The 72,089-nt window shown below is 45.5% G+C and overlaps 2 protein-coding genes and 1 pseudogene across 2 annotated transcripts; all 3 read left to right on the top strand.

Moving 5' to 3' along the window:
* Positions 1-35,323: 35,323 nt before the first annotated feature.
* LOC138364188 (pre-mRNA-splicing factor 38A-like) lies at positions 35,324-35,641 on the top strand. The gene has a single exon (XM_069323513.1). It carries the CDS (start codon positions 35,324-35,326, stop codon positions 35,639-35,641), a length of 318 nt encoding a protein of 105 aa, XP_069179614.1.
* A 111-nt stretch (positions 35,642-35,752) lies between these two features.
* LOC138364187 (pre-mRNA-splicing factor 38-like) lies at positions 35,753-36,735 on the top strand. Its single transcript, XM_069323512.1, has 2 exons — positions 35,753-36,092; positions 36,728-36,735. Exons 1-2 carry the CDS (start codon positions 35,753-35,755, stop codon positions 36,733-36,735), a joined length of 348 nt encoding a protein of 115 aa, XP_069179613.1.
* Positions 36,736-39,383: 2,648 nt separating this feature from the next.
* LOC123753001 (pre-mRNA-splicing factor 38A pseudogene) lies at positions 39,384-40,337 on the top strand (annotated as a pseudogene).
* The last annotated feature ends 31,752 nt before the right edge of the window (positions 40,338-72,089 follow it).

Below are 72,089 nucleotides of genomic sequence, written 5' to 3'. Positions count from 1 at the left end.
ACTGCAGTCTACACAAAGGAAACAAACATAGGAATGTGCCTAAATGCCAACAGCGACTGCCCTGACAGGTACAAGAGGAGTGTTGTTAACGCATACGTCGACCGTGCTCTCAGCCACAGCTCAGAATGGAAGCAAGTCGACGAAGAACTCTGTAGGGTAAGGCAGGTTCTAGTCAATAACGGCTTCTCCAATGGTTTCATCGAAGACATCATAAGAAGGAAAGTGAAAAGCCATGCAACCTCCGAAGAGACAACTAACACAACACCTATACCCCCTATTAGACTATTTTACAGGAACTTCTTTTCCACAGCTCATAAAACAGAGGAAAGGGTCCTGAAAGATATTGTTAATAGAAACGTTATCCCTACGGACAAAAATCAGAGGATACAACTGACGATTTACTATAAAACCAGAAAAACGGCCAGCCTACTCATGAGAAATTCTCCAGACACGAAACAGAACGCTTTAAAAGAGACTAACGTCGTCTATGCCTTCAAATGCCCACTTGGGGACTGTAAGCTCCAAAAAACCCAGTATATAGGCAAGACAACAACATCTCTTTCTAGGCGTTTAACGATGCATAAACAACAGGGCTCCATTAAGGAACATATAATCTCTTCCCATAACCAAACCATCGCCAGAGAAATCCTAGTAAACAACACAGAAATCATCGATAGATACAGTGATAGCAGGCGGCTTGACGTTTGCGAGGCACTACACATCAAGAAGTCAACACCAGCAATCAACAGCCAAATATTGCACAACTATATTCTACCCACCTCAAGACTCCGCTCCAATATAGAAGCATCAAGAAATATGGACCAATAGGCTTTCTACAAACACTTCTATTCAATACCCATTGTTTCTGTTCTGTCTTGTGTTGATACTTTTAATACCCTATTAATATCCTCTAGTGTTCTGTCTTGTGTTAATGCCACATCATCCTTCCCACCTCACTCAAATGTAATGCCACATCACCCTTCCCACCTCACTCAAATGTAGATATAAAATCAGGGAAACGCAAGTTCTAATCAGTTGTGTATTTGTGAAGTCTTTGAAAATGTAATAAGTTTTACGAAACGCGCCCGTGTCGCGTCAGACTAGAAATAAAAATGAATTTTGGAGAAGTGATTTTTGATTTACCTCCAACAGTGAAGCATAATGTACGAAAGATTGAGAAAATTCGTGTTAAAATTATTAATCTTACTTTTTCGGTCATATTTAATAATATATATATATATATATATATATATAAGTACATGTATGTATGAGAGTGTGTACATGTATATATAACATTAATAATTTTGTAACTAGCGTCAAAAATTGTTATTTGCTTAGCTAAACAAACTAGAGAGTTCAGTTCCTGAACCCATTATGTGCCTCTGTAATCCTTTACACCACCGCCCACGGGATGGGTATGGGGTGCATAATAAAGAAAGAAATTGAAATAATAAGGGTATGAAATGTATCAACATAAAACATTAATGTTAGTGGCCATCAGGTAAAATCTGGTTATTATTTGTAAAGAATTTAAATGAGTTAAACTAAATACAAACTTAATATGTTTTGCTAACGCAAAAATATATTCCCGAGGTATTGTAATTGCAAATAAATATTTAATACAATTATTTGTATCATTTTTTTTATTTTAGATTTCCGTATTGCTTGATAATATATAATAGCGTTTAGATAATGCTAGCGCTGGACATTCTTTAGGCTCGTTGCATGTTGTGGTAGTCGCCGCCATTTTAAAACCGTGTCGAGAGGGACGGCTGCTGGCTTATCCACAAACTCCTGCTGCATCTTCAATAGTTAAGGTAACTGTTTTCTTTTATTTGCTCTTAGACATGTGTAGTATATATATAAGCTTGTAGTGGTAGGCTGGATGGTGTGTTGATGGTGGTGTTGTGTTGATGGCCCTGGCTGGAGGTGTGTTGATGGCCCTGGAGGCGTGTTGGTGGCCCTGGAGGTGTGTTGATGGTGGTGTTGTGTTGATGGCCCTGGCTGGAGGTGTGTTGATGGCCCTGGAGGCGTGTTGGTGGCCCTGGAGGTGTGTTGATGGCCCTGGAGGCGTGTTGGTGGCCCTGGAGGTGTGTTGATGGTGGTGTTGTGTTGATGGCCCTGGCTGGAGGTGTGTTGAAGGCCCTGGAGGCGTGTTGGTGGCCCTGGAGGTGTGTTGATGGTGGTGTTGTGTTGATGGCCCTGGCTGGAGGTGTGTTGATGGCCCTGGAGGCGTGTTGGTGGCCCTGGAGGTGTGTTGATGGTGGTGTTGTGTTGATGGCCCTGGAGGCGTGTTGGTGGCCCTGGAGGTGTGTTGGTGGCCCTAGCTGGAGGTGTGTTGATGGCCCTGGAGGTGTGTTGGTGGCCCTAGCTGGAGGTGTGTTGATGGCCCTGGAGGTGTGTTGGTGGCCTTAGCTGGAGGTGTGTTGATGGCCCTGGAGGTGTGTTGGTGGCCCTAGCTGGAGGTGTGTTGATGGCCCTGGAGGTGTGTTGGTGGCCCTGGAGGTGTGTTGGTGGCCCTGGAGGTGTGTTGGTGGCCCTGGCTGGAGGTGTGTTGGTGGCCCTGGCTGGAGGTGTGTTGTTGGCCCTGGCTGGAGGTGTGTTGATGGTGGCGTTGTGTTGATGGCCCTGGAGGCGTGTTGATGGCTCTGGAGGTGTGTTGGTGGCCCTGGAGGTGTGTTGGTGGCCCTGGAGGTGTGTTGGTGGCCCTGGAGGTGTGTTGATGGCCCTGGAGGTGTGTTGGTGGCCCTGGAGGTGTGTTGATGGCCCTGGAGGTGTGTTGGTGGCCCTGGAGGTGTGTTGATGGCCCTGGAGGTGTGTTGGTGGCCCTGGAGGTGTGTTGGTGGCCCTGGAGGTGTGTTGGTGGCCCTGGAGGTGTGTTGGTGGCCCTGGAGGTGTGTTGGTGGCCCTGGAGGTGTGTTGATGGCCCTGGAGGTGTGTTGGTGGCCCTGGAGGTGTGTTGATGGCCCTGGAGGTGTGTTGGTGGCCCTGGAGGTGTGTTGATGGCCCAGGAGGCGTGTTGGTGGCCCTGGAGGTGTGTTGATGGCCCTGGAGGCGTGTTGGTGGCCCTGGAGGTGTGTTGATGGTGGTGTTGTGTTGATGGCCCTGGCTGGAGGTGTGTTGAAGGCCCTGGAGGCGTGTTGGTGGCCCTGGAGGTGTGTTGATGGTGGTGTTGTGTTGATGGCCCTGGCTGGAGGTGTGTTGATGGCCCTGGAGGCGTGTTGGTGGCCCTGGAGGTGTGTTGATGGTGGTGTTGTGTTGATGGCCCTGGAGGCGTGTTGGTGGCCCTGGAGGTGTGTTGGTGGCCCTAGCTGGAGGTGTGTTGATGGCCCTGGAGGTGTGTTGGTGGCCCTAGCTGGAGGTGTGTTGATGGCCCTGGAGGTGTGTTGGTGGCCCTAGCTGGAGGTGTGTTGATGGCCCTGGAGGTGTGTTGGTGGCCCTAGCTGGAGGTGTGTTGATGGCCCTGGAGGTGTGTTGGTGGCCCTGGAGGTGTGTTGGTGGCCCTGGAGGTGTGTTGGTGGCCCTGGCTGGAGGTGTGTTGGTGGCCCTGGCTGGAGGTGTGTTGTTGGCCCTGGCTGGAGGTGTGTTGATGGTGGCGTTGTGTTGATGGCCCTGGAGGCGTGTTGATGGCTCTGGAGGTGTGTTGGTGGCCCTGGAGGTGTGTTGGTGGCCCTGGAGGTGTGTTGGTGGCCCTGGAGGTGTGTTGATGGCCCTGGAGGTGTGTTGGTGGCCCTGGAGGTGTGTTGATGGCCCTGGAGGTGTGTTGGTGGCCCTGGAGGTGTGTTGATGGCCCTGGAGGTGTGTTGGTGGCCCTGGAGGTGTGTTGGTGGCCCTGGAGGTGTGTTGGTGGCCCTGGAGGTGTGTTGGTGGCCCTGGAGGTGTGTTGGTGGCCCTGGAGGTGTGTTGATGGCCCTGGAGGTGTGTTGGTGGCCCTGGAGGTGTGTTGATGGCCCTGGAGGTGTGTTGGTGGCCCTGGAGGTGTGTTGGTGGCCCTGGAGGTGTGTTGATGGCCCTGGAGGTGTGTTGATGGCCCTGGAGGTGTGTTGGTGGCCCTGGAGGTGTGTTGGTGGCCCTGGAGGTGTGTTGATGGCCCTGGAGGTGTGTTGGTGGCCCTGGAGGTGTGTTGGTGGCCCTGGAGGTGTGTTGGTGGCCCTGGCTGGAGGTGTGTTGTTGGCCCTGGCTGGAGGTGTGTTGATGGTGGTGTTGTGTTGATGGCCCTGGAGGCGTGTTGATGGCTCTGGAGGTGTGTTGGTGGCCCTGGAGGTGTGTTGGTGGCCCTGGAGGTGTGTTGGTGGCCCTGGAGGTGTGTTGATGGCCCTGGAGGTGTGTTGATGGTGGTGTTGTGTTGATGGCTCTGGAGGCATGTTGATGGCCCTGGAGGTGTGTTGGTGGCCCTGGAGGTGTGTTGGTGGCCCTGGAGGTGTGTTGGTGGCCCTGGAGGTGTGTTGGTGGCCCTGGCTGGAGGTGTGTTGGTGGCCCTGGCTGGAGGTGTGTTGGTGGCCCTGGCTGGAGGTGTGTTGGTGGCCCTGGAGGTGTGTTGGTGGCCCTGGCTGGAGGTGTGTTGATGATGGTGTTGTGTTGATGGCCCTGGAGGCGTGTTGATGGCTCTGGAGGTGTGTTGGTGGCCCTGGAGGTGTGTTGGTGGCCCTGGAGGTGTGTTGGTGGCCCTGGAGGTGTGTTGATGGCCCTGGAGGTGTGTTGGTGGCCCTGGAGGTGTGTTGATGGCCCTGGAGGTGTGTTGGTGGCCCTGGAGGTGTGTTGATGGCCCTGGAGGTGTGTTGGTGGCCCTGGAAGTGTGTTGATGGCCCTGGAGGTGTGTTGGTGGCCCTGGAGGTGTGTTGGTGGCCCTGGAGGTGTGTTGGTGGCCCTGGAGGTGTGTTGGTGGAGGTAGGGATAACCTATCCAAGGATGGGAGTTTTTTTTTTATTTTTTTTTTATTTTTTTATTATTTTCTACCACAGACGTGGCCACACATTTACAATGCTATCCAGCATATATACATTTTCTTCTGTCCTCCATGGACAGGGTTAGAGAAGTGTTAAACATACAGTTCAAGGGTTTATTGAACACTCAACCACAGAAGGTGATTCGGTGCTTTTAAAATGCTAAGCTAACCTACATACGTAAATACATAGATACACATATTTACGTATGTCCTACATAAAGTGTTAGATGTGTCTTTTACATAGTGTCATTAATGTACATTCACAAAGGTGAAATGTAATTCTGATCAGCTTCCATATATACTTTATACCCATACATATACATACACACACACACACATACACATACATATATACACACACACACATGCATTCACATACATTTGTCTCATTTACCCTGACAGGGTGAGGTAGCTGATAAAGAAACTAGTGTGCAATTAAGCACTTAATCACTGAAGGTGCTTTTACAAGCTTAGGTTATATAGTTACATCATATATATACATTGTATGATTGATATATTACATGGTCAATCTTGGATACAAGTCCAATATATCTTCAAGTGTTCCAGTACTCATATAGTAACTACAGAGTTCAGTATACCTTAGCCCAGGAGGGCGAAAGTCAGTCAGTATAGGACATTTTACAATATAATGTTCAAGAGAGTGCATGTTTTCTCTTTCACAAAGTTGACACATTGTGTACTCGACATTTGGGTTTTGAGAAAGCTGCCAGATACGTCTATATCCCAGGCGTATTCTGGCCACTATAACATCACATTGCCGGGTTCTTGTTCTATTAGTCCCATATGTGAATGTCTCCTCACGATATCTATCATAATATTTAATGCTACAACATTCAGGTCTTTGAGAATTTGTTAGGTCGGTGAGATTTTCATTAGATATTTGTTTAAGTATTCTCTTTGTCACTGCTAATAAAACACCCATATCAATTTCTACCACTGGTTTTCTGCAGGCTGACTTAGCAAGCATATCAACAGTGTCATGCCTTGAGATGCCAACATGTGATGGTATCCATAAGAATTTAATCTCAAATCTGTTTTCTTTGGCAGCTAAAACATTCATTCGAATATCACTGACTATTTTCTGGGTGTCACTACTATGTATGTTCAATGCCAGGAGTGCACTCTGCGAGTCACAGTATATAAGTCCACTGCCTTTGTGTTTTAAAAATTCAGTGGCAAGGTATATGCCTGCAAGTTCGGTTTGAGTTGTACTTGCCCAGTCATTGACGCGCTTCATTGCTGTATGTACGAGAGAAGATTGTTCAAATATGTTACATGCACATCCGGTATATCGTCCACCTTCTTCTACAGAGCCGTCGGTATAGCACTGATAAACATCGTTACCCATACTCTGAGTATTTTCAGTGATTTCAGTGTTAACTGTTTTAATAATGTAGTGTGTACACTATCTTTCTTGGGCGCATTTACAAAATCAACTGATAGATCCCAGTTATCCCATGGAGTGGAGGGGAAAAGACTGAATTACCGAAGAGGAAAATATGACGAGATGAGGAACTTCCTCAGGGGAATACCATGGGAAACAGAACTTAGAGACAAGAATGTGCAGGTCATGATGGATTTTGTCACCCAAAAGTGCCAGGAAGCTGCAGACAGGTTTATCCTCGTCCAAAAGGAGAAAAACGAAAAACAGAAAAACCCATGGTTCAACCAGGAATGTAAGGTAGCAAAACAACTGAGTAAAAGAACATGGAGAAACTACAGAAATAACAGAACACCAGAGAACAGGGAGAGATACCAGAGGGCCAGAAATGAGTACATCAGAGTGAGGAGGGAAGCAGAGAGACAGTTTGAAAATGACATCGCGAGTAAAGCCAAGACCCAACCAAAGCTACTCCACAGCCACATCAGGAGAAAAACAACAGTGAAGGAACAAGTGATGAAGCTGCGGAAAGGGGAGAACAGATACACAGAGAATGACAAGGAAGTGTGTGAAGAACTCAACAAGAGATTCCAGTTCTTCACAATAGAACAAGGAGAAGCCCCTGCACTAAATGAGGAGGCGGCAAACCAAGCAACCTTGGAGGAATTTGACCTCATCAGTGATGAGGTCAAAAGGTGTCTGCTGGAGCTGGATATGACAAAGGCTGTTGAGTCTGATTGAATCTCACCATGGATACTAAAGGAAGGTGCAGAAGCACTAAGTGTGCCACTCTCTATGGTGTATAACAGGTCACTGGAAACAGGAGACTTACCAGAAAGTTGGAAGACAGCTAACGTGGTCCCAATATACAAAAAGGGTGACAGGCAAGAGGCACTGAATTACAGGCCAGTTTCCTTAACTTGTATACTATGCAATGTGCTGGAGAAGATCGTGAGGAAAAGGCTCGTAGAGCATCTGGAGGGAAATAACTTTGTAACGCACCACCAACATGGGTTCAGGGATGGTAAATCGTGCCTCACAAGTTTAATAGAATTTTATGACCAGGCAACGAAAATTAGGCAGGAAAGAGAAGGGTGGTCCGACTGCATTTTCCTGGATTGCCAAAAAGTCTTTGACACAGTAGCCCATAAAAGGCTGTTAAAAAAGTTGGAGTAAAAGGGAAAGTGCTCCAGTGGATAAGGGAGTACTTAAGCAACAGGAAACAGCGAGTAACGATGAGGGGGGAGACATCAGAGTGGCGAGATGTCACCAGCGGAGTCCCACAGGGCTCAGTACTTGGACCCATCCTGTTTCTAATATATGTGAACGATCTTCCAGAGGGTATAGACTCATTCCTCTCGATGTTTGCTGATGATGCAAAAATTATGAGAAGAATAAAGACGGATGAAGATAGACAGAGACTACAGGATGACCTGGATAAACTGGAGGAATGGTCTAGAAAATGGCTGCTAAAGTTCAACTCGGGAAAGTGTAAGGTGATGAAATTAGGCGAAGGGAGCAGGAGGCTGAATACAAGGTATCATCTGGGAGGGGAAATCCTGCTAGAGTCAAATAGAGAGAAGGATCTGGGGGTTGATATCACACCGAACCTGTCCCCAGAGGCCCACATCAAAAGAATATCATCAGCGGCATATGCTAGACTGGCCAACATAAGAACTGCCTTCAGAAACTTGTGTAAGGAATCTTTCAGAACCTTGTATACCACTTATGTAAGACCAATCCTGGAGTTTGCAGCTCCAGCCTGGAGTCCATACCTAGTTAAACACAAGACAAAGTTAGAGAAGATTCAGCGGTATGCCACCAGGCTCGTCCCGGAACTGAGAGGATTGAGCTACGAGGAAAGGCTAAAGGAGCTGAACCTCACATCCCTGGAAAACAGAAGAGTAAGGGGAGACATGATAACCACCTATAAAATTCTCAGGGGAATTGACAGGGTGGACAAAGACAAACTCTTCAGCACGGGTGGGACACGAACAAGGGGACACAGGTGGAAACTTAGTACCCAGATGAGCCACAGAGACGTTAGAAAGAATTTTTTCAGTGTCAGAGTAGTTAATAAATGGAATGCACTAGGAAGCGATGTGGTGGAGGCTGACTCCATACACAGTTTCAAATGTAGATATGATAGAGCCCAGTAGGCTCAGGAATCTGTACACCAGTTGATTGACAGTTGAGAGGCGGGACCAAAGAGCCAAAGCTCAACCCCCGCAAGCACAATTAGGTGAGTACAATTAGGTGAGTACATGTGAGTATGCACATAAACATGTGCACACACACACACAGCGTACACATGTACATGTGTACACACACACATACACTTGAAAAGAAAATTACAAGCCGCCAACCAGTGGGCAGAGAGCACCACGCCGGCCAGGCAAAGAAGGCACAAAACTGCATCAAAAGGCCCACCTCGACAACAAAACCTCAAAGTCCCAGCACGACCACAACATGTGCCAAGACCCAAAAAGATCGGTCTGCAAGCCAGGAAGACCCCGGAACTCCAAAAGGCAGAACCGGGTCACACACGAGGAAACAAAGCCCCCAGAACCGACAAAGGGGGCCCAAGAGGAAGAAACCTCCGGAACGAAAACAAAGAACCCAAAGGAACCCGGAATCGAACCAGGGGAAGCCCAAACCACCACATTTGCTGGCGGAGAAACACCACAGAATGGCAAAGCACAGCCCCAGACAGAACCCCCAGGGAAATGGTCATAACAGACCGAAAACCGAGGGACAAGGTGTGGGGGCAAGCATAACAGCCAGGGACACTGAGCCCAAACCCAAGGGCCCAGACCCAAAACAGACAAAATGGGAAACCCGGTGTAAAATCAACACCCAAACAATCCCAGAGGAACAGGAAATGGGCAGAAAACCCCAGAAAAGCAAAGAAACGATAACAGGAGAATAAAGCCCCTGAAAAAAGGTGAAAACTCGCCCAAGAAGCTCGCTCACACACCCAGGTGCATGTAAACAAACCGCAACGCAGCCCTGGTGGCCACGCCGTGAAACCAGTAGACAAAATTGGCCGCCATGACAGAGGGCTGGGACCGACGCTAAAGATATGAAAACACGCCAGCAAAAGTGGGAAGCAAGCAGACTGGATGGGCGAAAAACTCCGCCCAAAAGCAGAAAACCCAGGCAGGGGCAAACCGCCCCAGAACTTCTAGCAGGCATCCCCCACAGCCCCGGGAACCAGCAACAGAGGCCCCAGGGCAGAGCCGTCCTCCAAGCCCTCCGCCCTTAAAGAAAAGCAGGAGTCCATGGAAAAGGCAGCAAGAAAGGGCTGCTGGTAAGACCCAGAAGCCTTGGCAGGAGGAACAGGCCCGAAAACCTCCATCCCCCAACCCGAACGGAGCAGCCCCCGAAAACCGCCCGAGTCTCGGCCCCAACTAAACCCCGCCCCGACCCCGAAACCCGTGGACGGTCCGGAGCCGGGAACAGGGAGGGAAAGGGGTGACCAGCACCTAACCAAAACGGGGCGGCCTCGGGGCATCCGAGTGGGAAACCAACCTAGCATGTTGCAGCAACCTAACCTAGCCTGCAACACGGATGCTGCCTGTACTCTGAACAGTAATAACATCAGGAGAGTACTGGAGAAAGAGCAGAGAATATCTCACGCAAGACTCCGGGTCAAGGTGTCAGTGACCCAACAGGCAACAGGACGGAGGTAAAAGTGGCGACTGTCACCCGGAGACAAGGGCACAGCAATGAACGATCCCGTACAAGACAAGTTGGAACCCGGAAGACACATTCAATGGTCCACCGAGCCCAGACGGGTTTCAAGGGTCCGTAGGCTGACTGCTACGGGAAGCCTGTAGCAGTCAGCCTACCGTGTACAATCACGGGGGCCTAGCAGAGGGCCGCCAAACACTACCAGTGGAACTATAGTGACACTGGGCAGACCCTCGCCAGGCAATTGAAAATAAAAACAAAATAAAACCCCCGCAAAAGTACACCGTCTCCAGAGGCAACAGGAACCGATCGCCGCTTAGGTGGCAGGTCGCGCAACACCTTGACGCTGTAACCAGCAAAATACCAATCCCTACCCAGGGCCAAACAAGGGCCCCAAGCACCAGCTGGGCCCAAGGGTGAGGCAAATGCCGAGCAGCAAGAACCTCTACGGGAATGGTTCCCGAACGCCCCAGGGAAGATAACCCTGTTACGCAAGGGCAGTACTCACAGGGCGCATAGGGAAGTCAGCCACTAAGCGCATACAGCCCTGGCACTGATGAGGTACTCCTGGCCACTGCACAACACAACACACAGCAGTGAACACAACACACAGCAGTGAACGCCACACAAGGCAAACACCGCCTAGGAAACTGAGGGCAGAGAAGCGTCTATCCCGGTTGACATAAGCTTATGAACTGAAGCTTGGCAGCTGGCTTGGTAGGTCTGGGGCTCCCCTCTCCCCCTCGCGGGGTGGGGAGGGCTGCGCAGACGATCGGCGCGGCAGTAAAGTGTGATGTTTGCTTGTTTTCTTGGGATTGTAGGGAGTTTCTACCTCTGTTCATTTTTTTGTTTTAGTTTTTTACCATGTGGAGATTTTTGTTTTGTTATGCCTATCTTTCTGGGTGCCAACCCCGGTCGATGACAGATAAGGAAAACCCCAACCACAGGGGGGGTTTCCAGGGCCATTGCTCCCTGAAACCTCTCTGAAGGGGCCAGGTTCTGGCGCTGGTTTCTGGTAGGTCTGAACTCCTTAGCTAATGTCCCGGTCTAATATAACATACATTAGCCCGATAAGCTCCAGGGAGCCGTAGGGGCTCCCCACAGAAATATGTATAATGTTAATGTATTTTGATAAATGAGCTTTCCTGTCTATTAGGTAATGATTCCAAAGATCGTCCTTCCTTTCCTCCCTGGAATCTGGATCTAGCAGGTGCTCAATTATTAAAAGTAATAACTTGGTTTGTCATCCGAACGCACCAAATCGGTAAATTTTGTAATAATTTTTAGAAAATAGCAAGTGGCACTATTTTTCCAAAATTATTACAAGATCTATTACCCTATTACGGGATTGATAAAATACAGTAGAATGCCTACTGGTTTTACCTGTAATAGGGTTTGATACAGTTGATTATGGATATATTGTAATGAAATGCTCTTATTGTTATGAAACACTTTTTTTTAAGAGTATTTTGTAAAGAGCAGCTCTGAAAATCAGTTGATTGCAGATAATACACTTAATGTGTGTGTAAATATTACCACAATTGTGGTATATAATGGTATATATGAGTAAGATGTAATTGTCTTTGACACTGATAAAATTAAGTACTGTGGTTTTTTAACACAGAACAGTATTAGTATGCTATGAACGCTTACTAGTTAATGGATATGGTGGTTTAAGCCACTGCAAACAATTTGTTTACTTAGATATATAGATATGATAAATATTGGCTGTTAGCTAGGTTAGGCTAGAATATGTAAGAATTATTCCAATGTAAAATCAAGAAGTTTCCTATGTATTTTTTTTTTTTTTTTGATATATACAAGAGTTGTTACATTCTTGTACAGCCACTAGTACGCGTAGCGTTTCGGGCAGGTCCCTGGAATACGATCCCCGCCGCGAAGAATCGTTTTTTCATCCAAGTACACATTTTACTGTTGCGTTAAACAGAGGCTACAGTTATTAAGGAATTGCGCCCAGTAAATCCTCCCCGGCCAGAATACGAACCCATGACATAGCGCTCGCGGAACGCCAGGCGAGTGTCTTACCACTACACCACGGAGACTGTATGATTTGCTATTGAAATATCTAGTTTCTAGAATATCTAGGTTCAAAGGACCATAAATTGGTCCTAGTTAACAGGAATAATCATCTAGGTACGATGGACCATATATGTGGGAAAAACCTACCGAGATTGATATGAGACGAGTCTACCAGGGACTTGTACTGAACTAAATTAAAAATTACTGTCTGCAATTAATTCAACTAAAGTCTCTAGCTAGGGTCGTAAATCCTAGCTCCTCTTTTCCTAATGACAGATTGTGGGCTGTAAGGAGCAGGTGGGATAAATGAATTAGTTGATAGGTTGATTGAAGATCCACAGTCCTCCTGCGGACAAGTATCTCACATTAACTTGTATATTTTCATACAAGGATAAGATTTTAATAAATTCAGTTCTGTGACTGAACACTGGTTCTGTTTAAAGCAGGGATTTAAACATGTACATAATCCAGCCTAGTACCATAACTATTAACAGTCAATATATTCTTATACTAATAACACAACAATTTAAATTGTAGAAGTATGATATTAAATGACCTTAAATGTAGTCTAAGTACTGTTAAATAAGCACTAAAGATTATATAAAATTAGATAAACTTGTATGATAAATTAAAGATAACTGAGCAAGCGATTGTTAACTTAATTTATATGTTCAAGTATATGTATATATAGATATATTCAAATTATATGAAGAGGTTCAGTCAGCCTGATTGAATCTTTTCCCACACAAGGGACACTCATAGGGTTTTCTATGCTTGGAAAAAGATTCAACAGCTGTACTACAATATTAATAAACTTACTGAAGTATGAGGCGTTGCCATGCTCTATAACCGACAGACAGACTTATTGGATATATTAAAGTTACAGAAGCACACAATTGGCCAATTAATACACTTAATAACATTCAATATACTTCTCTGAATGCTGGGGTGCCTGTCTGACGAGGGTGTCAGGCTGAATAACTCTCTTGTCGCGAGTTTATGCACGATATTTTATATCACAGCTTTGCTGTAGATTGTTCTGGTAGCATTGCTACGTGATTGTCCTTAATTGCGTTTGCAGTAGGATGATGGTGGAGGTGGAGACAGTGTCACTTTGTGTGCTCCACTCTACACTTATGTAGGAATTTTTCCTTGTAGATAAATAAATAAATAAATAAGTTTATTCAGGTAAGGAACATACATACAAGTGATGTTACATTAATGGATTGATATATAGATAGAGCTAGTACATACAATGCCTAAAGCCACTATTACACAATGCGTTTCGGGCAAGAAAAACATTAATATCTAGAACTTAATACTAATTGAGCATAAAGAATAAAAAGGGTTGAGAACAAATACAAATAAAGATAAAAAAAAGGGGGGGAACATGACTGAAAAAGTAGCACAAATACAATAGGTTGACAGTGTTGATTAAAAAAAAAAATAACAGACATGGGTTGACAATAGAGGAGTGAGGTAGGTTACAGGGAATTTATTAGGTAGTGTTTAGTTTTTATCTTAAACTGGTTGAGAGAGGTACAGTCTTTAACATGGTTGGGAAGGTCATTCCACATTCTGGGTCCCTTGATTTGTAGAGCATTTCTAGTTTAAGTCGTACTCTAGGAATATCAAAACTGTATTTTTCTGGTGTGGTGCTCATGGGTTCTGTTACAACCTTCAATGAAGCTTTTGAGGTCAGGATTGGCATTACAGTTCAGCGTTTTATATATGTATAATACACAAGAGAGAATGTGCAGTGAATTAATATCTAACATATTCAGAGATTTGAGTAAGGGTACCGAGTGATGTCTGGGGCCAGAGTTGGATATTGTCCTAATAGCAGCTTAATTTGTGTTGGGTAATTAGAGGACGTAAATGATTTTGGGTAGTAGAACCCCAAGCACAAATACCATAGTTGAGGTATGGATAGATGAGGGAGTAATAGAGAGTAACCAGGGCAGGGCGGGGTACATAATATCTGATCTTAGAATGCCAACAGTTTTTTAAACTTTTTTTTATATATTTAGAATGTGTCCCTGGAAATTCAGCTTGTGGTCGATGAGAATGCCAAGGAATTTGCCATCTAATTTGTTACAAATTTGGGTTATGTTTATTTTGAGATTTATCTGATTAGAGGATTTATTGCCAAACAGGATATAAAACGTTTTGTCAATGTTAAGGGTGAGTTTGTTGGCAGTTAGCCAAAGATGGACTTTCTCTAGCTCAGTATTTACTGTGGCATTTAGAGCAAGGGGTCAGGACTGGAGTAAATGAAGGTTGTGTCGTCAGCAAATAGAATTGGTTTGAGGTGTTGGGAGGCATTTGGAAGGTCACTAATGTAGATGAGAAAGAGGAGAGGGCCAAGTATGCTGCCCTGAGGAACACCAATGTTGATGGGTAGGGTGGGAGAAATTGTATTATTCACAGAAACATACTGGAGCCTGTCAGTAAGATAAGATTTGAGGTATTGCAGGGAGTGTCCTCTGACTCCATAATGATGTAATTTAAGAAGAAGGTTTTGATGGTTGAGTGTCAAAAGCCTTACGCAGGTCCACAAATAACCCAACAGGAAACTCATTTTTATCAAGAGCTGCGTGAATTAAGCTAATCATACTAATAAGTGCATCGTTAGTGCTTTTTTTGGGTCTGAAGCCATATTGACAAGAGCTAAGTATATTGTGTTTGGCTAGAAAAGAGTAAAGCTGCTTGTAGATTAGTTTTTCGAATATTTTTGACAAGTTAGGCAGGATTGATATAGGTCTGTAGTTGTTAACATCTGTGAGATCACCACATTTGTGGACAGGGGTTACTCTTGCTTTTTTTTAGAATGTCAGGAAAGGTTTGGAGTTCAAGTGACTTGTTGAAGAGCAATGCAATAGCAGGGGCTAAAGATCTGGAGGCTTTTTTGTAAATAAAAGTTGGTATCTCCTCGAGGGCACTAGACTTGGTTTTAAGGGAAAGGATTATTTCATTGACATCAGTGGAACTAGTAGGCTTTAGGTACAGAGACTGTGGATAGTTACCTGTAAGATAGTCCTTAACATCAGTACAGGAAGATGGAATATCATTTGCAAGGGATGACCCAATGGAAGAGAAGAACCTATTGAACTCAATAGCAGAATCAGAGGCTGAAAGCTGACCAACGTTATTGGAAAGGAGTGTTGGTTTGTTATTTAAAATCTTCTTTGATCCCAATATTTGTGAAATTGTGCTCCAAGTTTTTTTAATGTTGCTCTTTATTTGGGTAAATTTATCTTCGTAGTATTTAGTTTTGGCTCGTCTAATTATTTTAGATAGCAATAACGAGTAATTCTTTGAGAATTCTTTGGAGACTGTTCCTAGCCTATACTTCTTCTCAAGGTCGTGTTTTTTGTTAATGGATTTAAGTATTCCCTTTATAAGCCAAGGATTGTTAAGCCTTTTGCTTGTGACTTGTTTTGTAAGCATAGGACAGTGGGTGTTATAAAGGCTAAGAGTTGTTTGTAGAAAAGATTGCACTGCTAGGTTGATGTCCCCTATGTTACCTAACTCGGACTCCCAGTTGACATTATCAGCAGCAGTTATAAAATTGTTTATAGCAGTTTCATTGTGCAGCCTAAAGCTTAACTCCCTTGTCTCTAGAGGTGGTTTGCTAATGTTAGTTAAGAGAAATGTGGGGTAATGGTCTGTAGTGCTATCAGTGATTATACCTGTAGTAAGCGGAGAGGTTATGTTGGTCCAGATGTGATCTAGAGTCGTAGCAGTACTATCAGTGATTCTAGTTGGACTAGTGATTAAGGGTATGAGGAAGCAGGAATTCATACAGTTGAGGAAGCTAACAGCAGTAGGGTGTTCAGGCTCGCAGAGGTCAATATTAAAGTCCCCTGCGATAATTAGATGGTTTTTGTTCAATCTGTTATCTAGTATTAGATTTCTAAGGTTTGAGTTGAATTCAGACACATCAGTGTTAGGAATTCTATAGACTGCACCCACAGACAGGACAGACTCGGCACCCTTGACTCTGAAACTGGCGAAGATATACTCCCCACAGCAGTCTCTAGTTCTAATTATTTTTAAGCATGTTAGTTCTTGGTGGTAGTAAAGAGCAGTACCACCACCTCTCTGCATTTGACGACAGTTGTGAATTGCCGAGTAGTTAGGCATGTTAAAGAGTTGAGTAGTATCCTCTTTCAACCACGTTTCAGTAAGTATAATAAAAGAGAATTTGTTGTCAATAGTTTCAATCAAGGCACTAACATCATCGAAGTGTTTACCTAGGGATCTAACGTTCAAGTTGATTACAGAGATATTGTGATTATCTGTTAATACATTGTTTACATCATGTGCTGTAAAATATCTGCAATTTTGATCATTGAAGTGATGATTGTCATAGATAGTGGATAAGAGGTTTAGTTCTGGGTCAATACTTGTCTGCATAAAAAGGCTGTTTGCAGGAAAACAAGGCAAGAATGACAAATTACAAAATAGAAAACAAAGAAAACTGCTCCATCGTGTGTAGGTGGGAGTGGCGATCCTGCAGGCCCTTCGTGTGGGGTTGCTCCTTCGTCTGGTGGCCGTTCATCCGACGTGGTTGCTGCTGCTCCGGAGGTGCTGCGGTCTTCTTGTGGCTCTAGAGGGCCTTCCCCGGTCGCGACGTCAGACCACCCCCGTCGTAAGCGGGAGGCACAGGTGCATGCCTCTGACAGAGGTCCTCCCATTAAGCGAGGGGGGTCTACGGCTTGAGCTGCTGTGGCGTGCGCCCCTCCTCCTCCTCCCTCTGGTGGCCTGATGCGGTCTGTTGCACCCAGGGCCCCCTCTGGGGGCAGTGACGCCCCAGAAGCAGTTGCGGTTGATCAGTGGGTGGTGTCCTCTGGTGTGGAAGGTCCTGGACGGGATGCGCTGACGTTGAAGTTTACAAAATCTACAAAGTGTGCGAGTGCCGGTGTTCCTGTGGGGCCCTCCTCTGCAGGGTTGCCAGATGGTGCGCCTACTGTTCCTACTGCCTCCCATGTGGGGGGGCTCTGCTCCGCCTTCTACGGGGGCTGTGGGGTTGGTGGGGTCCTCATTGCCTTCCTGATGGCGCCCTCTCTGACTTGTGCGACGCTGAATGTGCGTGGATTGCGTGACTTGGCTGTACAGATGGGCTTGGTGGCTGTGCTTCGTGAGTGACGTGTAGATGTAGCCTTTATTCAGGAGCATAATGTGCGTGACTTGAGTGCTTTGTCTGGGTTGACTGATGATTTTCATGTAGTGCTTAATCCGCCGAGGATGTCCTTTGGGGGCACGCTGATGCTGTTCTCCCGGAGGGCGTCCATTTCCGTGCTTCACACGGAGATGGATGAAGATGGCCGGGTGTTGTTCGCTCGTGTGCGGTACCTCGGGGTGGAGATTCCCTTATTGACTGTGTATGCTCCTTCTGGCACGGCGCGTCGCAAGGAGAGGGAGGAGTTTTTCCAGGGTGGGCTGTTACACTTCTTGCGTCATGACACAAGGGACATGGTTTTTGGGGGTGATTTTAATTGTGTCACTCTCGCACGGGATTGCAATAGTGCGCATCCGCAGAATGTTTCTCGGGCGTTGGTTTCCACCTTACAGAGTTGTGGGTTTCGTGATGCTGCTCTCATGTTTGGGGGCGATTTGGAATTCACCTTTGCTGCGCGAGGGGCGTGTTCCAGGCTGGATCGTTTTTATGTTCATGGGCGGGAGGGCTCTGTTTTTGCGTTTCGTACAGTTCCTGTTGCCTTTTCTGATCATTGTTTGGTTGTGTTGCTGTTCATAGTCAGGTTCGTGTGGGGAGGGGTTGGTGGAAGTTGAATTGTCGGTTGTTGCGTTGTCCTTGGGTGCGTGAGGCGTTTCGTGGGTGGTGGGTGGGGCTTGTTGCTCGCAAGTGCGAGTTTTCGTCTGTGTTGGACTGGTGGGAGTGGTGCAAGGTGAAATGCAAGTCCTTTTTTGTTGTGGTTGCGAGGCGTGAGGCGGCGGGGCGGTTTGGTTTGTTGCGCTTTCTTCAGGCGCGGTTGACTCGGTTGTATGTGTTGCTAAATGGTGGGACTGATTGTTTTGATGCTATTTCGGTGTGTAAGGAGCGCATTTGTGGTTTGCGGGAGGAGTTGGCAGAAAGGGTTCGGGTGCGGGCTCGTGTTGACGAGCGTGTGTCTGGTGAACGGCTTTCTCCTTTTCTTTTGCGAAAGGAGAAAGCCCTTCGGGACTCGGTTCTTTTCACCGGTCTCCAGCGTCCGGACGGTTCTGTTTTGTCTAACACGGATGGGGTCCTGTTGTATGTGCAGCAGGAATTGGGAGCGCTGTATGGGGAGGTAGGGGTGGATTAGGATTTGGCTGCTTTCTTTTTGCGTCACTGCTCTCCTGGTTTGTCGGCTGCGGGTTGTTCCGCTTTGGTGAGGGACGTGTCGTCGGCTGAGCTCTGGGATGTGGTGCGGTCTTTCCGTTCCGGCAGAGTGCCTGGCTCGGATGGGCTCCCTGTGGAATTTTATGTGACTTTCTGGGATGTGATTGGGGAGGCTTTTTTGGAGGTGGTGCGATTTTGTTTCCTGACCTGTTCCTTACCCGCATCCCATTATGATGGGGTTGTGAGGTTGCTTCCGAAGCCAGGTGATTTGCATTTTCTGTCGAATTGGAGGCCGATCACCCTGTTAAATGTTGATTATAAGGTTGTCTCGAAATTGCTGGCAGGTCAGTGTCGGGATGTTATTGGTTCTGTGGTTTCGGTTGAGCAATTTTGTGGCATTCCGGGTAGGTCTTTGCTTCAGTGCAATGCTCTTTTACGTGATGTGCTTCTGTGTGCCTCTGAGCTTCGCCTACCTGCGGCGATGCTCGGCTTAGATTGGTCGAAAGCATTCGACCGTGTGTCGATGGGCTTTGTGCTGCAGGCTATGGAGAGGTTCGGGTTTCCTCCGTTGTTTCTTTCTTGGGTTCGTATGTTGTATGCCCGCTGTCATAGTCGTGTGTGCATTAATGGTTTTTTTAGTGCCCCCTTTGCCGTTCGCCGCTCGGTGCGGCAAGGGTGTCCCTTATCTATGCTCCTTTATGTTATTTTTCAGGAGCCTTTGTTTCGTGCGGTTAAGTCATGTGCTTTGGTGGTTCCTCCGAGGCTGCCTGCTGGTCTCTGTTTACCGATCTGTGGGTATGCTGACGATACGGTTCTGTTTGTGGCGACCGATGGCTCTGTGGTTGCGGTTCAGGACCTTGTTCGGCGTTTTGAGCTGGCCACTGGGGCCCTTGTTAATAGGGATAAGTCCTGTCTGATGGGGCTGGGGAGCTGGACCTCCCGTTCGGTGTGGGCGGGGTCGTGGTTTCCAGTGGTCAGGTCGCTTCGGGTTCTCGGAATTACTTGGTTTAGCTCGTATGCCCAATCCTTGGAGTGGAATTGGGATGCGGTGTCTCGGTCGGTTGAGGTGGCGGTTGGTTTGTTATCCTCGCGTCCATTGACGGTTTATCAGCGGGCGATTGTTGTTACTAGCAAAGTTCTTTCGAGGGTGTGGTTTTTGGCTCAGTGCTTTCCCCTGGATCGGCAGCGTGCTCGTAGGTTGGAGTGCAGAGTCTGTCGGTATGTGTGGTGTGGGAAGTATCATCCGGTTCGTCGCTCCTCCATGGTTTTGCGGGTGGGGGAGGGGGGTGTTGGCATCCCTGATGTTTTTACCAAGGCATTGGCTTTGTTTTGGGTGTCGTTGCGTCAGTATTTGGGGGTGGGTGGGGGCCTCGGTGCGCTTGGGATTTATTTCTGTTCTGTTCGGTTTAGCTATTTGCTTGAGTTAGGGGCTGGGTGTGAGGTCGCCTTTTGTACACCTGCTGTGTATTCGTGGGCAGTTGGGATTCTGCGGAAGCTCTGTCGTGTTCCAGGGTTTTTGTCCCTGTCGTGTCGGGGGGTTTATGGGGTTCTCCTTCGCCGTGTGAGCCATCGGGTTGAGGGTTTGTTTCCATGCTGGGATTGGGGGGGGGGGGGGATTTGGTCGGTCTTTGGTGGGCGGCATTTGGCTCCACAGCAGCGGGAGTTTCTCTTTCGGATGCTGCACGAGTCCTTGCCGTCGAATGATCGTTTGTGTATGCTTGGGTTGCATTCTTCCGCGACATGTGCACATTGTAGATTGGTTGAGACGCAGTTACATGTGTTTTATTTTTGTGAGAGGGTACAGGGTTTAGTTGCTTGGTTGCGTGATGTGATTGAGGTGTTCTGTGGGCTCGGGTTTCAGGGGGATGTTTTACGGTTCCTGTTTCTTTCATTTCCTCAGGGCTCCGGGCGGCTTCGGAACACTCTGAGTGTCTTGATTGCGGATTATGTGTTTTGCGTGTGGGTTGGGCGTTTGGAGGGCTATGGGGTTCGCCGGATTCTGGGTTTTCTGCGGGGGCGTTTGCGTTTCACATGGTGGTGGTTGCGGCGTGCTTTTCCGGTGAGGTTTGCTGATTGGTTCACTGACGCGTATGTTCAGGGTGATGCTTTGGGGTTGGTGGGGGGTCGGGGGTTTAATTAGTGTTTTGGTGTGGTGTCGATGGATTTGGGGGGGAGGGCTTCTTGGGTCATTTGGGCGTTTGGGTTGTGGGTATTCCCCGCTGCCCCCTGAGGGCTTCCTCGGCAGTGCGTTGTGTGTGTTTGCCTGCACTGTGCTTTTGTGTTGCTCCTTGTGTGTGTGTCCTTGTTGAGTGTGTTTTGTGTTCCTTTGCTGGATCCTGCGTGTTCCACTGTTTTTTTTTTTTGTGTGTGTTTGTTTATTTGTGTGGGCGTTTTTTGTGGTGTGTATGTGTATGTATCTTTTCGTTTGTTCCACCGGTTCCTGCGTGCTCCGGTGCTGTGCTCCTGGTTATGTAGGCTTCTGCCTTGTGTGTGGCCCTTTTGGGTACTTTTATCCGTCATGCTTCATGTCATTTTTCCCTTGTGTTATTTTAATTTATTTTTTTTTTTTTTTTATGCCGCTGGCTTATTATGTGTAGCTGCTCTGTGTGAGCCTTTGTGTTCTCTGTGTTACTCATGTGGATCTTGTGTTATGCATGATTGGATTTCTTTTTTATGTTGTGTTCTTGTACAAAAAAAAAATAGGAGAGTCTTCATGCTCTTGCATTTGTTCTGTATAATGTTTGTTGTCTTAAGAGTTCTTTGGGTTCTTTACTGTGTACTTTGTCAGGCTTTGTATCTTTTTTATTGTGTATATTGTACTTTTATAAAAAAAAAAAATACTTCATTCTGCAAAGATAATAATGAGCCTTGCAGGTTCATTATTAAGGCCGACTGCTCTTTGATTACTGTCATTTGATCTTCATGTACTTGAGTTAATAACTTGAGCCAAGGGTTATCAACAAAGCGCTTGAAGTCAGAACAAGGGGCAGCAGCTCGTTTAAGTTGGTCCATATGGCTACCTAATAGTTGCATGGCCCGTGTCAGAGACGGCGCTGCGCCCAGCTGAGATTGTTTGTTATTGTTGACGGGGGGAGAGTCGGTACCCCCAACGGCGGCCACCGAGGGGGAGATAGCTGAACTAATCATGTTGTTAGCCTGGCTAGTAGGGTTATTCTTGTTAGGTGTGCTATCTTTCTTAAGGGTCTTACCAGTCTTACTTTGCATGATAGCAGGATAAATGTAGGCAGGAACAAATAGGGAAGACTCGTTGATAGGCAGCTGTGAACGTCGGGTACAGCTTCCTCGCTCCAGGGAGCAACACTAGTGAGGTCGAAATGAGAGAATTACGGGTTGGTCTTGTTGGTTTTTTCAATCACATTTGGGTCACTGTGTACTTAGCTGCCTTCGGGTGATGCTACATCATTTGTTGGTAGCCGAGAGCTCAAGCATAGACAGCATAGCATAGACAGCATAGACAGGTTGAGAGAGGAATGTAAAGGGAGTAGAGTGTGCCTATCCGCTCCCCAAGAAGTATGGGACAATACCCGAAGCAGGGTAGGGACCTTAGAGCATTCAACATGGAGGTAAGAGATATGGGGCGTCCAAGACAAAAGAGTGTCAAAAATCAACCCCAAAAGCTTAGCGGAATCCTTGTATACAATGGGGTGACCATAAACCGACAAAGGATGAAGAACAACACGCTTCCGAGTAAAAGTCATAGCACAAGTCTTGGATGAAGAGAACCTGAAGCTATGATCGGTGGCCCAAGATGGCATGGCATCAATCGCAAGTTGAAGCCGGTGTTGAAGAGAGAGGTGAATCATCACCCTGACAGCAAAGGTTAAGATCGTTGACATGAAGAGTGGAGAAGACGCCTGAAGGAAGAGAGGAAAGAAGACCATTGAGGGCAACCAGAAAAAGTGGTGCACAGAACACTACCCTGGGGCACTCCATCGTATTGCTGAAAAGAGGCAGAGCGAGCAGTACTAAGCCTCGCCCGAAAAGAACGACAAGAGAGGAAGCTGCGGAAAAAGAGAGGGAGATGACCAAGAAGCCCAAAAAAATGAAGCTAGGATTTATTTTATTTATTTATTTATATATATACAAGAAGGTACATTGGGTTTGTGAGAATACATTGGATAGTACAGTATATACATTCTTGTAAAGCCACTAGTACGCACAGCGTTTCGGGCAGGTCCTTAATCTAGCAGATAATTTTAAGTAGGTAATTTCAATCAGAATTGATAAATGATAAAGATACATTACAAGAGAAAAATGAGATGAGAGAGATAAGTAGGTATATTAAAGCATATTGTTATATTAAAGCTCTGATTGATTACATTGACAGCTTGATTAGTAATTTAAACAAGGTTACTAGACACCATACAGCAGATTGACAGCACATATAAGACAGCAATGATCACAATGGTAAAGATGTTCAGATTGGGTACATAAAGATTGGGAGACTGGGTAGCAAAAGATACAGATAAACAAGATTTATAAACACCATACAACAGATTGGCAGCACATATAAGAAAACAGCAATGATCACAATGGTAAAGATGTACAAATTGGGAACATAAAGGTTGGGAGATTGGGTTGCAATTGATACAGTGCAATTTTAAGGCAAAAAGTGAAAAACTATGAAGATGAAATTAGGTACTTTTTAGTATTGATTTTGAATGATGTAAAAGTTGGACAGCTTTTCAATTCAGTAGGGAGTGAGTTCAATAAACTGGGTCCCTTTATTTGCATAGAGTGTTAACACAGATTAAGTTTAACTCTGGGGATATCAAAGAGATATTTATTTCTGGTGTGTTGATAATGGGTCCTATTACATCTGTCCAAGAAGAGTTTCAGACAAGGATTTGCATTTAAGAACAGGGTTTTGTAAATGTAGTTGACACAAGAGAATTTGTGGAGTGAGATTATGCTTAGCATGTTTAGGGAGTTAAACAAGGGGCTGTGTGTTGTCTGAAAGCAGAATTTGATATTATTCTGATAGCAGATTTTTGCTGGGTGATGATGGACTTGAGGTGGTTTGCAGTGGTTGAACCCCATGCACAGATACCATAGTTGAGATAGGGATAGATTAGTGCATAATATAGAGAGATGAGAGCAGAGTTAGGAACATAATATCTGATTTTGGAGAGTATACCAACTGTTTTAGAGACTTTCTTAGTTATGTGTTGTATGTGGGTACTGAAGTTGAGTCTCTTGTCTAGGAATATGCCAAGAAACTTTCCATCATTTTTATTGCTAATGTTTACATTGTCAATCTGAAGTTGAATTGCAATTGTAGATTTGCTTCCGAATAGGATGTAGTAGGTCTTTTCTATGTTAAGTGTTAGTTTGTTGGTTGACATCCATAAGTGGACTTTTTTTAGTTCATTATTAACAACACCATTTAGTGTATGTGGGTTGGGGTGGGAGTAGATGAGGGTAGTATCATCAGCAAACAAAATAGGTTTCAGAATGTTAGAGACATTAGGCAGATCATTAATGTATATAAGAAAAAGAAGAGGTCCCAAGATGCTGTCCTGTGGCACTCCAACAGTTATTGGTAGAATGGGAGAGATTATATTATTGATGGCTACACATTGGTGTCTATCACTAAGATAGGATTGGATATAGTCCAGTGCATGGCCTCGGATTCCATAATGATGGAGTTTACTTAAGAGGTAATCATGATTAACAGTATCAAAGGCCTTTCTCAGGTCAATGAAGAGTCCAATTGGAAACTCATTTTTGTCAAGAGCTGAGTAAATTATATCAAGGAGACTAATAATTGCATCGTTGGTACTCTTTTGAGAGCGGAAGCCAAACTGACAGGGGCTAAGAATGTCGAATTTTACGAGATAGGAGTAGAGCTGTTTATAGATAATTTTTTCAAATATTTTTGATAGTATGGGTAGGTTCGATATTGGTCTATAGTTGTTTATGTCTGACGGATTACCTCCTTTATGAACTGGCGTTACTCTTGCTTTTTTAAGGATATCAGGGAAGGTATGACACTCAAGGGATTTGTTGAACAGCAGAGCTATAGGTGGCGCAAGGGCATGGGAGGCGCTCTTGTATACAATGGATGGGATTTCACTGATGTTCCCAGCTTTGGTTTTTAGTGAGTGTATGATGGACACAACATCTGACGGGCTGACTGGTGAAAGGAGAAGAGAGTTTGGATAGCTGCCTGAGAGATATGTGTTGATATGTGTCTGAGTCTGTGGGATTTTACTTGCAAGGTTAGCACCAATCGATGAAAAGAAGCTATTAAATTCATTCGCCATTTCTAAGTCAGATGACAGTGTAAGGCCATCCTTAGAGAGTGTTATCTGGTTGTGGGAGTGTTGTTTAGTTCCCAGGATGTTAGAGATGGTATTCCATGTGCTTTTCATGTTGCCTTTTGCTTCTTTGAATCTAGTCTCATAATATGAAAGTTTAGCTTTTCTTATAATACTGGTAAGCACTGACGAGTACCTTTTAACTACTTCCACTGAAACTAGGCCACTCCTAAATTTCTTTTCGTATTCATGTTTTTTGTTGATTGATTTAATTATGCCACTTGTGAGCCACGGGTTATTTTTTCTTTTATCAGTTACTTGTTTGGTTAGGAGGGGACAGTGAGTGTTGTAGAGGCTTAGAGTTTTGGAGAGAAAGAGGTTAGTTGATGAGTTTATATCCTGTGAATTATTAAATTCAGATTCCCAGTTAATATTGTGGAGAGCATTAGAGAGATTGCCTAAAGCTGATTCACTATGTAGCCTGAATGAAAGTTTTTTGGTTTCTGGTGGTGATGTGTCAATGTTTGCTATGAGGAAAGTAGGATAGTGGTCAGTTGTTCTGTCATAAATTACCCCACATGTAAGGGGAGCTGTTATATTAGTCCATAGGTGATCCAGGGTAGTGGCAGATGTTTCAGTGACTCGGGTGGGCTTGGTGATTGTGGGGATTAACATACAGGAGTGCATGCTGTTACGGAAATAGTCAACTTGAGGGTTGTTTTGAAGACCCAGGTCAATATTGAAATCACCTCCCAGAATGATGTGATTTTTGTTGAGATTGTTATTTATGATAAGATTCCTTACATTGTCAGAGAATAAAGCTATGTTGGTATTAGGAAATCTATAGATGGCACCGATTATCAGGGAGGATTTAAGGGATTTACTGGAGAACTTGGCAAAGGTATATTCACAATAGTCGTCTCTATCTCTAATGACACTATTGCAAGTGAAGGTATCTTTGTAATATATTGCTGTACCGCCACCTTTTTTATTAGGCCTGCAGTTATGAATGGCTTTATAACCAGCTAAATTGTAGAGTTGGGTATAGTCATTACTTAGCCAAGTTTCTGTTAAAATGATGAAAGATAATTTAGTACCTAGTGCTGTAAGAAGTGCATTTATATCATCAAAATGTTTACCAAGTGACCTAACATTTTGGTTGTAAACTGATAAGCAGGTGCTATTTAGGAGTTTGTTTTTTGCAAGATTTGCTGTGTAATACCTGCAATAATGATGATCACTGTGCTGATTTGTGTGGATATGGGACAGAAGATTTCGATCAGGATCAATATCAGTAAGCATATAGATAAGATAATGTCACGATACAATAAGATAAGCAATTACAGGAACAGATGAAAACTAAATCTGCTGTAAAATAGAAAGTTATTATAGCAAAACACAACAATATAATAATATAACAATACAATAAGAACTTACAAAGTATTGAGTCTGCTAAAATTAGAGAATAATTATGGCAAAACACAACAATAAATGCAAGTAAACAAAAGAATTGAAACAATTAGAGGTAGAATAAAAGTCACTAGATAGCCATGAAGGATACACAAGTTTGGTGGAGAGAACAAAAAAATCAGTAGAGACTGTCCTGATGAATATATAAAAAAAAATTTGACAAATGATAATTGTAAAGTAAAAAATCTTAAAGATAATAAATTTTAATTAGCTTAGTTTTAACCTATAATTAGAATGAACTTAATTAAAAGAACAAAATGAGATCAATAATTGATTTCAATAAATGACATAGATCAATACAATTAAATTTACAATTTAAATGGAATTGGGTAGGATTAGATTTAAGAGTAAAATTTTACAATGAAACTGAGGTAGATGCTTGCATAAGTGCATGGAGACTTGATGGATTATTTAGGAAATTATATGAATGAGAGAACATTAGGTAAATGGTAAGGGAGAGACAGCACCTTAGACAAAGTTAGATTAAGTTAGGTTTTTAGGTAGATTAGTTAGGATAGAATATGATATCGCGAAGTGGTCATTAGCCTTTTCCAGGTCAAAAAGGACGGCAACAATGGATGTCTTCGCAGCAAAAGCAGTACAAATATAGACCTCCAAGTTCACCAGGACATCTGTTGCGCTGCCGCACTTGCGGAAACCAAATTGAGAAGGGGAGAGGAGGTGGTGGTGGTCTAAGAACCACATCAGACGAACGTTAACCATACGTTCAAAGAGTTTGCAGACACAACCTGTGAGAGCAATCGGGCAAAAGTTCTTAGGAGATGTTCCCAGAGACCCTGGTTTGCAAACAGGGAGGACAATGGCATCGAGCCAGTCCGGAAGGACTGACGATGGCTCTCAGATCCGATTATACAGAATCAGTAAATACTGAGACGTGCACGGAGGGAGATGGCGAAGCATCTCATAATAAAGGCCATCAGAGCCCGCCGCCGAAGAACCGCAGAGGGCCAGGGCAGACCAAAGTTTAAAGAGAGAGAGAGAGAAGGGATCGTTATAGGGAAGGCGAAGATGAGTACAGAAATCCAAAAGACAAGATTCAAGGACAGGTTTATGAAGAAGGAAAGATTGGGGAAGATGAAAACCAGAGCTAACAGAAGAAAAGTGGGAACCCAGTTCGGTAACGACCTGCAACGGCTACGCCACAAGAGTACCCGGAGGTGAGGACCGGTGAGATATCGGGAACGAACTTACCCGCTATCTTGGATACGCTTCCAGATCTGCGACAGAGGAGTTTCAGACGTAATGGTGAAGACATAAGATGCCCATACCCATCCAAGAGTGCGGATGGCCCTACGGGCCACCGCACTCGCCTTCCGAAATAAAAGAAAAGAATCGGCCGTCTGCCGGCGGCGGTGTTTCTTCCAGGCTGCATGCTTACAGCAGACAGCCCGAGCACAGTCTGTATTCCGATCTGAAACACAGTTTCAGATCGGTTAGAGAAAGCGGGACATTCGGGGGGAGATAAATAGGACAACGGTGTACTATTTCCTCACAAAGATACGAGCAGCAGAACAATGGTGAAGTGAAGGAAAAAGTAAGGGGACAAAGAGAACATCAGAGCGAATCAAGAGAGCAGAAGAGTTGGGAGCCCCAGCAACAGCTGGGGGGGGGGGAGGGGAAGAGAGAAAGGAATAGCCACGAAAGCGACCAGGACGAGCACCAAGCATCGACTCCTGGAGACACACACAGGGGCGAAAACCGCAAAATCAGAAGCTGGAGTTAAAGGAAATTGGCGTAATAATCATGAACATTCCATTGAAGGATGGACACCGACGAGAAGAGGAAGGACAGCAACAGAGAACAATGAAGAAACGAAGGCGAAAAGGGAACACAGCAAGTTAAAGAAGCGCAGGATCCGGGTCAGCGAAGTCAGGGTTAGGGGGGCATGGGTAAACTGAGTAAAGGAGGGAAGGTAGCTAGAGGACCAACCAGGGGAAGACGAGTAGGGTCTGGAGGAGGAAGAGGGGGGGGGATAACCGAGGGTCAAGGACAGCAGCAGGAGGGGCAGAAACCAGGGAATGCACCTCAGCAAGGGCACCAATTGAAAGGGAAGCGGAGGTCAAAAAGACCTCCATAGCAGGAACAGGGGGCGCGACCACCGAAACGGGAGGGGATGGAGCGAGAGTGTCAGAAGTAGGGGACGAGGAAGAATGCAAAGCCTTTTTACCCGCCGGGGAGAAGGAAGGAGAGGAGCCAGGCTTTTGCTTCTGACTCAGAGAGACAGGTGTCCCAGCAACTACGTTCTGGGCAACGGATTCCAGCGTCTCAACAGGAGAAGCTGAACGAGAGCATATACGATGGCAGTTGGGAGAGCGTTGGACATCAGCTCGTACGGACAGGCTGCAAGGAGAGCCAAAAGACGGAGAAGGATGGGAAGGAGGATCGGAGGGAGACGAGGAAGAAGACACAGGAGACATGTCAAACCGGGCAGAAAGAAGGGGAACCCCAGACAGAGGACCAGGAGGGGGACCCTTTGGGACAGAACTCAAAGAGGAGGGGGGCGGTGGGCGAATCAGGGTCCAAGGCCTGGAAACGGTATTGAGGCTGAGGAAGGTGGGAAGGACAAGGAGAGGAAGAGCGCAACACGTGAGCATAAGACACATTAGCATAAGGTGGGAGTCGGCGAACCTGGCGCCTTGCCTCAGGAAAGATAAATGCTCCCGGTGCTTCAAGTTGAGGATGGCTGCCTCAAGCTTGTAATGTATACACGCACAGGAGAAGGTAGGGTGGGCCTCACCGCAATTGAGGCAGCGAGCCTGGGGAGAAGTGCACTCCAACTTAGTGACCTTTGCCCCCCCACACAAAGGACAGAGAGAGACCGTTCCAGAGCAGCGGAGGGCACCATGCCCAAACCTCCAGCACTTATTACAGAGCCGAGGAGAGGGAATGTACAACTGCATGGAACACCTGGCACCAGCAAGAATGACAGAGGGCAGAAGGGTCCTACCATCAAAGGTAATCTTCACAACCCGAAGTGGTTGACACCATGAGAGAGACGAGTAAATGAAGTCGACCTGGAGGACAGAATGGCCCTGGACATCAAGGATATGACGAATATCTACGTGGCAGTCCTGGAGATTCCAAACACCGGTAACAACATGGGGTGGGAGGAGAATAGTGCCAACACTGGCATTTAACCGAGCATTCTTGGAGACCCGAACAGGGATCTCGTCAAGGCAAGACAAGGCAGCCAAGCGGGAGGCTGCATCCTGAGAAGGAGCAACAACGACACGTGTACCGAGATGTGTGGGGTGGAAAGTAACAGAGACATCTAGGGAATCAACATGGTGCCTATGAAGGGAGAAATCGTCATGAGGCGCAGAATCAAGAGGGAGGAGATCAAAGTATTTGGCCCACGAAGCGGGATCAAAGAAGGCTTGATACGCATCAGTATGGGAAGGGATCGAGTGAGTGCGGCCGTGTCGAGAACGGCGTTGAGAACCCCCAGAGAGAGAGAGAGAGAGAGAGAGAGATAGGGGGGGGGGAGGTTAAAAGGCGCAGTATTCACAACGAGAGACTGAGCCATGTCAGGGAACGAGGTGCTCACCACTGGGGGCTTGGGGCTCGACCCAACCACAGAGGAGGGAGGCGAGCCGAGGGGAGTAGTCATGAGGGTCAGAGGAGGAGCAAGGTCGGGGTCCAATGCAATGGGGGCTACAGAGCCCGGTCTTCCAACACGGTCCAACTCGGGGGCTTGGTCGCCCACCCCAGGAGCCTGAGAAGATAGAAGAGGAACAGAATTAGTCATAAGTACGAAGAGAAAAACATTCATTCACGAATGTGCCCCCATACCCACCATGGGGCCACAATTAAAGGCAGGACACCCAACAAGAAGCTATTGCCGATCATGCCGGGGCCTCCTAGGGGTGCATTGTGAGTATACACCCCCACAAACACCACCTTAAGAACCGTCAGTCTGTCGAGATCGGGTTCAGTGACGAAAGGAGGATTGACAATAAAAGGTTCCCCTCGCTCTCGACGTTGGGTACTACAGTTCTACTGGTGCAAGAGTATGCCTCCCGAAGCACCTGGGCGTCAAAATAGAAGTAGTCCAAAACAATAACCAAAACAAGCAAAAGGTCGGCAGGAAACAACAAGCAGATAGGAGAAGAGGGGGGAGAAAAACGAAACATAAGGGAAAGGAAAAGCGATCCGGCACAATTGGAGAAGACAGCAGCAGGAGCATAAGGTGACAAAAGGATAGAGGACTGTCCCATGGCGCATCACACTCCGGCACCCGACCACCAAGCCAACTCACGACGCCAGCGGGCCAGATGGGGAGGGGGCAAAGAACATAAGAAAACCTACAATTGTAGGGACAAGAGTTACACATACTAATGAAGACACTATTACGAAAATTATTTTGGGGAAAACTTAAAAATATTGGAGGAAATCTAAGTGCATGAGGGGCAGGGTAAACACTTTATACTAAAAGAGATCTGAACTAACAATAAGAACATTCAAGGAAAATAAATGAATACAAAAAAAGGGTGTTGAATATAATGAAATGCCATTTTCTGGGTGAGACCCGGAGGCTCCCCGGAGCTATACCAGGCTGATATGCTAATGTCAGACTTTGGCATCAGTCATGTGTATAGAGTTCTAGGGCCTACCGGGGACCACAGCCAGAACCTGGCCCCCTCAGAGAGGCAAGGGGAGCAATGGCCTATAGAAACCTCCGAGTAGTTGGAAGCATTCTATGTCTGCCATCGACCAGGTCAAGCATCCAGATAGGTAAGCATTCCAAAACAAACCCCTATTCTGGTTAAAATTGCTACCAAAAGCCGAACTAGTGGATAGAACTCCCCAACAGAAAACAAGCAAACTAGTATGACGTCACACGTCACCGCGCCGCTGTCTGCGCAGCTCCCCCCCCCCTCCGTGGGAGGGGAAAGTGGTAGCCCCAGACCTCTCACGCCGGCTATCCACCCATCAGTTCTGAGGCTGGATGTCAAAACACACGAAAAACCGCCGACCGGAGGGAGGGAAGGTTGCAGGGGAGCCTCCGGGTCTCACTCAGAAAATGGCGTTTCGTTACATTCAACACTGGTTTTCTGGGGGGAGCCCCGTCGGCTTCCCGGAGCTAACTACCCACAGAGGAAGGTCAAAGGGACGGAACCGGGAGGCGGTCACCACACACCCCTCAACTGAAGCGAGACAACCGACTGCAAACGCCAACCCAAGGCGACATAGCCCCGAAAGGGCCTTGGAACAACACGAGACAATGAGCAGCTAGATCCCTGTACGATCGCCAAAAGATCCGTGCCCGAATGACAGCAAGGACACGCCGCCCAGACGGCAGCAAGAGCAGCAAACCCAAGAATGCCACGGGCATGGGGAAAGAACACAGGCAGGCTAGTCGCAATAACACGGCGGATAACCTGGGACACCATTACCCACAAACAGGGAAGAACGGAACTGGATCAACTCAAAGCGCGCCCTGGACATAGAGGCCACAGCAAGCAAATACCAGCAGAGGGCCGCCACTGAACACAAAACCCGATGCACCCCCGGCCTGACCAACCAAGGACCCGTCTGGAACGCAGCAGCCCCATCCCGTGCCAGAAAAGATGGAGACGGCTGCCACCGAACAACCAAAACGCCAAGACGGAAGGAGCAGAAACCCCTGCGGAAGAGAACAAGAAGCTCAGTGACCCCGACCCCCAGAGGCAAATGCCAACAGGAAAGAGCCGTCGAAAAGCAAACCTGAATCAAAGGGGCACCACCAACTGAGGAGAAGACAGAGCACGCTGACCAGAGACCAGGACGATGCAAGCGGCGCATGAACAGGCCGGAGGTGAAACACACGAGACAGCTCACTAACGGCGCAGAAGCAACACCAACACTGAAAGCAAGCCGAAGCGGCTCCGCTAACGCCGCATGAAATGATGCGACAGTATGTGGGAAGATGACGGCCCCCAACCCGCACCAGAAAAATCAAGCCGACGCTAACAACTGCAGCCACCTAAAAAGGCACATGAGGAAATGGAAGGACCGCCAAAATACCCCACACTGCAGCCTAGAAGCACGCAGGTGGAACACCAACAACGAAGCCTCTAGACCACCAACCAAAGGCAAGACACGTGAGGCAGAACGGAATCAGCCCCGACAAGGTTCACCTGAGCCAAGGAAGAGGTGGAGTCGTGGGAAGATCTTGGGCGCTACCCCCAAAGAAGCCCAAGCTGGCAAATAAGGAGAGGGAATGTCTGCCGAACAGAAAGCTCCCCAATGCGACCCAGCAAACACACAACGTTTTGGAAACCTTCACCAAAGTTTCAACATGGTTGTGGGGAGAGAGAAGTTTCATGTGTGGTTGAACAAGCACATGAGCAACCTTTAACCCAAGAATGGTAAAAGTATTTCTTTATGTAATACAGCAAATGCTGCCTATTCTTACACTAGTTTCACCTTTATTTACTAAAAAAATATTTTGTTCATGTTAAAATATTAAATTTATGTACATTATACATATAAATTGTGAATGCTGTGACTTAGTTGTATGATAGGTGTGCGAAACATTTACTTTTTATTATGATCTTGCTAAAAAAAAATTATAACACTGTTTGCTAAATGCTGTATTCAGCAATACTGTTTTTATGTTTAAACGTTTCTATTTTAAATTAAGTAAAAATGCTTAATGTATGTGGGTGGTTTTGTGCATGTGTGGGGTTGTGCTGGTCTGTGTGTGTGCGTGTACTTTTGATGTGTATGTTAAAGTGCAAATATGTAAGCACTACCATTACAAGAATAGGTGTATGGAGGTATTCCTTTTTTTTATTAATACATTAGGTACATCTGCATTTGTGCAGCTACCCTAGACTACATGAAGGGGGAGTACAGTGTCAAAAAGCTAGTTACGTGATGCTAAAAATTCCCCATCACACTGGATGGTTAGCCCGTTTTGAATGAACAGCATGTTAAAATTTTTGAATGCGTCTGTGGGGTTGACCGCTGAATGTAATGGACTTGAGTCGAGGACGGGTTGGTCCTGGGACCTCTGTTGTTTAATATATATATAAATGATTTAGATTCAGGTTTGAGTAGCAACATTTGCAAATTTGCCGATGATACGAAAATCGGTAGGGAAATTAATTCGGAAGAAGACTTACTTTCACTTCAAGTTGATCTAGATAGGGTTTTGAAATGGTCAAAGGATTGGCAGATGCAGTTTAATGCTGATAAATGTAAAGTTCTGAGGTTAGGTAATGATGATAGAGTTACAAGATACGAGCTAGATGGTGTTGAGATTGCGAAAGGGATCTGGGAGTTATGATTAGTAAGAATTTAAGCTGAGTAGACGCAGGCTAACAGTAAGGAAAGAGCAAGAAAAATTCTTTATAGACAGCATAGAACATTGGTATAACAATTATGGGCCTGAGAATGTACAACAGTTTTATGATGACCTCATAAATAATACCTATGAGGCCATCAAAAATAGTGAGTCACGCCAAACAAAAAGAAGTACTAGTAAACAGGTCAGACACAACCAGTACTATGATGATGCTAAACTGAAAGAGCTTAAGGAGCCATGGTAACCGAAAACCTGAAGAAAAATGGAATATTTACGAAAAATTACGAAAAATACTACAACGTTCTGGCAACACTGTGGTCCAAACCGTTTAATGATATCTTGAAAAATAACGTAGAGTCAAATTTCCCGCTGCAACTTTCGTGAATCTGGTCCTCGCGGCGTGAGTGCGCCGAGGGGTATTGTATCTTACGTTGTAGAAGTCTTATTTTTCGTAATAGCGTTGAAAATAACATGTTATGCATAAAATGAATATAAACTCACTCATTGGCAACAGTATTGTGTGAGAGAGAGGGTGGTACGTGGCTCAGGCCCTCAGTGACTGTATGTCTCTCGTGGGGAGTGGTTCTATCGCTGACGCGCTCTCACAATATCTCCCAGAACTCATGCTATTATTGTTATTTGTACTGCAATATGACTTACCAAACGAACAAGAGACAAGCATTGAAAGCTAGATGCATGCGAGCTCTCCATAGAAGGTACGAGCTGGCCGCAAATGCGTAAATCACGCATTGTCACGAGTGACCGCGAGTAGAGTAACTTGTCGCGCGCGCTACGCAACTCCAACTTTTACAACTAGATCTGGTTTCACAGCCTTTATTTATTATTCAATTTACATGAAACTTGCACACTATATGTAGAGTTTACGCCTCTAAAAACTTACGTCATTATTCTTATCTACGTAGATTTATTGATTTTATAAATAATGATACACTTCATTTTGTTGCATACGTTTTTGGGAAACTTTTAAAAATCTGTATTTAGGAAAGACTTGGGTAAATACTGGTTCAGTAACAGGGTTGTTGATTTGTGGAACCAATTGCCACGTAACATTGTGGAGGTGGGGTCTCTCGATTGTTTCAAGCATGGGTTGGACATGTATATGAGTGGGATTGGGTGGTTATAAATAGGAGCTGTCTCGTATGGGGCAATAGGCTTTCTGCAGTTGCCTTTGTTCTATGTTCTTATGTTTACAAGTGGATTGATGGACACAACAAACGGGATAATAATAGGGTATTAAAAGTATCAACACAAGACAGAACACGAAACAATGGGTATAAATTGGATAAATTTAGATTTAGGAAAGACTTGGGTAAATACTGGTTCAGTAACAGGGTTGTTGATTTGTGGAACCAATTACCGCATAACGTGGTGGAGGTGGTGTCCCTCGATTGTTTCAAGCGCGGGTTGGACATGTTTATGAGTGGGATTGGGTGGTTATAAATAGGAGCTGCCTCGTACGGGCCAATAGGCCTTCTGCAGTTATCTTTGTTTTTATATTCATATGCTCTCATAATCTTGCTCCTCCCCACCCGTCTTCTATCCCTCACTGACACCTGACTCCTACCCTCTTCTCTAGGACACTAATAAATACGCCTCCATCCTAAACATGGCACACCATCTGGTCACCACTTGGTCCGGGAGACATCTCCCGTCACGCAGGGTGCAGTCGCACCTCCACAGATCTCCAGTATCATCTATTGATACTGGAAATGGCTCAAAAGGGCCACCACTTACGGGCTATTCATGCCCGTGCCACCTTTTGGGTGGCTTAATCTTCTCTCTCTCTCTCTCTCATCAATCAATCTAAACATGGCCTCTGTAATCAGTAGGCGAAATGGCCAACCGCACGATCAGGGAAGCCCGGGCTACTCACGGCACAAACCCCCAGTATTTAGTTGAGAAAATTATAAGAACTAGGATATACGACTCTAGATACTGGAAAGAAGAATGCTTTGCCCTCTCGGCGGAATTACTAGTCGACAAAGCAATAGCCCTCAGGTGTATTGGTGGTGTTCACGGAGCCAACAGCATACCCACGCCATTCCTATGTCTCGTGCTAAAGATGCTCCAGATCCAACCTGAGACTGACATAATTATAGAATTCATCACACAAGAGGATTTTAAGTATGCTCGTGCTTTGGGGGCATTTTAATTGAGACTTGTATGTGGATCACTGAATTGTTACAAGTCCCTGGAACCTCTCCTTAATGACTTTAGGAAACTACGCGTTATTGACCGTTCCGGCCAGTTCCAGTTTACTCACATGGATGAATATATTGATTGTTTATTAAGAGATGAATGTTCATGTGATATAATTTTACCGAGGATCCAAAAGAGACCGATTCATGAAGCCAACAACGAGCTTAAAGGTCGAGTATCCGTATTAAATGATGATTTGGACAACCACGAGAGGGAAAGTGATGAGGAGGACATCTTTCCTCCACCAAGACCAAGAAATGATCCAGTAGAGCCATCCCGAACAACACTCTGTGACGACCAGGATGGCAGAGGCCACTCTAGCTCCCCACACCGAGGCCTTCCATGTGACAGAGAAAGAGAAAAGCTTCGCAGAAGTCACTCACAGAAGACAGATCATGAAAGAGGCAAGGAAAGGTCGAGAAAGAGACATCGCAGCAGATCAGAACAACGTCAGCGACGAGGATCTCCAGCCCATCGTCCTCATCACCGAAAAAATCGTGGAGAAAGAGAATCAAATAGAGAGAGAGGAAGGGATTGGAATCGTTGTGAACGCAAAGGAAAACAATATCGCAGTGGACGTAGTAAATGAGATACCTTTTTGAGGATGTGGTAGGAGCTGACAGTGCTCCATTTGACCTGCAACCTCACTAATATCTCACTGCCCTCTCATGAGTTGACCTCACACTTGACTGCCGCCTCATGATATGAACCTCAAGCTTCCTGTGTTATCATTATATATATAATTATACACGAAGCCTTCTTTGGACTCTTGTATGTATTTGAAGACCTGTATTCACGTTTCTGTCTTATAAGAACTATGTATTAATAAACACTGTTGTAATAAATGAATGCTATTATTTACATCTCATTATTTACCATCCCAAAGAATAATATGTACCTTTATTCAAGTACAAATAAAATATTTAAATATCTTAGCGCCTGGTGCTTTGAGAGTAGCTGTGATTAGGGTCTTCATCTGGATGAAAAATGTGAAAACCATCTTAAATGTGTTTTTTGATGTTTTTGACGTTGGTCGCAGAAAGGTGACATTTATATAAGGTATTTATATAAAGTCGTTTTTAACATATAAAATACGTTAATTTCAGTCACTCAATTCATGGACCTTTGGTGCAAACGTATAACTAATGTTTTTAAACGTTTCTATTTTAAATTAAGTAAAAATGCCTAATGTATGTGGGTGGTTTTGTGCATGTGTGGGGTTGTGCTGGTCTGTGTGTGTGCGTGTACTTTTGATGTGTATGTTAAAGTGCAAATATGTAAGCACTACCATTACAAGAATAGGTGTATGGAGGTATTCCTTTTTTTTATTAATACATTAGGTACATCTGCATTTGTGCAGCTACCCTAGACTACATGAAGGGGGAGTACAGTGTCAAAAAGCTAGTTACGTGATGCTAAAAATTCCCCATCACACTGGATGGTTAGCCCGTTTTGAATGAACAGCATGTTAAAATTTTTGAATGCGTCTGTGGGGTTGACCGCTGAATGTAATGGACTTGAGTCGAGGACGGGTTGGTCCTGGGACCTCTGTTGTTTAATATATATATAAATGATTTAGATTCAGGTTTGAGTAGCAACATTTGCAAATTTGCCGATGATACGAAAATCGGTAGGGAAATTAATTCGGAAGAAGACTTACTTTCACTTCAAGTTGATCTAGATAGGGTTTTGAAATGGTCAAAGGATTGGCAGATGCAGTTTAATGCTGATAAATGTAAAGTTCTGAGGTTAGGTAATGATGATAGAGTTACAAGATACGAGCTAGATGGTGTTGAGATTGCGAAAGGGATCTGGGAGTTATGATTAGTAAGAATTTAAGCTGAGTAGACGCAGGCTAACAGTAAGGAAAGAGCAAGAAAAATTCTTTATAGACAGCATAGAACATTGGTATAACAATTATGGGCCTGAGAATGTACAACAGTTTTATGATGACCTCATAAATAATACCTATGAGGCCATCAAAAATAGTGAGTCACGCCAAACAAAAAGAAGTACTAGTAAACAGGTCAGACACAACCAGTACTATGATGATGCTAAACTGAAAGAGCTTAAGGAGCCATGGTAACCGAAAACCTGAAGAAAAATGGAATATTTACGAAAAATTACGAAAAATACTACAACGTTCTGGCAACACTGTGGTCCAAACCGTTTAATGATATCTTGAAAAATAACGTAGAGTCAAATTTCCCGCTGCAACTTTCGTGAATCTGGTCCTCGCGGCGTGAGTGCGCCGCGGGGTATTGTATCTTACGTTGTAGAAGTCTTATTTTTCGTAATAGCGTTGAAAATAACATGTTATGCATAAAATGAATATAAACTCACTCATTGGCAACAGTATTGTGTGAGAGAGAGGGTGGTACGTGGCTCAGGCCCTCAGTGACTGTATGTCTCTCGTGGGGAGTGGTTCTATCGCTGACGCGCTCTCACAATATCTCCCAGAACTCATGCTATTATTGTTATTTGTACTGCAATATGACTTACCAAACGAACAAGAGACAAGCATTGAAAGCTAGATGCATGCGAGCTCTCCATAGAAGGTACGAGCTGGCCGCAAATGCGTAAATCACGCATTGTCACGAGTGACCGCGAGTAGAGTAACTTGTCGCGCGCGCTACGCAACTCCAACTTTTACAACTAGATCTGGTTTCACAGCCTTTATTTATTATTCAATTTACATGAAACTTGCACACTATATGTAGAGTTTACGCCTCTAAAAACTTACGTCATTATTCTTATCTACGTAGATTTATTGATTTTATAAATAATGATACACTTCATTTTGTTGCATACGTTTTTGGGAAACTTTTAAAAATCTGTATTTAGGAAAGACTTGGGTAAATACTGGTTCAGTAACAGGGTTGTTGATTTGTGGAACCAATTGCCACGTAACATTGTGGAGGTGGGGTCTCTCGATTGTTTCAAGCATGGGTTGGACATGTATATGAGTGGGATTGGGTGGTTATAAATAGGAGCTGTCTCGTATGGGCCAATAGGCCTTCTGCAGTTGCCTTTGTTCTATGTTCTTATGTTTACAAGTGGATTGATGGACACAACAAACGGGATAATAATAGGGTATTAAAAGTATCAACACAAGACAGAACACGAAACAATGGGTATAAATTGGATAAATTTAGATTTAGGAAAGACTTGGGTAAATACTGGTTCAGTAACAGGGTTGTTGATTTGTGGAACCAATTACCGCATAACGTGGTGGAGGTGGTGTCCCTCGATTGTTTCAAGCGCGGGAAGGACATGTTTATGAGTGGGATTGGGTGGTTATAAATAGGAGCTGCCTCGTACGGGCCAATAGGCCTTCTGCAGTTATCTTTGTTTCTATATTCATATGCTCTCATAATCTTGCTCCTCCCCACCCGTCTTCTATCCCTCACTGACACCTGACTCCTACCCTCTTCTCTAGGACACTAATAAATACGCCTCCATCCTAAACATGGCACACCATCTGGTCACCACTTGGTCCGGGAGACATCTCCCGTCACGCAGGGTGCAGTCGCACCTCCACAGATCTCCAGTATCATCTATTGATACTGGAAATGGCTCAAAAGGGCCACCACTTACGGGCTATTCATGCCCGTGCCACCTTTTGGGTGGCTTAATCTTCTCTCTCTCTCTCTCATCAATCAATCTAAACATGGCCTCTGTAATCAGTAGGCGAAATGGCCAACCGCACGATCAGGGAAGCCCGGGGCACTCACGGCACAAACCCCCAGTATTTAGTTGAGAAAATTATAAGAACTAGGATATACGACTCTAGATACTGGAAAGAAGAATGCTGTGCCCTCTCGGCGGAATTACTAGTCGACAAAGCAATAGCCCTCAGGTGTATTGGTGGTGTTCACGGAGCCAACAGCATACCCACGCCATTCCTATTTCTCGTGCTAAAGATGCTCCAGATCCAACCTGAGACTGACATAATTATAGAATTCATCACACAAGAGGATTTTAAGTATGCTCGTGCTTTGGGGGCATTTTACTTGAGACTTGTATGTGGATCACTGAATTGTTACAAGTACCTGGAACCTCTCCTTAATGACTTTAGGAAACTACGCGTTATTGACCGTTCCGGCCAGTTCCAGTTTACTCACATGGATGAATATATTGATTGTTTATTAAGAGATGAATGTTCATGTGATATAATTTTACCGAGGATCCAAAAGAGACCGATTCATGAAGCCAACAACGAGCTTAAAGGTCGAGTATCCGTATTAAATGATGATTTGGACAACCACGAGAGGGAAAGTGATGAGGAGGACATCTTTCCTCCACCAAGACCAAGAAATGATCCAGTAGAGCCATCCCGAACAACACTCTGTGACGACCAGGATGGCAGAGGCCACTCTAGCTCCCCACACCGAGGCCTTCCATGTGACAGAGAAAGAGAAAAGCTTCGCAGAAGTCACTCACAGAAGACAGATCATGAAAGAGGCAAGGAAAGGTCGAGAAAGAGACATCGCAGCAGATCAGAACAACGTCAGCGACGAGGATCTCCAGCCCATCGTCCCCATCACCGAAAAAATCGTGGAGAAAGAGAATCAAATAGAGAGAGAGGAAGGGATTGGAATCGTTGTGAACGCAAAGGAAAACAATATCGCAGTGGACGTAGTAAATGAGATACCTTTTTGAGGATGTGGTAGGAGCTGACAGTGCTCCATTTGACCTGCAACCTCACTAATATCTCACTGCCCTCTCATGAGTTGACCTCACACTTGACTGCCGCCTCATGATATGAACCTCAAGCTTCCTGTGTTATCATTATATATATAATTATACACGAAGCCTTCTTTGGACTCTTGTATGTATTTGAAGACCTGTATTCACGTTTCTGTCTTATAAGAACTATGTATTAATAAACACTGTTGTAATAAATGAATGCTATTATTTACATCTCATTATTTACCATCCCAAAGAATAATATGTACCTTTATTCAAGTACAAATAAAATATTTAAATATCTTAGCGCCTGGTGCTTGGAGAGTAGCTGTGATTAGGGTCTTCATCTGGATGAAAAATGTGAAAACCATCTTAAATGTGTTTTTTGATGTTTTTGACGTTGGTCGCAGAAAGGTGACATTTATATATGGTATTTATATAAAGTCGTTTTTAACATATAAAATACGTTAATTTCAGTCACTCAATTCATGGACCTTTGGTGCAAACGTATAACTAATGTTTTTAAATTATATTTTGGTACTTTATGCATAATACATCAACATAAATGGAAAATGCTGCTGCATAGGTATATGAAGGACAACCGCAACATTTAATCTACCAGTTTTTCTAATAAAAAATTTGAGTGCATCAAAATACCTCTTTATCGCATGCATCTGTATTATAGTAGATTTTACATTAAATATCACTGAAGTACAAATAGGTGAGTACAACTAGGCAAGTACAACATGAGTGCAACTAGGAGAGTACATGTAGCTAGGTGAGTACATCTTGGTGAACACTGCTAGATGGATACAAGTAGGTGAGTGCAACTGCATGAGAGCAACTAGGGGAGTGCATGTAGGTGAGTACAACTACACGAGAACAACTAGGTGCGTGCATGTAGGTGAGTACAACTACACGAGAACAACTAGGTGCGTGCATGTAGGGGAGTACAACTACACGAGAACAACTAGGTGCGTGCATGTAGGTGAGTACAACTACACGAGAACAACTAGGTGTGTGCATGTAGGTGAGTACAACTACACGAGAACAACTAGGTGTGTGCATGCAGGTGAGTACAACTACACGAGAACAACTAGGTGTGTGCATGTAGGTGAGTACAACTACACGAGAACAACTAGGTGTGTGCATGTAGGTGAGTACAACTACACGAGAACAACTAGGTGCGTGCATGTAGGTGAGTACAACTACACGAGAACAACTAGGTGTGTGCATGTAGGTGAGTACAACTACACGAGAACAACTAGGTGCGTGCATGTAGGTGAGTACAACTACACGAGAGCAACTAGGTGCGTGCATGTAGGTGAGTACAACTACACGAGAACAACTAGGTGTGTGCATGTAGGTGAGTACAACTACACGAGAACAACTAGGTGCGTGCATGTAGGTGAGTACAACTCACCATGCAACACCTCAGAACTACAGAAGTCAAGGAAGAGGAGGGGAAGGGGAGTATGGAAGTGCATCCATACTGCACTTAGGGAGGAGGAGGGAGAGGAGGAAGGAGGGCGGCGAGGAGGGAGGAGGAGAAAGGCGAGGTGGAAACAGGAGGAAGGAGAAAGAGAGCGAGTAGGATGGAGGAAGAAGGAGGAGGAGGGCGTGGCAGGAGGAGGGCAAGGAGTAAGGAGGAAGGAGGAGGAGGGTGAGGAAGAAGTAGTAGGAAGTAGTAGTGAGGAAGGCGAGGTGGAAGGAGGAAGGAGGAGGTGGTTTTGGAGTAAGGAGGAAGGAGTTCGTGGAAGAAGGAGGACGAGGAGTAGGGTGAGGAGGGAGGAGGAGAGCGAGGAGGAGGAGGAGGGCAAAGAGGAAGGAGAGGTGGAATGAGGAGGGGTGCAAGGAGGAACGAGGAAAAGGGCGAGGAGGAAGGAGAGGTGGAATGAGGAAGAGGGCGAGGAGGAAGGAGGAAGAGGGCGAGGAGGAAGGAGGAGGAGGGCAAGGAGGAAGAGTAGAAGATAGAGGAGCTCGAGGAGGAATTAAGGAGGAGGAGATCAAGTAGGAAGAAGGGGAGGAGGAGGAGGAGGAGGTCGAGGAGGAAGGAGTAGGTGTAGGAGGAAGGAGGAAGATGGTGGAGGGGGAAGGTGCAAGGAGGAGGACGTCGGAGAGGGCGGAACTAAGTGACGGCGGAGAAGAGGAGGGGGAGAATAGCAGGGGTAGAAGTAGTAGAGGTAAGAGGGGGAGGGCGAAGAGGAGGAGGAGTGAGGGAAGGGGGATGAGAGGGTAGGGGGAAGAAGTAAGAGAAGGGGGGATGAGAATGAGGGAGGAAGAGGAGCTAGGGGTAAGAGAAGGGGAAGAGGAGGGGTAAGAGAAGGGGAAGAAAAGGGGGAGGGGTAAGAGAAGGGGGTAAAGAGGGGGGAGGGGTAAGAGAAGGGGGGATGAGGAGGGGGGATGTGAAGGAACGGAAAGAGAAGGGGGAAGAGGAGAGGGGTAAGAGAAAGGGAATGAGGAGGAGGAAGGGGAAGAGGGGAGGAGGGAAGAGAGGAAGGAGGGAAGGAGAAGACGGGGAGCCAGTGTAACGGGATCTGTGTGACGGCTGGGGTATGTACACTGTAGGCCTACAACAGTTGCCATGACGTGTTAGGGAGCTTGATTTTTTTTTTTTTTGGAGATATATACAAGAGTTGTTACATTCTTGTACAGCCACTAGTACGCGTAGCGTTTCGGGCAGTTCCCTGGAATACTATCCCCGCCACGAAGAATCGTTTTTACAACCAAATACTCATTTTACTGTTGAGTTAAACAGAGGCTACAGTTAAGGATTTGCGCCCAGTAAATCCTCCCCAGCCAGGATACGAACCCATGACAAAGCGCTCACGGAACGCCAGGCGAGTGTCTTACCACTACACCGCGGAGACTGGTAAAGAGATGCCTGGATTAAACAGGTAGATAATGTCTTGGTAGATATAATATGGTGTGTTCTTCATAAAATACAGCAAGAAAAATAAAGAATCAGATAATAATGTTTTAAATAACTTTCTCTGATTTTACTTCTGAATTAAATTAATATAAATTGAACATTCAGGTTGGTGACACAGCGACGGTTGTTGAGAGGGTCCCAAAAGGCGACGATCAGCTGTACCCAGCCAACCCGTTCTCGTAAATTTAATAAGTCAATATTGACTTATGTCATGATCTCAGCCTGCAGGAGAAACGAGTCTCCCTCCTTGAGAGTTATTCATCAAGCCTGACCTGATTGGAAGGTCTAGCAAATATTGAGGTGATAACGCATATGTAAAATAGTTGCTTGGATATGTATAACAATTTGAGATTATTGGCAATGAAGAAGAAAACAGATAAATGACTGGCTAGGAGATGTGGACATTTTGCTGGAGGCATGAGGCTCGCTTCTGGAGGGGCTTTGACCTCACTTGAGGCCAGACATCGCAGGGGAAAAGCCGCGCTCCGTTGAGCTCCCGTCAGAAGGGAACCCCTAGTGATATATCTCGAAGAGAAGAGAAGTGTGCAGACGTGCCAGCTGTGGAATTGAGCTGAGAACGTTGTGGTCTCAAGTCTTGGACGGCGAGGAGAGTTTAATAAGCTGCTCAGAGGCATTTTCGTTGGCTGTGTGGAGCGCCCTGACCAGACGCCGTCAGAGGGAGAGCGCCCTCGACCAGATAATCTGTGGTAAGCACGATTTAAGCCAGTTCATAGTGATTGCTTGTAGTTGGTCGTGTGCCCAGCGAAAGTAGCGATGTTTATATATAAGTTAGACATGTTTTAATAAGGCAGAAGGCCTGAAATAAGAGAGTGGAGAGGGAGGAACACGGAGCGACGTCCGCCCCCTCTGAGTGCTGGCAGACAACTGAGGGAGCCCGGCTCCTGACGGCGAAGGACCCTCCCAGCGTGAGTGAGGACCGCCGCCGGGCGAGGTGGAGTATGGACCCGCCCAAAACGGGGGAGTCCACTCTCACTGTACGTAGAGGACAGATAGAGGTTTGAGGCAAACATATTGTGTGATTATTTTTGTTTATGTGTTAAAGGGGAAACAATTTTATTGGAGTGTCGATGGGTTGCAGGTTTGTCCTTTGGGGAAGAAGTTGCTGAGAACTTCGAAGCCAGCACAGATGAAGTAGTTGATGAGACTCCAAGGTAGTGGAGGCGAGGACCTCGAGCTGTGAGGAGAAGCAGTGAAGAGGAATGTCATGTGCTTCTGTAGAGGTGGTGAAGCACCACAGTTGCTCGAGGAAATTGCATGGTGTAGCAGCCAAGAGAGCTGTGGAGGACCCTAGCAGAAGGGTGAAGCACCATAGTTACTCAAGGAAACTTCATGATAGCAGCCTGGAGGAGCTGCAGAGGATCCTGGTAGTGAAGCCCGGAAGAACCTGAAGATATCAGGGTAGTGAACTTCCAGAGGTGGAAGGGGAAGTTCTGGTGGATTACTAGTAGGGAGTTGATAGTGTTTGGTTGTCATTAGCGTGCAAGACGCAGTGAGAGGTGAGTGATTGTTGGCATTCTTATGTCAAGGAGTTTTTTATACTGAAGTTTAGAGTTGCAGGCGTAGGCTGGATTACCTACAGATGGATGTGTTCTAGGACTGATTGGGTGATCGATTGATCATTGCAGTGTAGCAAGGAACATTTATGCTGATATATGTTATTGCATTCACATGCTGATTTTCATTGTACACATTTATATATATATATATATATATATATATATATATATATATATATATATATATATATATATATATATATATATATATATATATATATATATATATATATATATATATGTCGTACCTAGTAGCCAGAACTCACTTCTCAGCCTACTATGCAAGGCCCGATTTGCCTAATAAGCTAAGTTTTTATGAATTAATTGTTTTTCGACTATCTAACCTACCTAACCTAACCTAACCTAACTTTTTCGGCTACCTAACCCAACCTAACCTATAAAGATAGGTTAGGTTAGGTTAGGTAGGGTTGGTTAGGTTCGGTCATATATCTACGTTAATTTTAACTCCAATAAAAAAAAATTGACCTCATACATAATGAAATGGGTAGCTTTATCATTTCATAAGAAAAAAATAGAGAAAATATATTAATTCAGGAAAACTTGGCTTATTAGGCAAATCGAGCCTTGAATAGTAGGCCGAGAAGTGCGTTCTGGCTACTAGGTACGACATATATATATATATATATATATATATATATATATATATATATATATATATATATATATATATATATATATATATATATGTCGTACCTAGTAACCAGAACGCACTTTTTGGCCTACTATGCAAGGCGCAGCTTCCCCCTCCTCGGGAGGGGGAAGGGGGAGCCCCAGATTTCTCATGCCGGCTATCCACCTATCAGTTCTAAGGCTGGATGTCAAAACATGCGAAAAACCGCCGACCGGGGGGAGGGAGGGTTGCCTGGGGAGCCTCCGGGTCTCACCCAGAAAATGGCGTTTCTTTACATTCAACGCTGGTTTTCTGGGGGGATCCCCGTCGGCTCCCCAGAGCTAAATACCGACAGAGAAAGGTCAAAGGGAAGGAACCGGGAGGCGGACACCACGCACCCCTAAACGGAAGCGAGACAACCGGCAGCCAACGCTAACCCAAGGCGACACAGCCCGAAGAAGGGCCCGGGAACATCACGAGACAACGACCGGCAAGGCCCCTGCACGAACACCAAAGATCCTTGCCCAAATGACATCAAGGATACGCTGCATAGATGGCAGCTCAAGCAGCGAAGCCACGAACGCCACAGGCATAGGGAAAGAACACAGGCAGGCTAGTCGCAAGAACACGGCTGACAACCCGGGACACCGTCATCCGCGAACAGGGAAGAATGGAACCGGATCAACTCAAAGCACGCCCTGAACATAAAGGCCGTGGCACGCAAATAACAGCGAAGTGCCGCCACTGAGCCAAACACGACACACCCCCGGCCCTACCAACCAAAGCACCAATAACCCAAGGACCCCTCCGGAACGCAGCAGCCCCCTCCCGTGCCAGAAATGATGGAGAATGCTGTCACCGAACAACCAAAACGCCAAAACCGAAGGAACAGAAAAACCCCTGCGGAGGAGCAAGAAGCCCAGCGACCCGACTCCCCAGAGGCAAACGCCAACAGGAAAAGGAGCTGACGAAAAAACAAACCGTAATCGAAGGGGCACCACCAACCGAGGAGAAGACAGAGCACGCTTAACAGAGACCAGGACGGTTCAAGCGGCGCACAAACAGGCCGGAAGTGAAATAAAGTACGAGATAGCGTACTAACGGTGCAGAAACAACACCAAGAACGAAAGAAAGCCGAAGTGGCTCCGTGAGCGCCGCACAAACGAGGCGACAGTACGTGGCAAGACGACAGCCCCATACCCCCACCAGAAAAAAACCAAGCCGACGCTAACAACTGCAGCCACCTAAGAAGGGACAGAAGGAAAAGGAAGGACCGCCAAAATACCCCATACTACTGCCAAGAAGAAGTACGCAGGTGGGACACCTACCACTAAGCCACCCGACCACCAACCGGAGGTGAGACATGCGAAGCAGAACGTAAGCAGCCCCGACAAGGCACCTCCGAGCGCAGGAAAAGGCGGAGTCGCAGGAAGATCTCGGGCGCGACCACCAAAGTCCAGGTGGCACAAAGGAGATGGAATGTCTGCCGAACAGAAAGCTCCCAATGCAAGCAAGCCCGCCAGGAGATCAGAAATAACGGGTCCAATGCAAGACATGGCAAGACCCTGAAAACCAACTGGCAGGGCAAGCCAGGAAAGCCGAAGAAAGTGTATGGGTTGCCACCAGAACAGTACCCGAACCAAAGGGTACGAGCAATGAAAACAGACCAAGACACATAAGTGCACTATAGGACACAGGCTGAAATAACGCCCAAGAAGCAAAGGAACGCACGAAGAACACCCCTGCAGCAGAAGAGGAAACAAAGGGAATGCACAAGGAAGAGAAGCGGTAAAAACCGACACCCCCCCCCCTCCCATAGCAGGAAGAGCAGGCAAAACCGACCAAAGGAGATGCCAGGGAAGCGACTGGGGAAAAGCAGGATGAAAAGAGCCAAAGCTCAAACCCCAGGAAACAACCAGGGGTGGATAATCAGGCAGGGACAGGATCCCATGCACATGAAAGGTCCAAGCCAGGGACCCGAAGACCACGAAAATTAACAAGCAAATCCCCAGATGCAAACCCAAGGCACAAAACAGCAGCAAAGTGCCACAGCACAACCGGACACAGGAAAAAGGACACCCCACCACAAAACACGTTAGCAATGCACACGTGCAGCAGCAACGTGCACCACCGCAACACGCAACATGTAAGTAGCAACCTGCTTCTGCAAAGGCAGAGAACGGTGTAGGCAGACCCCAGACAGGGCCAACGGAGACACGACAGAACCCAGCAGGCCCAAGAACCAGCACACCCGGCGACCGGCGGCGGAGATACCAGTCCATTACCTGCTGGATGGGGTTCACTTACTCCCCAAGCCCAGCCCGAGGCTAGGCTTGACTAGGGAGAGGTTGGCCCACCAGGCTGTTGCCTGGAGCAGCCTGCAGGCCCACATACCCACCACAGCCAGGATGGGCTGGAACCTCTATCCGAGAACAGGCTAGTGTTCCTTGGAATTCCACGGATGTACCGGCAATACAGCGGATGCGCGCAGGTAGGACGTGTAACAACCGCAGACCTCTGATGGTTATACAGTGTTCCCCGATTGTGCCTATGGCACCACTGCACCCCACTGGAACTATCCCGCAAGTTCTTCCAGATAGGCGGGACCCAAGAGCCAGAGCTCAAACCCCACAAGCACAACCAGGAGAGCCCTACCAGGTGAGTACATAACCAGCACCACAACCCACACACCTCATAACACGAAAGATGTGGGTCCCCTGAATGACACTAGCATGGGTACGTTGGACATGCACATGAGTGGGACTGGAAGGGTTGAAAAGGGACAGTCACTGGTGTGCTAACGGTCTCATTCGTACATAAATATACCTAAATAAACACAGGTATATAAACATCGCATCCATGCAGTGCCCAGCCAAAAGACGCCAGACCACAGAAACTCACCTGTCAAACGGAGGAACGAACGTGTCACGACCCAACAGAGCCCAAAAGATCCTTTGAGCACCGCTAGGTGAAAAAGCCAGAGCCGGACACGTAGGAGAGCAGGGTAGAGGCGAAGGAGGAGGAGGTCCACACCCATGACACAGGGAAAACCGCGGCGTCCTCCCCACAGCTGGAATCTAGGAGACCCCTGGAGCGAAGAGGCACATACCGGAGAAAGGGAGAAGAGTGAGAGGCAAAGCACCCGAGTAAAAAGGGCGCAAAACACCAGCACTGAAACACACAGCCCAGACCAAAACAAACTCCATGGCGCATACGAATGACATGCTGGCCGAACCGCACAACCCGCTCTGCGGGAAGGCGCCAACCAGGACAACTGCACTAGAAAAGTAGCCATAAGAGGAAGCAGTAACAACAAAACCGGCCAACTAAGCAAAGACAAAGAGCCCAAAAGGGAACCCAACTGGGCCACGAGTAGCCCAACTGGGCTACAAGTAGCCCGATACGGCGACCCGGACTAGGAGCCGACACACGTTCCAATAATACGGGAATTAGCGAAAACCTTCCCAAACCCTCAAGAAGACAGAAGCAAACAGCAGTCCTGAAGGCACACAAAGGCACAGTCGCACCCGAAACCAGAAGTCATGTAGAACCCCAAGAACGGGAAAACATGACAAAGACACCGTCCCGAAAAGGGGGGAGCATCCACCCACAGGACGGAAATAACCGACTCAAAGGCCAAGGAACCGAACCCGGGGAGGGGTTGATGCCCAACAACACGTACGGCGAGTGGGGAGGAAAAACCCCACTCCGCGTAACCACAAGCCCCGCCTAGAGGGTGAGAAAAACCCCCCACGGGGTCCTACGGGGGCCAAAGCCCCCCAAGTCAGCCCCAGGAACCCACGCGACAGGCCCCGGGGGCCAAGCCGTCCCCCCAAAGCCCCGGCCGTACCAGAAAACCGGGCAGCTGCACTTTTACAAAAAATACTAAGGAAGGCAGCCCACTGGCAGACTCTTACAACACAGCTGGAGGAACAGGCTCAAATGCCCCCGTCACTAACCCTGAAGGGGAATTTCCCAAGACTGCCAGAGTCTCAAAACCATCGAACCCCGCCCCGAACCCACAGATGGTAAGGAACCGGATGTAGGCAGGACGAGGGCATCCAGGGGAAAGACAAGGGAGCATAGAAGGAACCGAAGCAACCAACACCCCCAAGTCTCAACACGAACCAAAACGAGGCAGCCCCGAGGCTCCCGGGGAGTAAACAAACGAGAACGTTGCCGCCACCAAGGCTCAAAGTGCAACGCCCCTGCTGCCCGCACCCACGTAGTCAGCACAACTGGGTAACCGAGCCACAACGAGCAACAAAACTCGCAGGACTCCGGGTCGAAGGGGTCACCGTCCCCACAGGCAGCAGACGGAGGCAAACAGAGAGTCACCCTGAGACAAGGGGTGAGAGCAACCCTCAAACTCGCTGGAAGCGAGGGGGGGGGGGGACTCCGGGGTCACATTCATCGGACCTGCACGCTCCCAGGGAATTCCCAGGTCCCTAGCGTTTACTATAATAGGACTCGTGCTCAAGTAATCCCAGGCAGGGTACTGCTAACCGGCGTCCAAAGCTACCAAACAACTTTCTAAGCACTGAACCCCCGGGACGTGTACACTCATGGGGACCTAGCAGGAGGAACCACCAGAATAATACTCGGAACACAAGGGACGCAGGAGGCAAGAACGAAGGCAGATCCCCCACCAGGTAGATAAACAAAAATAAAAAGAAAACCCCGCAAGAGGACAGCATACACAGGCGGAAAAGACCCAGCCGCCATATAGGTGAAAACAAGCTGCGCAGCACCTTGCGCCCCACCAGTGCAAAACTGCCCCTTACCCGAAGGCGAACAAGGGAGACAGAACATCCGAGCACACAAAGGGCGGCCAAAAACCAAGCAGTTGTTAAATAATGGGGTAGTGACTGTACTATGGGGGATCTATTATAACATGGGTGTAGGGGCAGTAGGTAGCATTCAGAGTTATCAAATATGGGAGAACTAAAAGGCCCGGCCCCAAAATAAACTATCGACAGTAATAATAACTTGCTACTAGACCATGTCAGACTAGAGGTTGATCATAGCACTCCCACACAGGAAGAAGGGATACTCCGTTACTACTTACTTATTTATTAACCCCTTAACAACCCCCCATATACATTCACCCCAATAACAAAAATAATAATTACTTTACCACACTATCTTACGTTAAAAGCCTTGGTCCACATAAGCAGGATACAAGGTTTTACACTGAACACAAGCTAGGGTAAAGTTCTACTATGGAAACACTTGAAGCTAGAGTCAGCTTAGGGTAGGGAGACCACGTGGTTCCACTGTGACCCCCTTTAGAATAACTAGTAATATGAACTCTAAAAACACCTACTACACACAAAGTATACTACTCTACACATAGAACACGTGTATGCCAGAAATTGAATAATGTACACAGTATATACTTAGCTTGAACAAGACACAGAAATAAGGAAACAAGGAGGAAGGGTAGGAGGATCCTATCCACCCAACGCCAGCTCAGAAAAAGAACGACTCTCAGTCTCCTTTCCCCCAGCTGGCTCGCTGCCGGCAGACTGCTCAACTAATCGCACCGCAGCCCTATACCAAGTTTACTCGGTTTACTTTACAAATGATTAGAAAGTATTAGTAAACATAGTTGGTGTCTATGTTATTATTTAATATTAATAATCAACCCCAAGCTCAGTCTTAAATGCTCTTTGAAAAACAAGAATAGTCTTACGTCTGGCAGGGAAGATACAAACAAGTGCACCTCGTGATGCGTTTTCAATATTAAAAGGCAGTTTATTAGCTCAGTTTTGACCTCTGGTTTCTACTGAGGAATCCAGGGTCGTAACAGCAGTAAACGGCCTAGCAGGGGCAGAAACCAAGGAACTTGTGGAAGTTCCTTGGTTCCTCCCCACCGCCTGTCGGTGCGGGCGGATGTCCATCGCTCTCCTAACGGCCGTCGTGTGTGCTCTCGTTCGGCTTCTCCTGTTGAGACACTAGAATCCGTTGCCCGGTACGTAGTTGCTGGGACACCGGTCTCTTTAAGTCAGAAGCGTAAGCCTGGCTCCTCTCCTTCCTCTTCCCCGGCGGGTAAGAAGGCTTCGCTTTCTTCCTCAGCTCCTCCTTCTGGCTCTGTTGCTCCTTCCCCTCCCGTTTCAGTGCTTGCGCCCCCTGTTCCTGCTATGGAGGTTTCTTTGGCCCCCTGCTTCCCTTTCGGTTGCTGCTCTTGCTGGGGTGCGCTCCCCTCTTTCTACTCCCCCTCCTCCTGCTGCTGTCCTTGACGGCTCCTCTCCGTTGTCTCCTCCTCTTCCTCCTCCTCCTCCTCCTCCGGACCCTGCCCGCCCACCTCTGATCTGTTCTCCCGTTTCCTTCCCTCCGTCTTTGCTCAGTTTACCCATGCCCCCTAACCCTGACTTTGCTGACCCTGATCCCGACCCTGATATTCTTTAACGTGCTCTGTTGCTCTTTCGCCTTTGTTTCTTCCTTGTTCTTTTTTTTTGTCCTTTCTCTTCTCGTCGTTGTCCATTCTTCAATGGAACGTTCGAGGTTATTACGCCAATTTCCTCGAACTCCAACTTCTGATTTCGCGGTTTTCGCCCCTTTGTGTCTGTCTCCATGAGCCAATGCTTGGTGCTCGTCCTGGTCGTTTTCGTGGCTATTCCTTTCTCTCCCCCCCCCCCCCCCCCCCGCCATTGCTGGGGCTTCTAATTCTTCTGCTCTCTTGATTCGGGCTGATGTTCCCTTTGTTCCTTTACTTTTTCCTTCGCCTCTCCATTGTTCTGCTGCTCGTATCTTTGTGGGGAAATGGTACACAGTTTGTTCCATTTATCTCCCCCCGAGTGTCCCGCTCTCTCTTCCTGATTTGAAGCACCTCCTGGACTCCTTGCCGGAGCCTGTGCTCCTGCTGCGTGACTTCAATTGTCGTCATTCTCTTTGGGGTGACGTTCTGACGAATACCCGGGGTCGCCTCCTTGAGCCGTTTCTCCTCTCTTCTTCCCTGTCTCTTCTGAATTCTGGTGAGCCCACTCATTTGGACTCTCGGACTCACACCCTTTCTTGTCTTGATCTTTCTCTCTGCTCTTCTTCTCTTTACTTAGATTTCACGTGGCAGGTTCTTGATGACCTCCATGGAAGTGATCATTTCCCCATCCTTGTTTCCTTTTTCTCTTTTCGCCCTTCCCTCTCTTTCCCTAGGTGGCAGTTTGCTAAGGCAGACTGGACCCTATTTACCCTCAGTGCTGCTCTCCCTGACCTCTCCCTTCTGCCTCTCTCTCGCGCTCTCCTCCTTTTTCATGACACTGTCTTCAACGCTGCCCTCTGCTCTATTCCTCGCTCTTCCTCTCGGGGTCCACAGAAGTGCGTTCCCTGGTGGAATGCGGACTGTGCTCGGGCTGTCAGCTGTAAGCGTGCAGCCTGGAAGAGGCACCGCCGTAGGCAGACGACCGATTCTTTTCTTTTCTTTCGGAAAGCGAGTGCGGTGGCCCGTAGGGCCATCCGTACGGCTAAACGTGAATGTTGGGCATCTTATGTCTCAACAATTACGTCCGAGACCCCTCTGGCCCAGATCTGGAAGCGTATCCGCAAGATAGCGGGTAAGTTCGTTCCCGATGTTTCACCGGTCCTTCACCTCCATGATACTCTTGTGGCGGACCCGTTGCAGGTCCGCCACGGACAGACACCCGTTGCAGGACAAGAGCGGACAGCTTCCTTGGCAGCAGCATCCACATGCTCATTTAAAGAGACACCAATATGGCTGGGAACCCAACAAAACTCAACTGACTTAAATTTACTGTAAACAAGAAACAGTCAATGTTGGATCTCGGCAACTACTGGATGAACTGGATTAAAGGACCCGAGAGCCATGAGGGCACTACGAGAGACAACAACAACCACAAAGGAAGACTGACAACGAGAAAGCAGGAGACGAAGAGCATAGAGAATAGCATAAAGTTCCGCTGTAAAGATGCTAGTCTCCGGAGGCAAGCGACACATATAAGTGCGATCAGGAAAAACAACAGAGTAGCCAACACCGTCCGCTGACTTAGACCCATCGGTGAAGACAGAAACGGAGCGGGAGTGAGAAGAAAAGTGCTCGAGGAAAAGACGTTTTAGAACCGTAGGAGGGGTAAAAGCTTTAGTGATACGGGTCAAGGAAGTACAAAACCGCGGAAGAGGGACCCTCCACGGGGGCAAAAAAGGAACAACACGAGGAGAAACATCAGAAATACGAACGGAGAGAGAATCCTGTAGGCGAGATAACCGGACAGAAAGAGGGAGGTGGTGAAGAGGAACAGGAACCACAGGAGGGGTAAAAGTTAAAGCACGACAGAGGCGAGAGGAAGGATGTTGCAAGGACCGCGCAAGATAGCGAAGACAGTAGCGATCACGGCGGTCCTGGAGAGACAGGAAGCCAGTGTCAATATATAAGCTAAGGATTGGAGTCGAACGAAAGGCACCAGAACTGAGGCGCAACCCAGTATGGTGCAAAGCATCAAGACGGCGAAGAGTAGAAGGAGAAGCAGACGAGTAAGCAGGGCAACCATAATCGAGCTTAGACAGGATGAGAGAGGAATGTAAAGCAAGGAGAGTGCGCCTATCTGCCCCCCAAGAAGTATGGGACAAGACCCGAAGGAGGGTAAGAGCCTTAGAGCACTCAACACGGAGGTAAGAGATATGGGGAGACCAAGACAAACGAGTGTCAAGGAATAACCCCAAAAGCTTCGCGGAATCTTTGTATTCAAGGGGATGACCATAAAGTGACAAAGAGGGACGAAGAACAACCCGTTTCCGCGTAAAAGTCATGGCACAAGTCTTAGAAGTAAAGAACTTGAAGCCATGACCTGTGGCCCAAGACGACACGGCATCAATTGCAAGTTGAAGCTGGCGTTGAAGGAGAGGCGAATCATCACCCTGACAACAAAGGGTAAGATCATCGACATAGAGAGCGGAGAAGACACCAGAAGGAAGAGAGGAAAGAAGACCATTGAGGGCAACAAGAAAAAGAGTAGTGCTCAGAACACTACCCTGGGGCACACCTTCGTATTGCTGAAAAGAGGCAGAGAGAGCGGTACCAAGGCGAACCCGAAAGGAACGACGAGAGAGGAAGCTGCGGAGAAAGAGAGGGAGATGACCACGAAGGCCAAAAGAATGAAGTTGAGATAGGATATGATAACGCCAAGTGGTGTCGTAAGCCTTTTCTAGGTCAAAAAGGACGGCAACAACGGAGGTCTTCGCAGCAAAAGCAGTACGAATATAGACCTCCAAGTTCACCAGGACATCTGTCATGCTGCGGCACTTGCAGAAACCAAATTGAGAAGGGGAGAGGAGGTGATGGTGTTCCAGGAACCACATCAGACGAACGTTAACCATACGTTCAAAGAGTTTGCAGACACAACTTGTGAGAGCAATAGGGCGAAAGTCCTTAGGGGAAGTACCCAGAGACCCCGGTTTGCGAACAGGGAGGACAACGGCATCGAGCCAGTCCTCAGGGACTGACGACGACTCCCAGATCTGATTATACAGACTCAGTAAATACCGAGACGTGCACGGAGGAAGATGGCGAAGCATCTCATAATGAATAGCATCGGAGCCCGCCGCCGTAGAACCGCAGAGGGCAGAACGAAGCAAAACGAAGTTCAGAGATAGAGAAGGGATTGTTATAGGGAAGCCGAAGATAAGTGCAGAAATCCAAAGGACGAGACTCAAGGACAGGTTTACGAAGAAGGAAAGATAGCGGAAGATGAAGACCAGAGCTAACAGAAGAAAAGTGGGAACCCTGTTCGGTAGCGACCTGCAACGGGTCCGCCACAAGAGTACCATGGAGGTGAAGGACCGGTGAAACATCAGGAATGAACTTACCTGCTATCTTGCGGATACGCTACCAGATCTGTAGCAGAGGTTTTTTGGACGTAATGGAGGAGACATAAGATGCCCAACATTCACGTTTAGCCGTAAGGATGGACCTATGGGCCACCGCACTCACCTTCCGAAAGAAAAGAAAAGAATCGGCCGTCTGCTGATGGCGGTGAATCTTCCAGGCTGCACGCTTACAGCGAACAGCCCGAGCACAGTCTGCATTCCACCAGGGAACGCACTTCCATGTACCCCGAGAGGAAGAGCGAGGAATAGAGCGAAGGGCAGCGTCGAAGAAATTGACCTCTCCCTTCTGCCTCTCCCTCGCTCTCTCCTCCTTTTTCATGACAGAGACAGTAGCACTGAGGGTAAAGAGGTTCCAGTCTGCTTTCGCAAACTGCCACCTAGGGAAGGAGAGGGGAGGGCGAAAAGAGAAAAAGGAAACAAGGATGGGGAAATGGTCACTGCCATGGAGGTCATCAAGAACCTGCCACTTGAAATCTAAGTAAAGAGAAGAAGAGCTAAGAGAAAGATCAAGACTGGAAAGGGTGCGAGTTCGAGAGTCTAAATGCATGGGCTCACCAGAATTCAGAAGAGACAGGGAAGAAGAGAGGATAAACATCTCAAGAAGGCGACCCCGGGTGTTCATCAGAACATCACCCCAAAAGGAATGATGACAATTGAAATCACCCAACAGGAGCACAGGCTCTGGCAAGGAGTTCAGTAAGTGTTTCAGATCTGAAGAGAAAGCGGGACACTCGGGGGGAGATAAATGGAACAGTGTACCATTTCCCCACAAAGATACGAGCAGCAGAAGAATGGAGAGACGAAGGAAAAAGTAAGGGGACAAAGGGAACATCAGAGCGAATCAAGAGAGCAGAAGAGTTAGGAGCCCCAGCAACAGCTGGGGAAGGGGGGGAAGGAATAGCCACGAAAGCGACCAGGACGAGCACCAAGCATCGGCTCCTGGAGACAGACACAAAGGGGCGAAAACCGCGAAATCAGAAGTTGGCGTAATAACCTTGAACGTTCCATTGAAGAATAGACATCGACGAGAAGAGAAAGGACAACAACAGAGAACAAGGAAGAAACAAAGGCGAAAGAGCAACACAGCACATTAAAGAATGTCAGGGTCGGGATCAGGGTCAGCAAAGTCAGGGTTAGGGGGCATGGGTAAACTGAGCAAAGACGGAGGGAAGGAAGCGGGAGAACAGATCAGAGGTGGACGGGCGGGGTCCAGAGGAGGAGGCAACCGAGAGGAGCAGTCAAGGACAGCAGCAGGAAGAGGGGGAGGAGAAAGAGGGGAGCGCACCTCAGAAAGGGCAGCAACCGAGAGGGAAGCGGTATCCAAAAAAACCTCCATAGCAGGAACCGGGGGCGCAACCACCAAAATGGGAGGGGAAGGAGCGATAGAGGCAAAAGTAGGGGCCGAGGAAGAAAGCGAAACCTTCTTACCCGCCGGGGAGGAGGAAGGAGATGAGCCAGGCTTACGTTTCTGACTTAAAGAGACAGGTGTCCCAGCAACTACGTACCGGGCAATGGATTCTAGTGTCTCAACAGGAGAAGCTGAACGAGAGCGCACATGATGGCCGTTTAGAGATCGATGGACACCAGCCCGCACCGACAGGCGGCGGGGAGAGTCAAGAGATGGAGGGGAAGGATGGGAAGGAGGATCGGAGGGAGACGAGGAAGAAGACACAGGAGACAAGACAGACCAGGTAGAAAGAAGGGGAACCCCAGACAGAGGACCAGGAGGTGGACCCTTCGGGACTGAACTGAAAGGAACAGAGGAGGGGGCAGTGGGCGTATCAGGGTCCAAAGGCCCGGAAACGGCTGTGAGTCTGAGGAACGTGGGAAGGACGAGGAGAGGAAGAGCGCAACACATGAGCATAAGAGATATTAGCATGAGGCGGGGGCCAGCGAACCTGGCGCCTCGCCTCAGGAAAAGATAAACGCTCCCGGTGCTTCAAGTTGAGGACGGCTGCCTCAAGCTTGTAATGGACACATGCACGGGAGAAGGTAGGATGGGCCTCACCGCAGTTGAGGCAACGAGCCCGGGGAGAAGTGCACTCCGACTTAAAGTAACCTTCGCCACCACACAAAGGACAGAGAGACAGTCCCAGAGCAGCGGAGGGCACCATGCCCAAACCTCCAGCACTTGTTACAGAGCCTAGGAGAAGGAATGTACTCCTGGACAGAGCACCTGGCACCAGCAAGAATGACAGAGGATGGAAGGGTCCGACCATCAAAGGTAATCTTCACAACCCGAAGGGGTTCACGGCGACTACCACGAGGGGGGACGAGTAAACGTGTCCGCCTGGAGAATAGAATGGCCCTGGGCATCAAGGACATGTCGAATATCGTCGTGGCAGTCCCGCAGATTCCGAACACCGGTCGCAACATGGGGCGGGAGGAGAATGGTGCCAACACTGGCATTCAACTGAGCGTTCTTTGAGACCCGAACAGGGGTCTCGCCATGGCAGGATAAGGCAGCCAAGCGGGAAGCTGCATCCTGAGAAGGAGCAGCAACGACACGTGTACCGAGACGAGTGGGGTAACAGAGGCATCCAAGGAATCAACGAGATTTCGATGGAGGGAGAAATCATCAGGAGGCGCAGAATCAAGAGGGAGGAGATAAAAATATTTGGCCCACGAAGCGGGACCAAACAAGGCTTGATAGGTATCAGAACGGGAAGGAATCGGGTGAGGGCGGCTGTGTCGTGGACGGCGTTGAGAACCCCCAGAGAAAGAGGGGGGTTAAAAGGAGCAGTAGTTACAACTAGAGATGGAGCCGTGCCAGGAGACGAGGTAGTTACCACTGGGGGCTTGGGGCTCGACCCAACCACAGAAGGAGGGAGGGGAGCCGAGGGGAGGAGTCAGAGAGTCCAAAGGAGGAGCAAGGTCAGGGCCCAATGCAGCAGAGGCTACAGAGCCCGGTCTTCCAACACGGACAGACTCGGGGGCTTGGTCGCCCACCCCACGAGCCTGAGAAGGTAAAAGAGAAACTGAAACATCGGTTAACATCGCTACGAAAAAGAAATATTCATTCACGAATGTGCCCCCCACAGCCACCATGGAGCCACAATTAGAGGCAGGACACCCAACAAGAAGCTATAGCCGATCATGCCTGGGCCATCTAGGGGTGCGTCACGAGTCTACGCCGGTCCATAGAATTACCCCAATCACCCCAAATCAGGCCAAAACTACCCAAATCGTCCTAGCATTACGTAAGTAATGAAGAAATATGGTATATTTACTTACTATAATGTTGGTGCTACACATAGAACATGATCAAACCTATTTTTACTCTGAAATAATCGAATTTCATAACGAAATTAGACGTAAATATGTGAGAGGTGACGCCATAGGAAGTCGACGGTCCAAGCGACAATTGTGTGGAGCGACTTATCCAAGAAATATGGTCGCCAGGAGAGTGTTTGCTGCCATATCAGCCTCCTGTATACAGTGATCCAGTCCTTTTCGTTCATTGAACACCGAACCCTACACGCCCTCTGATATATTGCTTAATTAACAAATATTCACAAATAAAGATTATATTTGTATATGTTATCAGAAAGGCAGATATAAAATAGTTTTTGTGAATCCATCACAGAGATTATACCTTATTAGAGAGGAAAAATATTCATACTTTAAACAAGGCTTCATGGCCGACGCTCTCCTTACCGATATGGGAACTATGACCTTCCGAAGATCAATGTTAATTTAATCTAGATATTGTAATAAACGAAGTTTTCTATGTCATCATAAAGACATAAATATAAGCTGCATGTTAATACTTTGGCATAAATATAACTGAATTGAAAGTTAAGATATATGCCTTGTTATAGTTACTTGAGGGCTCGCTCAGGGAGTGTGAAGGCCTCCACACAAGCCAATCAATTTTATAATTACTTTGCATATATGCAAAGTAACGCCATAGGTCTTTATGTCAGAATAAAGCCATGTAGACGATAATGTAACTACATTTCAAGGAAAACATATCTTAATATAATTATTAAATGAATGCAAAGTTATGGTTAAATAAATAGCCAATACCACACAATCGCCGGTGTCCGGACACATGAATAGTCGCATTAGGTGAAAGGAAATGTACCCAACCATTTCCATTTACCCAACCAGTTTGTGCACCCTATACTCATCCTCTGTGCGGTAATTTATTGTGCATCCCATACTCATCTTGTTACCAGTAGTTTGTGCAACCCATACTCATCCTGTGACCCGTAATTTATTGTGCATCCCATACTCATCCTGTTACCGGTAGTTTGTGCAGCCCATACCCATCCTGTGACCTGTAATTTATTGTGCAACCCATACTTATCCTGTGACCTGTAGTTTATTGTGCAGCTAATACTCATTCTGTGAGTCATAGGACATTGCGCAACCCTTTCTCATCGTGTGAATCTTTGTTTACTTTGCTCTCCATATTCATCCTCTGCGCGATAGTTTCTTGTGCAACCCATACCCATGATGTGAGTGGTAGTTTATTGTGTACCCTATATTCATCCTGTGAGTATAGGGTACACAATTCTTGTTTGGATTCTTGTAATGTTATTTGTCTATTTGTAGTCACAGTATTTGTGCGCCCCTTGAGGGACTTGAATTAGAGGGGGGTTGAAATAGCCTAAGCTACTCTATCCCTTCGAGATGTATTTATTGCTTATCTCAATAAACATACTTGAACTTGAACTTGGGTACACAATGAGTTCATTTGTACTCCATACTCATCATCAAGAAGTGTATTTTACCAGCATTGTAATATAAATTAAGAATAAAAGCTTAACTGGATTACGGACCCATAATCAAAATAAGAGTCATCACTAATTATCATGACAAATTGTCTAGGCTACACTTCCGCCTTCGACAAGCTGCCGCCGGATGTGGGTATAGTTTATTGTAACCCCCGCACCCCCAGTCCTGGAAGGGCGGGCATTGGGATGTGGACATGTGTACCATTATACCCCCCCCCCCCCCCCCACACACACACACACTCCTCTCCTGTTAATGATAATAATAATAAAAATTAAAAATAATAACGTTAATAAATATTATAATTAAAACGCTTACTGTAATACCCTAGTGCTTGAATGAAGGTGAAGGAAAGACCCAATAAATGTGTAAGTGTATTAAAAACCAAATTTTCGTTGGGTGAGCTGGCAGGTGAGCACCACCTGCCAGCTCACCCAGTAATGAACATCACCTGCACACTGCACCGAACCACTTGCCAGCAGGTGCAGAAGTACGATGGAAAGAGCAAAGTATACAATATTTCAAGTATAATATTAAAGATATATTTAGGATTTAATGTTTTCCTATAAAGTTTCAATAATACCTTTATTTGATTTTTTGTATTATTTTCTACCACAGACGTGGCCACACATTAACAATGCTAACCAGCATATATACATTTTCTTCAGTCCGCCATGGACTCTAACCCTTTCCACTACCGCCCACAAGATGGGTATAGGGTGCATAATATAAGAACTAAACTAACTAACTCCATTGATAGGGTTAGAGATTTGTTAAACATATAGTTCAGGGATTTATTGAACAATCAACCACATAAGGTGATTGTAGTGTTTTTAAAATGCTAGGCTAAGCTACATACGTAAATACATAAATACACAGATTTACGTATGCCCTACATAAAGTGTTCGATGTGTCTTTTACATAGTGTCATTAACGTGCATTTACAAAGGTGAAATTGAATTCTGACCAGCTTCCACATATACTTTATACACATATACACACACAGACGTATGCGTACATATACATATATATACATACATATATGCACACATACATACACATATATTTGTCTCTTTTACTCTGACAAGGTGAGATAACTGATAGAGAAACTAGTGTGCAATTAAGCACTTAATCACTGAAGGTGATTAAGGTGCTTTCACAAGCTCAGGTTATAGAGTTACATCACATACATTCATTGTATAATTGATACGTTACATGGTCAATCTAGGGTACAAGTTCAATATATCATCAAGTGTTCCAGTACTCAAATAGTAATTACACAGTTCAGCATACCTTAGCCCAGGAGGGCGAAAGTCAGTCAGTATGGGACATTCTACAATATAATGTTCAAGGGAGTGCATATTTTCTCTTTCACAAAGTTGACACATTGTGTACTCGACATTTGGGTTTTGAGAAAGCTGCCAGATACGTCTATATCCCAAGCGTATTATGGCCACTATAACATCACATTGCTGGGTTCTTGTTCCATTAATCCTGTATGTGAATGTCTCCGCACGATATCTATCATAATATTTAATGCTACAATTTTCAGGTCTTTGTGAATTTGTTAGGTCGGTGAGATTTTCATTAGATGTTTGCTTAAGTATTCTCTTTGTCACTGCTAATGAAACACCCATATAAATTTCTACCACTGGTTTTCTACAGGCTGTCTTTGCAAGCATATCAACAGTGTCATGCCTTGAGATGCCAACATGTGATGGTATCCATAGGAATTTAATTTCAAATCTCTTTTCTTTGGCAGCTAAAATATTCATTCGAATATCACTGACTATTTTCTGGGTGTCACTACTATGTGCGTTCAATACCAGGAGTGCACTCTGCGAATCACAGTATGTAAGTCGACTGCCTTTGTGTTTTAAAAATTCAGTTGCAAGGTATATGCCTGCAAGTTCGGTTTGAGTTGTACTTGCCCAATCATTGACGCGCTTCATTCATGTATGTACGAGAGAAGATTGTTCAAATATATTACATGCACATCCGGTACATCGTCCACCTTCTTCTACAGAACCGTCGGTATAGCACTGATACACATCGTTACCCATACTCTGAGTACTTTCAGTGATGCTTCACAGTGTTAACTGTTTTAATAATGTAGAGTGTACATTATCTTTCTTGGGTGCATTTACAAAATCAACTGCTAGATCCAAGTTATCCCATGGAGTAATTGGTTGATTAATCGTTAATTGAGTTGGGTACATATTTAATATTTTGATGGAGTTGGCTACCTTGTAGAACCAAAATGCATAATCAGATTTCGCTCTTCTACGGACCTCAGGTGAGTGTAGCATATTAGAAAGATTAGCTTGAAACTTCTTGTATTGCCGAGATCTACTCAATGCCTCCACGCCGAAAACTGTGCTAATAGACAAAATTATGTTAGAGATATGGGTCTATAATTATCTGAGTGTGCTTTGGGGATGGGAACAATGACACTGTCCAATCATCAGGTAATACTCCTTCACTTAAACTCATTCTGTACAACACTAAAAGTGGATTACCTGGTACTTGTGAGACTAATCTCAGTAAACTGTAAGTAATACCGTCCTCTTCAGGAGCAGTAGACTTATTTTATTGTGCTACACAGCCTTCCCGGCTTGGTGCCTTCTTTGGTAATTACTTATCAAAGGCAGCTCCATACGAGGAGCTGCCTCGTATGGGCCAATAAGTCTTTTGCAGTTACCTTCATTCTTATGTTCTTACTTACATTTATTGAACTTTATCATCATCATCATTTACAGAAATAAATTAACATAAAAAGTAGTCATTTTAATACACAAAACAGAAGTAGATATTATGTAAATTATGATGCAGGATAGGATCACTATTAAGAACTTAATTATAAACCACAATATGTTTTATATCGTCAGAAATTCGGAAACATACCATATATTTTCAAATATTTACAATTAAAGTATTTATTTAGGAAATAAGTATTTTAGTTACCCTAGTTAGCTCTGAGAACACACATTCTTGCAGCAAGAATTTCTTCCCACTAATCTAAGAGATGCTAATGAGACCAGTCTCGACCCACTGGACAGGTCATGAACAACAATCAACTACAGCACCATCTATGTCAGAAGATATTAAAAATATTCTTGATATCATTCAAATTGTCAATACGAGAACAGAATACATAAGTTGAGTGATGTCAAAGGAATCATATTGACTGACCGAGCCCCATTGTAAATATCCGTGGCTTCCTGACCATAAAGGTACCGACGCGGTCGAGGGTAAGAGACCGGATGTACCCATATACCTATGAGGCCATCAAAAATAGTGAGTCACGCCAAACAAAAAGAAGTACTGGTAAACAGGTCAGACACAACCAGTACTATGATGATGCTAAACTGAAAGAGCTTAAATCAATTGCTAGACAGACAGGTAAAGCATAAAAGAACCTTAGAACTCCTCAAATGTTAAAACTGTTTCAGGCCGTGCTTGCAGCGGCAAGGGAGAGAATGACTGAACTGAGACAAAATGAATGGGAGGGTTTTGTTAGTGGACTTAACCTGCATACTTCCCTGGGCAAAGCCTGGAAAGGCATAAACAAAATTATTGGTAAAAATAGTAGACAAGTTTCACACCCAAACCCGCTACAGAAAGCCAATCAGTTAATTGCAAAATGGGCTCAGGTTTCCAGCCTTGGAATGCTACCAGCTAGCACTGGGGAGAAATTGCAGACGAGGTCCACAGACAGAAATTCTCTCATAAATTTCATGTTGAGCAAGCAACATGATGAATGTGATGTTCCATATACAGATTATGAATTGGATGCAGCCCTCTCCAGGGGCAGTAGCACTGCTCCTGGTGAGGACGGTATCACCTATGATATTCTAAGACTCCTACATCGTGTACCCGGTAGCCCATTATTAGAATTGTTTAATGCCAGCTATGTCTCTGGGCAGTTGCCTGTATCATGGACCACCAGTCTTACGGTACCTGTACCAAAGCCTGGCCAACCTGATGCTTTCCGTCCCATCTCACTGACCAGTTGCATGTACAAAACCTTTGAGAGAATGGTGCTTAATAGATTATTGTATAGAGTTAAAGAGCACATGTCACCTGATATCAATGGTTTCACACATGGTAAAAGTGTACACAACTGTATCACAACCTTTCTTACTGTTCATGGAGATAAAAGGCACAAGTACACAACATTTCTTGATTTAAAAAATGCCTTTGATATTGCTAATAGGGAAGTGATTATGTATGAATTAGCGAGAATAGATATAGGGGGACATTTATTACAGTGGATACGAGGCTATCTTACCAACCGGAAGTCCTCTGCGCTGTTCCAAGGCTACAAGAGTGAAACTAAAGTAATGCAACTAGGCACCCCACATGGAAGAGTACTTAGTCCTACCTTGTTTAATGTTCTAATTAATGCTTTACTAAAATCAATCCCAACTAGTCCGGCAAACATCACTATCAGCTATGCAGATGACATCTTTGTGCATACTAAAACCCACCGCAAAATGCAAACAGTCTTAAATTGTATACATACAGCTTGTGAGAGCCTTGGTCTTGTAATTAACGCTGCTAAAACTAAGGTATTTAACAGACAAATTGGCAACCGCAAAAGTGGACCACGAAAACTTAAGATAGACAACATACCAATAGACTATGTCTCTTCTTTCAAATACCTTGGTGTCTCTGTCCCTTGTACCTCAACTGCAGTCAATAAGTTACATCAACAATGTAGAGACAGACTCAAGGCTCTCAGAACTGTAGTGGGGTACAGCCCGAAATATGGTGTTAATATTAGAATAGCAAGAATGATGTATTTAGCGTATATAAGGTCTCTGATAGACTATCATGCACCAGCTTTGGTCCTGCAGAATGGCAAAAGTATTGATAGACTGGAAAAAATGCAAAATGAAGCACTCAGAATTATACTTGGCTGTCCTATAACTACCAAAGTTCTCAACATGCGGAAAGAATTAAATATACTTAGCATTAGAGATAGAACATTTGAAATTAATCTTATGATGGGACTAAAGCTGCTGCGTGATAACAAAAACAACATTGTGTCAGTTGCACTGTTAGAACACATACGAAATGGAACTAGCGAGTCTAAATGGATTCAAAGAACTGCCACTCATATTAAAATGATGGGACTGCACGATGTATATACAGATGAAAGAGTACAGCCCTTCCTTCCACCCTGGCAGATAGTACCTTTTGACATCCTGACCCCTGCATACCCCACCAAGAAACTAATCACAAGCAACCCTCATGCTCAGCTTGCTGCTAAATTAAGCACCATAGAACACATTCACAATATACAAGCTGAAAACAACATTGCACAGACCATATACACTGACGGATCACTCAATACAGCTACAGGGAGGGCAGGAAGTGCTGTTATTGCTCATCAGCCCGATGACAGCACAATTCAAAGAAATATCCGAATTAGTAACTGGGCGTTCACAATGCAAGCCGAGTTGGTAGCGATACTGGTAGCACTCGAAATTATTGACAACACTGAAGTAGACAGCTTAATTATTTCTGACTCCCTATCCTCACTACGAGCAATAAACAGTTTGCAATCAAGTAATAACGTGCTTGTCTTGGAAGCTAGACGTAGATATATAAGAATACTTAGCAAGAGGGTAAATATAAAAATGTTGTGGATTCCTTCTCACATTGGCATGCAGGAACATGACAAAGTTGACGCCCTTGCTAAGGCTGCAGTAAATAAAGACAGTATTGAACGGAATCTTGAGTTATCAAATAGGTCCCTTAAAAGTGTCATTAGACGAGAACTCCTGGATGGATTTGAAGAAAGTAGAACAGTGCAAACTGGAACTAGCAGGTCCATCGTTCATCACAATGAAATGTGTGAAATAAAACATGTGTATGGGGCAAGTAACAAAGTCAGTAGACTAACAGATGTTGTCACAGCTCGTATAAGACTTGGCTACAAGTATCTCTGGCAGTTGGGCTTGTATAGGGATCTAGATGAAGTAAAGTGTAAAGTGTATGGACATAGGCAGGGACACACACTCGAACACTATATCTTGGATTGTTGTAAAATTGAGCCTTTTAGAGATAAATCTAAGCTCACTCTGTATGATATGGCAACCTATCTTATTACTATGGATAAATTACCTGAAATCCTTGCACTGTACCCACATTTTGCTTCCAGTAGATGAACGACATATGAGATTCAGAAACAAGTAGTGTATTGTGAGGATTAATAATAAACAGAAGCTCCCCTATGACTCTGTAATATCCCCATTGGCCAAACTATTATGTATTAACGACAAGACCTACCATTAATGTATGATGACTTACTGTAAATATGTAGCTCTTGTAATAGCACTTTCTCTGTAACTAGCTGACATTGTATCTATAAGGTGTGAAGGATTGAAGAAATTGTTTATGTAATAATCTAAGATGAGGTCTGATAAAGACCTTTTGTGCCCTCTGTAATGCTTTTGCGCTACCGCTCACAGGATGAGTATGGGGTGCACAATAAACTAGCCTCCTTCGGCGGCAACAATCAAATCAAACAAGCCGCACTAGCTATTAGTTCTTATAAGCTGACAACTTACCCAAATAAACATTACTTCCTAATTATATATATATATATATATATATATATATATATATATATATATATATATATATATATATATATATATATATATATACATATATATATGTCGTACCTAGTAGCCAGAACGCCTTTCTCGGCCTACTATGCAAGGCCCAATTTGCCTAATAAGCCAAGTTTTCATGAATTAATATATTTTCTCTATTTTTTCATATGAAATGATAAAACTACCCATTTCATTATGTATGAGGTCAATTTTTTTTATTGGAGTTCAAATTAACGTAGATATATGACTGAACCTAACCAACCCTACCTAACCTAACCTAACCTATCTTTATAGGTTAGGTTAGGTTAGGTAGCCGAAAAAGTTAGGTTAGGTTAGGTTAGGTAGGTTAGGTAGTCGAAAAACAATTAATTCATGAAAACTTTGCATATTAGGCAAATCTGGCCTTGCATAGTAGGCCGAGAAGTGCGTTCTGGCTACTAGGTACGATATATATATATATATATATATATATATATATATATATATATATATATATATATATATATATATATATATATATATATATATATATATATATATATATATATATATATATATATATATATATATATATATATATATATACACATATATTTATAATATACACACACACACTCATCCTAGCGCAGTAATTTATTGTGCAACCCATACCCATCCTGTTACCAATAGTTTGTGCAACCCATGCTCATCCTGTTACCTTTAGTTTATTGTGAAACCCATAGTTGACAGAACCATTATTATTATTCACTATGATGAAGTTGCACACTTAATGCTTGAATATATATTTTGCTTGTATGTACTCGATATTTTTGTTCACTACCTTTTGTTCAAAATGGACTCGGTAAGAGATGCCGCAGTTTCGCATGATTACTAAATTGTTCTGGTTTCTAGGAACTGTGAGTATGGGTCTGAGGAAAAACTGTCCTTACTCTGAATACCGCAACGTCTGTGCTTATATGAATATATGTCACATACACATATTTTATAGCACACATTTAATTTGTATCTAGTTCTTTATTGTTAACTTACATAATCAAAGAACCTTGCAACATCTACATTCGAGGAAGGATTCCAGAAGCAGTTAACAACTGCCATTTCTTGTTTCTGGAATTCTTCTTTATGCTGTAGGTAAAGTAGTTAATAGAACTACTGTCTCCTGCTCCTGGGGTTAGTGGTTCGAGACTACTTGTGCCCAGGGTGAATGTGGAGGTCAGTAGTTCGACCTTGGAGGTGGACCTCGATATACACCTAACGAATAGACATGCACAAGCTGTTTGTCCTCAGTGTATATTTTACACACCCACACACACACACACACACACACACGTGAGTGTGTGATTATGCGAGACTGGCTAACATCAGAACAGCCTTCAGGAACCTGTGTAAGGAATCATTCAGAACCTTCTATACCACATATGTAAGACCAATCCTGGAGTATGTGGCCCCAGCATGGAGTCCGTACCTTGTCAAGCACAAGGCGAAGCTTGAAAAAGTTCAGAGATATGGCACTAGCCTAGTCCCAGAACTAAGAGGCATGAGCTACGGAGAAAGGCTGCGAGAAAAGCACCTCACGACACTAGAAGGCAGAAGAGTATGGGAGACATGATCACTACCTACAAAATTCTCAGAGGAATTGACAAGGTAGATAAAGATAAACTGTTTAACACGGGTGGTACGCAAACAAGGGGACACAGGTGGAAACTGAGTACCCAAATGAGCCAGAGGGACGTTAGAAAGAACTTTTTCAGTGTCAAAATAGTTAACAGATGTAATGCATTAGGCAGTAATGTGGTGGAGGCTGACTCCATACACAGTTTCAAATGTAGATATGATAGAGTCCAGTAGGCTCAGGAATCTGTACATCAGTTGATTGACAGTTGAGAGGCGGGACCAAAGAGCCAGAGCTCAACCCCCCAAGCACAATTAGGTGAGTACACACACACACACACTCACTCTCTCCCTCTCATAAGGGAGGTGGTGGCCGAGTGCACAGCGCTCTAGACTCGTGGACCTAGGGAGTAAATGTTACTCCTACTGCTATGTAACAAGATTTTGTTGGTACATTTTCATATAAATTCACAACTCTTCGCGCCGGAAACAAGTCATGAGAGAGCCACACAATAATTTTCGGATCTAACCTTCATTCTTTCTCAATGTGTTGTATACAATGAAATGATTATACATTGCTCTGTTGTGAACATTGTATACAGTACCTCAAGATATACATCCCACAACAGTTAACTAGCTCCCAGATACCTAATTAATTCTCTACTCTCTGTAAATGTTAATGTGATGTCACCGAGCAGTAAATAGGTACCTGGAAATTAGACAGTTGCTACGGGTTGCTTCCTGGTGTGTGTGTACTCACCTATTTGTACTCACCTATTTGTGCTTGCGGGGGTTGAGCTTTGGCTCTTTGGTCCCGCCTCTCAACTGTCAATCAACTGGTGTACAGATTCCTGAGCCTACTGGGCTCTATCACATCTACATTTAAAACTGTGTATGGAGTTAGCCTCCACCACATCACTGCCTAATGCATTCCATCCGTTAACTACTCTGACACTGAAAAAGTTCCTTTTAACGTCTCTGTGGCTCATGTGGGTACTCAGTTTCCACCTGTGTCCCCTTGTTCGCGTCCCACCAGTGTTGAATAGTTTATCCTTGTTTACCCGGTCGATTGTTTGTGTGTGTGTGTGTGTGTGTGTGTGTGCAACCCGTTCTCACACAAGACAGTACATATATGACTAGTGCTTAAAGTCAATATGTGGAATGTGATTTAGTACATATGTGATATATTCCCAGTTAACTTTTTTACCAAGGCTCAAACTCTTCCTCACGTACCAATTTACGTCTCACAGTACTCGTCCATCAACGTAGATAGCTGAATAGTCGTGATTGGTTCAATTATAACGAAAATTGTAGTTTTCAGGTCCCACATGGGTTGTGAAATTCACCTACTATTGTCCATGCTCTTATAATATTACAGATCAGCTACATCCTATTGAAGGCTCGTAGTTTTGTTTTGAGAAATATTAGTTGTTCTTAGTAAATTATAATAAGCACAATAAATTATTACATAGAATAAGTGCTTCACCAATCAATATTATATACCATAGTTTGTGCTTTAGAAATCTTTAAAGAATGTTTTGTAGGAACGCTAACAGAAAACGATGTTATGTTGGAATGTATATAGGGTAAACTACTGCAAACAGGATGGTATGGTGTGGAATATTGGAAACTATAGGATTAGTATAGGGTCCACTACCACCTGTTAGGTGGGTAAGGGGTCCAATAACACCCGCAGGATGAGTATGGGGGTCACATCCACCCACAGGAATGGTATGGGGATCACTTCCACCCACAGGAAGGGTATGGGATCCAATACCATCCACTGGATGTGTATTGCATCCACTACCACCGACAGGATGGGTATGGGCTCACAACCACCCACAGGATAGGTATGGGGTCCAATACCACCCACAGGATGAGTATGGGGTCCACTATAACCCACAGGATGGGTATGGGGCTCCAACCACCCACAGAATAAGTATGGGGTACAATAACACCCACTGGATATGTATGGCATCCATTGCCCCCACAGGATGACTATAGGGTACAGTATCGCCCACAGGATTAGTATATAGGGTTCACTGCCGCCCACAGAGTCGGTATGGGGTCCACCGCCACCCACAGGGTCGGTATGGGGTCCACTACCGCCCACAGGGTCGCTATGAAGTCAACTACCGTCCACAGGGTCGGTAGGGGTCCACTACCGCCCACAGGGTCGGCAGGGGGTCCACTGCCACCCACTTGGTCGGTAGGGGGTCCACTGCCGCCCACAGGATCGATAGGGGGTCCACTGCCGCCCACAGGGTCGATATGGGGGGGGTCCACTACCGCCCACAGGATCGATAGGGGGTCCACTGCCGCCCAGAGGGTCGGTAGGGGGTCCACTGCCGCCCACACGTTCGGTAGGGGTCCACTGCCGCCCACAGGGTCGGTAGGGGGTCCACTGCCGCCCACAGGATCGATAGGGGGTCCACTGCCGCCCACAGGGTCGATAGGGGGTCCCTTACCGCCCACAGGGTCTCTATGAAGTCAACTACCGCCCATAGTGTTTGTATAGTGTCCACTATCGCCCATAGTGTTATTATGGGGTCCACTACCCCTCATAGGGTCGGTATGGGGGTCCATTACTACCCACAGGGTGTGTCTGGGGTCTATTTTGGCAATACTGCTTTTCCAATCTCATTTGTTGTTCAATGTAAAATATTTGTTGCTCGACTTGCAACAATTTATATATATATATATATATATAGTATAGTGCCTTTGCAATAATGTACCAATGTATGTATTTTCATAACTCGTTTTAAATTGTTGAAAAATAAATAACTACATTGTGAATGCAAGTCAATGTTTACATGCTAAATCAGAGTTGCCAGATTCCGCTTAAAATAGCAAATTGTGCTTATTTTCAAAGCTTGAGAATTTAGCTTTAAAGTAGTTAAAAAACTACGAATTTCGCAATTTGCTATGTACTTTAGTGTACTATTTTAAAATAAGGTTGGTTTTTAAGCTGCAAGTCATATGAATCTCAAAAAAAGTATATTATTAACAATCTTATCTCCATAGTTCACTAGTTTCTGTAAATCAGATCTGGTAACTGTAGGCCAAGTACTGGAAGACTCAAGACACAATGTGTTGAAGCTATTCTCTTTGAAGAAGTCATCTCGACAGGATCTTCCAGCTCCAGCTATAAAACTTCACCAAACATGGATCTACCTAGTACATCAAATGGTAAGGAATTACTAAACTGTACAAAGTTTTATGCTAGAACATTTGTTACAGAATTGTCCCTGTCAGGGACAATTCAGTCCCTATTCTATGTGTACTCCATCACATAGTGACGGAGTATGTGGGAATAATTTTGTTGACACTGTCCATTTTGTCAATTCTACAACAGCAGATAATATGAATTCCCAGAGATATTTGTAACTTGAGATACTTGGTTTGGTTTGGTTAAGTTAGGTTAGGTTAGCCTAACCCAGTAAATCCTCCCCGGCTAGAATATAAACCCCGGACAAAGTGCTCGTGAAATGCCAGGCATTTGCAAATATGAGGATGTGGTTGATTAGATTATATTCTTTTCTATATCATAGATGTTCAATATATGAAAAATATTTTAGACTTAAAAATGGACCCCTGAGGTACTCAACTTAACACATTTCTTCATATTCATTCCCATTTAGTATGACCTTTTGCTCTCTTTGTTTTAACTATTGTTTTGTGCACTTTACAATTTTTTTCATGAACCTGTAATTTCCTTGCTAGTCTTCCATGTGGTACCTTATTAAAGTCTTTAGCAT

The sequence above is a fragment of the Procambarus clarkii genome, chromosome 12 (assembly GCF_040958095.1).
Source record: "Procambarus clarkii isolate CNS0578487 chromosome 12, FALCON_Pclarkii_2.0, whole genome shotgun sequence".
In the NCBI taxonomy this organism is placed as follows: domain Eukaryota; kingdom Metazoa; phylum Arthropoda; class Malacostraca; order Decapoda; family Cambaridae; genus Procambarus; species Procambarus clarkii.
This window is presented reverse-complemented; position numbering and strand designations above follow the sequence as displayed.

Bases quoted from the DNA above. Each gene is read 5' to 3' on its own strand.
- LOC138364188 (XM_069323513.1), top strand. From the start codon at position 35,324: ATGGCCAACCGCACGATCAGGGAAGCCCGGGCTACTCACGGCACAAAC.
- LOC138364187 (XM_069323512.1), top strand. From the start codon at position 35,753: ATGGATGAATATATTGATTGTTTATTAAGAGATGAATGTTCATGTGAT.